This window comes from Pangasianodon hypophthalmus, chromosome 11, assembly GCF_027358585.1.
Source record: "Pangasianodon hypophthalmus isolate fPanHyp1 chromosome 11, fPanHyp1.pri, whole genome shotgun sequence".
In the NCBI taxonomy this organism is placed as follows: Eukaryota; Metazoa; Chordata; class Actinopteri; order Siluriformes; family Pangasiidae; genus Pangasianodon; species Pangasianodon hypophthalmus.
The window spans coordinates 24,620,309-24,692,397 of record NC_069720.1 but is presented as its reverse complement, the minus strand read 5'-3'; positions in this window follow the sequence as shown (position 1 = coordinate 24,692,397).

The window sequence follows — 72,089 nt, the reverse complement described above, 5'->3', positions numbered from 1 at the left end:
TTTTTTTTTTTTTTTTTTTTTTTTTTTTTTTTTTTTAAGTACTATATGGTACTCTGCTCTTTCTTCTTCTGTGGGAGCTATAAAAGATATCAGGGTGGGGATGGGGTTGCTCAAGTCTCCTTACCCTCAGCCAAATTACTAGTTCCCAATCACTTGTAGAGATAGCTATCACCCACCCATCCACTCACTCACTCAGTCGGTCAGTGTTTAAGCAATGGGCTATAGTTTGTATTTCAATCTGTTATTCTCCCTCCTTTCTCACTAAGCACAGCTGAAATTTTTACAAATTACATCTGTTCCTTTTTTTTAAGTACTATATGGGACTGTGCTCTTTTTTCTTCTGTGGGAGCTATAAAAGATGTCAGGGTGGGGATGCGATTGTGCCTAACCCTATTCCTAACCCTAACCAACCTAACCTATCAGGTTGGGGGTGGGGTTGGGGGTGGGGTTGCTCACATCACCTTACCCTGAGCCAGATTACTAGTTCCCAATCACTTGTAGAGATAGCCATCCTCCACCCATCCACACACTCACTCAGTCGGTCCGTGTTTAAGCTATGGGCTATAGTTTGTATTTAAATCTGTTATTCTCCCTCCTTTCTCACTAAGCACAGCTGAAACATTTACAAAGTACATCTGTTCCTTTTTTTTAAGTACTATATGGGACTGTGCTCTTTTTTCTTCTGTGGGAGCTATAAAAGATGTCAGGGTGGGGATGCGATTGTGCCTAACCCTATTCCTAACCCTAACCAACCTTACCTATCAGGTTGGGGGTGGGGTTGGGGGTGGGGTTGCTCACATCACCTTACCCTGAGCCAGATTACTAGTTCCCAATGACTTATAGAGATAGCCATCCTCCACCCATCCACACACTCACTCAGTCGGTCCGTGTTTAAGCTATGGGCTCTAGTTTGTCTTTAAATCTGTTATTCTCCCTCCTTTCTCACTAAGCACAGCTGAAACATTTACAAAGTACATCTGTTCCTTTTTTTTTTTTTTTTTTTTTTTTTTTTTTTTTAAGTACTATATGGTACTCTGCTCTTTCTTCTTCTGTGGGAGCTATAAAAGATATCAGGGTGGGGATGGGGTTGCTCAAGTCTCCTTACCCTCAGCCAAATTACTAGTTCCCAATCACTTGTAGAGATAGCTATCACCCACCCATCCACTCACTCACTCAGTCGGTCAGTGTTTAAGCAATGGGCTATAGTTTGTATTTAAATCTGTTATTCTCCCTCCTTTCTCACTAAGCACAGCTGAAACATTTACAACGTACATCTGTTCCTTTTTTTTAAGTACTATATGGGACTGTGCTCTTTTTTCTTCTGTGGGAGCTATAAAAGATGTCAGGGTGGGGATGCGATTGTGCCTAACCCTATTCCTAACCCTAACCAACCTAACCTATCAGGTTGGGGGTGGGGTTGGGGGTGGGGTTGCTCACATCACCTTACCCTGAGCCAGATTACTAGTTCCCAATCACTTGTAGAGATAGCCATCCTCCACCCATCCACACACTCACTCAGTCGGTCCGTGTTTAAGCTATGGGCTATAGTTTGTATTTAAATCTGTTATTCTCCCTCCTTTCTCACTAAGCACAGCTGAAACATTTACAAAGTACATCTGTTCCTTTTTTTTAAGTACTATATGGGACTGTGCTCTTTTTTCTTCTGTGGGAGCTATAAAAGATGTCAGGGTGGGGATGCGATTGTGCCTAACCCTATTCCTAACCCTAACCAACCTTACCTATCAGGTTGGGGGTGGGGTTGGGGGTGGGGTTGCTCACATCACCTTACCCTGAGCCAGATTACTAGTTCCCAATGACTTATAGAGATAGCCATCCTCCACCCATCCACACACTCACTCAGTCGGTCCGTGTTTAAGCTATGGGCTCTAGTTTGTCTTTAAATCTGTTATTCTCCCTCCTTTCTCACTAAGCACAGCTGAAACATTTACAAAGTACATCTGTTCCTTTTTTTTTTTTTTTTTTTTTTTTTTTTTTTTTAAGTACTATATGGTACTCTGCTCTTTCTTCTTCTGTGGGAGCTATAAAAGATATCAGGGTGGGGATGGGGTTGCTCAAGTCTCCTTACCCTCAGCCAAATTACTAGTTCCCAATCACTTGTAGAGATAGCTATCACCCACCCATCCACTCACTCACTCAGTCGGTCAGTGTTTAAGCAATGGGCTATAGTTTGTATTTAAATCTGTTATTCTCCCTCCTTTCTCACTAAGCACAGCTGAAACATTTACAACGTACATCTGTTCCTTTTTTTTAAGTACTATATGGGACTGTGCTCTTTTTTCTTCTGTGGGAGCTATAAAAGATGTCAGGGTGGGGATGCGATTGTGCCTAACCCTATTCCTAACCCTAACCAACCTTACCTATCAGGTTGGGGGTGGGGTTGGGGGTGGGGTTGCTCACATCACCTTACCCTGAGCCAGATTACTAGTTCCCAATGACTTATAGAGATAGCCATCCTCCACCCATCCACACACTCACTCAGTCGGTCCGTGTTTAAGCTATGGGCTCTAGTTTGTCTTTAAATCTGTTATTCTCCCTCCTTTCTCACTAAGCACAGCTGAAACATTTACAAAGTACATCTGTTCCTTTTTTTTTTTTTTTTTTTTTTTTTTTTTTTTTTAAGTACTATATGGTACTCTGCTCTTTCTTCTTCTGTGGGAGCTATAAAAGATATCAGGGTGGGGATGGGGTTGCTCAAGTCTCCTTACCCTCAGCCAAATTACTAGTTCCCAATCACTTGTAGAGATAGCTATCACCCACCCATCCACTCACTCACTCAGTCGGTCAGTGTTTAAGCAATGGGCTATAGTTTGTATTTAAATCTGTTATTCTCCCTCCTTTCTCACTAAGCACAGCTGAAACATTTACAACGTACATCTGTTCCTTTTTTTTAAGTACTATATGGGACTGTGCTCTTTTTTCTTCTGTGGGAGCTATAAAAGATGTCAGGGTGGGGATGCGATTGTGCCTAACCCTATTCCTAACCCTAACCAACCTAACCTATCAGGTTGGGGGTGGGGTTGGGGGTGGGGTTGCTCACATCACCTTACCCTGAGCCAGATTACTAGTTCCCAATCACTTGTAGAGATAGCCATCCTCCACCCATCCACACACTCACTCAGTCGGTCCGTGTTTAAGCTATGGGCTATAGTTTGTATTTAAATCTGTTATTCTCCCTCCTTTCTCACTAAGCACAGCTGAAACATTTACAAAGTACATCTGTTCCTTTTTTTTAAGTACTATATGGGACTGTGCTCTTTTTTCTTCTGTGGGAGCTATAAAAGATGTCAGGGTGGGGATGCGATTGTGCCTAACCCTATTCCTAACCCTAACCAACCTTACCTATCAGGTTGGGGGTGGGGGTGGGGTTGGGGGTGGGGTTGCTCACATCACCTTACCCTGAGCCAGATTACTAGTTCCCAATGACTTATAGAGATAGCCATCCTCCACCCATCCACACACTCACTCAGTCGGTCCGTGTTTAAGCTATGGGCTCTAGTTTGTCTTTAAATCTGTTATTCTCCCTCCTTTCTCACTAAGCACAGCTGAAACATTTACAAAGTACATCTGTTCCTTTTTTTTTTTTTTTTTTTTTTTTTTTTTTTTTTAAGTACTATATGGTACTCTGCTCTTTCTTCTTCTGTGGGAGCTATAAAAGATATCAGGGTGGGGATGGGGTTGCTCAAGTCTCCTTACCCTCAGCCAAATTACTAGTTCCCAATCACTTGTAGAGATAGCTATCACCCACCCATCCACTCACTCACTCAGTCGGTCAGTGTTTAAGCAATGGGCTATAGTTTGTATTTAAATCTGTTATTCTCCCTCCTTTCTCACTAAGCACAGCTGAAACATTTACAACGTACATCTGTTCCTTTTTTTTAAGTACTATATGGGACTGTGCTCTTTTTTCTTCTGTGGGAGCTATAAAAGATGTCAGGGTGGGGATGCGATTGTGCCTAACCCTATTCCTAACCCTAACCAACCTAACCTATCAGGTTGGGGGTGGGGTTGGGGGTGGGGTTGCTCACATCACCTTACCCTGAGCCAGATTACTAGTTCCCAATCACTTGTAGAGATAGCCATCCTCCACCCATCCACACACTCACTCAGTCGGTCCGTGTTTAAGCTATGGGCTATAGTTTGTATTTAAATCTGTTATTCTCCCTCCTTTCTCACTAAGCACAGCTGAAACATTTACAAAGTACATCTGTTCCTTTTTTTTAAGTACTATATGGGACTGTGCTCTTTTTTCTTCTGTGGGAGCTATAAAAGATGTCAGGGTGGGGATGCGATTGTGCCTAACCCTATTCCTAACCCTAACCAACCTTACCTATCAGGTTGGGGGTGGGGTTGGGGGTGGGGTTGCTCACATCACCTTACCCTGAGCCAGATTACTAGTTCCCAATGACTTATAGAGATAGCCATCCTCCACCCATCCACACACTCACTCAGTCGGTCCGTGTTTAAGCTATGGGCTCTAGTTTGTCTTTAAATCTGTTATTCTCCCTCCTTTCTCACTAAGCACAGCTGAAACATTTACAAAGTACATCTGTTCCTTTTTTTTTTTTTTTTTTTTTTTTTTTTTTTTAAGTACTATATGGTACTCTGCTCTTTCTTCTTCTGTGGGAGCTATAAAAGATATCAGGGTGGGGATGGGGTTGCTCAAGTCTCCTTACCCTCAGCCAAATTACTAGTTCCCAATCACTTGTAGAGATAGCTATCACCCACCCATCCACTCACTCACTCAGTCGGTCAGTGTTTAAGCAATGGGCTATAGTTTGTATTTCAATCTGTTATTCTCCCTCCTTTCTCACTAAGCACAGCTGAAATTTTTACAAATTACATCTGTTCCTTTTTTTTAAGTACTATATGGGACTGTGCTCTTTTTTCTTCTGTGGGAGCTATAAAAGATGTCAGGGTGGGGATGCGATTGTGCCTAACCCTATTCCTAACCCTAACCAACCTAACCTATCAGGTTGGGGGTGGGGTTGGGGGTGGGGTTGCTCACATCACCTTACCCTGAGCCAGATTACTAGTTCCCAATCACTTGTAGAGATAGCCATCCTCCACCCATCCACACACTCACTCAGTCGGTCCGTGTTTAAGCTATGGGCTATAGTTTGTATTTAAATCTGTTATTCTCCCTCCTTTCTCACTAAGCACAGCTGAAACATTTACAAAGTACATCTGTTCCTTTTTTTTAAGTACTATATGGGACTGTGCTCTTTTTTCTTCTGTGGGAGCTATAAAAGATGTCAGGGTGGGGATGCGATTGTGCCTAACCCTATTCCTAACCCTAACCAACCTTACCTATCAGGTTGGGGGTGGGGTTGGGGGTGGGGTTGCTCACATCACCTTACCCTGAGCCAGATTACTAGTTCCCAATGACTTATAGAGATAGCCATCCTCCACCCATCCACACACTCACTCAGTCGGTCCGTGTTTAAGCTATGGGCTCTAGTTTGTCTTTAAATCTGTTATTCTCCCTCCTTTCTCACTAAGCACAGCTGAAACATTTACAAAGTACATCTGTTCCTTTTTTTTTTTTTTTTTTTTTTTTTTTTTTTTTTTAAGTACTATATGGTACTCTGCTCTTTCTTCTTCTGTGGGAGCTATAAAAGATATCAGGGTGGGGATGGGGTTGCTCAAGTCTCCTTACCCTCAGCCAAATTACTAGTTCCCAATCACTTGTAGAGATAGCTATCACCCACCCATCCACTCACTCACTCAGTCGGTCAGTGTTTAAGCAATGGGCTATAGTTTGTATTTAAATCTGTTATTCTCCCTCCTTTCTCACTAAGCACAGCTGAAACATTTACAACGTACATCTGTTCCTTTTTTTTAAGTACTATATGGGACTGTGCTCTTTTTTCTTCTGTGGGAGCTATAAAAGATGTCAGGGTGGGGATGCGATTGTGCCTAACCCTATTCCTAACCCTAACCAACCTAACCTATCAGGTTGGGGGTGGGGTTGGGGGTGGGGTTGCTCACATCACCTTACCCTGAGCCAGATTACTAGTTCCCAATCACTTGTAGAGATAGCCATCCTCCACCCATCCACACACTCACTCAGTCGGTCCGTGTTTAAGCTATGGGCTATAGTTTGTATTTAAATCTGTTATTCTCCCTCCTTTCTCACTAAGCACAGCTGAAACATTTACAAAGTACATCTGTTCCTTTTTTTTAAGTACTATATGGGACTGTGCTCTTTTTTCTTCTGTGGGAGCTATAAAAGATGTCAGGGTGGGGATGCGATTGTGCCTAACCCTATTCCTAACCCTAACCAACCTTACCTATCAGGTTGGGGGTGGGGTTGGGGGTGGGGTTGCTCACATCACCTTACCCTGAGCCAGATTACTAGTTCCCAATGACTTATAGAGATAGCCATCCTCCACCCATCCACACACTCACTCAGTCGGTCCGTGTTTAAGCTATGGGCTCTAGTTTGTCTTTAAATCTGTTATTCTCCCTCCTTTCTCACTAAGCACAGCTGAAACATTTACAAAGTACATCTGTTCCTTTTTTTTTTTTTTTTTTTTTTTTTTTTTTTTTTAAGTACTATATGGTACTCTGCTCTTTCTTCTTCTGTGGGAGCTATAAAAGATATCAGGGTGGGGATGGGGTTGCTCAAGTCTCCTTACCCTCAGCCAAATTACTAGTTCCCAATCACTTGTAGAGATAGCTATCACCCACCCATCCACTCACTCACTCAGTCGGTCAGTGTTTAAGCAATGGGCTATAGTTTGTATTTAAATCTGTTATTCTCCCTCCTTTCTCACTAAGCACAGCTGAAACATTTACAACGTACATCTGTTCCTTTTTTTTAAGTACTATATGGGACTGTGCTCTTTTTTCTTCTGTGGGAGCTATAAAAGATGTCAGGGTGGGGATGCGATTGTGCCTAACCCTATTCCTAACCCTAACCAACCTTACCTATCAGGTTGGGGGTGGGGTTGGGGGTGGGGTTGCTCACATCACCTTACCCTGAGCCAGATTACTAGTTCCCAATGACTTATAGAGATAGCCATCCTCCACCCATCCACACACTCACTCAGTCGGTCCGTGTTTAAGCTATGGGCTCTAGTTTGTCTTTAAATCTGTTATTCTCCCTCCTTTCTCACTAAGCACAGCTGAAACATTTACAAAGTACATCTGTTCCTTTTTTTTTTTTTTTTTTTTTTTTTTTTTTTTTAAGTACTATATGGTACTCTGCTCTTTCTTCTTCTGTGGGAGCTATAAAAGATATCAGGGTGGGGATGGGGTTGCTCAAGTCTCCTTACCCTCAGCCAAATTACTAGTTCCCAATCACTTGTAGAGATAGCTATCACCCACCCATCCACTCACTCACTCAGTCGGTCAGTGTTTAAGCAATGGGCTATAGTTTGTATTTAAATCTGTTATTCTCCCTCCTTTCTCACTAAGCACAGCTGAAACATTTACAACGTACATCTGTTCCTTTTTTTTAAGTACTATATGGGACTGTGCTCTTTTTTCTTCTGTGGGAGCTATAAAAGATGTCAGGGTGGGGATGCGATTGTGCCTAACCCTATTCCTAACCCTAACCAACCTAACCTATCAGGTTGGGGGTGGGGTTGGGGGTGGGGTTGCTCACATCACCTTACCCTGAGCCAGATTACTAGTTCCCAATCACTTGTAGAGATAGCCATCCTCCACCCATCCACACACTCACTCAGTCGGTCCGTGTTTAAGCTATGGGCTATAGTTTGTATTTAAATCTGTTATTCTCCCTCCTTTCTCACTAAGCACAGCTGAAACATTTACAAAGTACATCTGTTCCTTTTTTTTAAGTACTATATGGGACTGTGCTCTTTTTTCTTCTGTGGGAGCTATAAAAGATGTCAGGGTGGGGATGCGATTGTGCCTAACCCTATTCCTAACCCTAACCAACCTTACCTATCAGGTTGGGGGTGGGGTTGGGGGTGGGGTTGCTCACATCACCTTACCCTGAGCCAGATTACTAGTTCCCAATGACTTATAGAGATAGCCATCCTCCACCCATCCACACACTCACTCAGTCGGTCCGTGTTTAAGCTATGGGCTCTAGTTTGTCTTTAAATCTGTTATTCTCCCTCCTTTCTCACTAAGCACAGCTGAAACATTTACAAAGTACATCTGTTCCTTTTTTTTTTTTTTTTTTTTTTTTTTTTTTTTTAAGTACTATATGGTACTCTGCTCTTTCTTCTTCTGTGGGAGCTATAAAAGATATCAGGGTGGGGATGGGGTTGCTCAAGTCTCCTTACCCTCAGCCAAATTACTAGTTCCCAATCACTTGTAGAGATAGCTATCACCCACCCATCCACTCACTCACTCAGTCGGTCAGTGTTTAAGCAATGGGCTATAGTTTGTATTTAAATCTGTTATTCTCCCTCCTTTCTCACTAAGCACAGCTGAAACATTTACAACGTACATCTGTTCCTTTTTTTTAAGTACTATATGGGACTGTGCTCTTTTTTCTTCTGTGGGAGCTATAAAAGATGTCAGGGTGGGGATGCGATTGTGCCTAACCCTATTCCTAACCCTAACCAACCTAACCTATCAGGTTGGGGGTGGGGTTGGGGGTGGGGTTGCTCACATCACCTTACCCTGAGCCAGATTACTAGTTCCCAATCACTTGTAGAGATAGCTATCACCCACCCATCCACTCACTCACTCAGTCGGTCCGTGTTTAAGCTATGGGCTATAGTTTGTATTTAAATCTGTTATTCTCCCTCCTTTCTCACTAAGCACAGCTGAAACATTTACAAAGTACATCTGTTCCTTTTTTTTAAGTACTATATGGGACTGTGCTCTTTTTTCTTCTGTGGGAGCTATAAAAGATGTCAGGGTGGGGATGCGATTGTGCCTAACCCTATTCCTAACCCTAACCAACCTAACCTATCAGGTTGGGGGTGGGGTTGGGGGTGGGGTTGCTCACATCACCTTACCCTGAGCCAGATTACTAGTTCCCAATCACTTGTAGAGATAGCCATCCTCCACCCATCCACACACTCACTCAGTCGGTCCGTGTTTAAGCTATGGGCTATAGTTTGTATTTAAATCTGTTATTCTCCCTCCTTTCTCACTAAGCACAGCTGAAATTTTTACAGATTACATCTGTTCCTTTTTTTTAAGTACTATATGGTACTCTGCTCTTTCTTCTTCTGTGGGAGCTATAAAAGATATCAGGGTGGGGATGGGGTTGCTCAAGTCTCCTTACCCTCAGCCAAATTACTAGTTCCCAATCACTTGTAGAGATAGCTATCACCCACCCATCCACTCACTCACTCAGTCGGTCAGTGTTTAAGCAATGGGCTATAGTTTGTATTTCAATCTGTTATTCTCCCTCCTTTCTCACTAAGCACAGCTGAAATTTTTACAGATTACATCTGTTCCTTTTTTTTAAGTACTATATGGGACTGTGCTCTTTTTTCTTCTGTGGGAGCTATAAAAGATGTCAGGGTGGGGATGCGATTGTGCCTAACCCTATTCCTAACCCTAACCAACCTAACCTATCAGGTTGGGGGTGGGGTTGGGGGTGGGGTTGCTCACATCACCTTACCCTGAGCCAGATTACTAGTTCCCAATCACTTGTAGAGATAGCCATCCTCCACCCATCCACACACTCACTCAGTCGGTCCGTGTTTAAGCTATGGGCTATAGTTTGTATTTAAATCTGTTATTCTCCCTCCTTTCTCACTAAGCACAGCTGAAACATTTACAAAGTACATCTGTTCCTTTTTTTTAAGTACTATATGGGACTGTGCTCTTTTTTCTTCTGTGGGAGCTATAAAAGATGTCAGGGTGGGGATGCGATTGTGCCTAACCCTATTCCTAACCCTAACCAACCTTACCTATCAGGTTGGGGGTGGGGTTGGGGGTGGGGTTGCTCACATCACCTTACCCTGAGCCAGATTACTAGTTCCCAATGACTTATAGAGATAGCCATCCTCCACCCATCCACACACTCACTCAGTCGGTCCGTGTTTAAGCTATGGGCTCTAGTTTGTCTTTAAATCTGTTATTCTCCCTCCTTTCTCACTAAGCACAGCTGAAACATTTACAAAGTACATCTGTTCCTTTTTTTTTTTTTTTTTTTTTTTTTTTTTTTTAAGTACTATATGGTACTCTGCTCTTTCTTCTTCTGTGGGAGCTATAAAAGATATCAGGGTGGGGATGGGGTTGCTCAAGTCTCCTTACCCTCAGCCAAATTACTAGTTCCCAATCACTTGTAGAGATAGCTATCACCCACCCATCCACTCACTCACTCAGTCGGTCAGTGTTTAAGCAATGGGCTATAGTTTGTATTTCAATCTGTTATTCTCCCTCCTTTCTCACTAAGCACAGCTGAAATTTTTACAAATTACATCTGTTCCTTTTTTTTAAGTACTATATGGGACTGTGCTCTTTTTTCTTCTGTGGGAGCTATAAAAGATGTCAGGGTGGGGATGCGATTGTGCCTAACCCTATTCCTAACCCTAACCAACCTAACCTATCAGGTTGGGGGTGGGGTTGGGGGTGGGGTTGCTCACATCACCTTACCCTGAGCCAGATTACTAGTTCCCAATCACTTGTAGAGATAGCCATCCTCCACCCATCCACACACTCACTCAGTCGGTCCGTGTTTAAGCTATGGGCTATAGTTTGTATTTAAATCTGTTATTCTCCCTCCTTTCTCACTAAGCACAGCTGAAACATTTACAAAGTACATCTGTTCCTTTTTTTTAAGTACTATATGGGACTGTGCTCTTTTTTCTTCTGTGGGAGCTATAAAAGATGTCAGGGTGGGGATGCGATTGTGCCTAACCCTATTCCTAACCCTAACCAACCTTACCTATCAGGTTGGGGGTGGGGTTGGGGGTGGGGTTGCTCACATCACCTTACCCTGAGCCAGATTACTAGTTCCCAATGACTTATAGAGATAGCCATCCTCCACCCATCCACACACTCACTCAGTCGGTCCGTGTTTAAGCTATGGGCTCTAGTTTGTCTTTAAATCTGTTATTCTCCCTCCTTTCTCACTAAGCACAGCTGAAACATTTACAAAGTACATCTGTTCCTTTTTTTTTTTTTTTTTTTTTTTTTTTTTTTTTTTAAGTACTATATGGTACTCTGCTCTTTCTTCTTCTGTGGGAGCTATAAAAGATATCAGGGTGGGGATGGGGTTGCTCAAGTCTCCTTACCCTCAGCCAAATTACTAGTTCCCAATCACTTGTAGAGATAGCTATCACCCACCCATCCACTCACTCACTCAGTCGGTCAGTGTTTAAGCAATGGGCTATAGTTTGTATTTAAATCTGTTATTCTCCCTCCTTTCTCACTAAGCACAGCTGAAACATTTACAACGTACATCTGTTCCTTTTTTTTAAGTACTATATGGGACTGTGCTCTTTTTTCTTCTGTGGGAGCTATAAAAGATGTCAGGGTGGGGATGCGATTGTGCCTAACCCTATTCCTAACCCTAACCAACCTAACCTATCAGGTTGGGGGTGGGGTTGGGGGTGGGGTTGCTCACATCACCTTACCCTGAGCCAGATTACTAGTTCCCAATCACTTGTAGAGATAGCCATCCTCCACCCATCCACACACTCACTCAGTCGGTCCGTGTTTAAGCTATGGGCTATAGTTTGTATTTAAATCTGTTATTCTCCCTCCTTTCTCACTAAGCACAGCTGAAACATTTACAAAGTACATCTGTTCCTTTTTTTTAAGTACTATATGGGACTGTGCTCTTTTTTCTTCTGTGGGAGCTATAAAAGATGTCAGGGTGGGGATGCGATTGTGCCTAACCCTATTCCTAACCCTAACCAACCTTACCTATCAGGTTGGGGGTGGGGTTGGGGGTGGGGTTGCTCACATCACCTTACCCTGAGCCAGATTACTAGTTCCCAATGACTTATAGAGATAGCCATCCTCCACCCATCCACACACTCACTCAGTCGGTCCGTGTTTAAGCTATGGGCTCTAGTTTGTCTTTAAATCTGTTATTCTCCCTCCTTTCTCACTAAGCACAGCTGAAACATTTACAAAGTACATCTGTTCCTTTTTTTTTTTTTTTTTTTTTTTTTTTTTTTTTTAAGTACTATATGGTACTCTGCTCTTTCTTCTTCTGTGGGAGCTATAAAAGATATCAGGGTGGGGATGGGGTTGCTCAAGTCTCCTTACCCTCAGCCAAATTACTAGTTCCCAATCACTTGTAGAGATAGCTATCACCCACCCATCCACTCACTCACTCAGTCGGTCAGTGTTTAAGCAATGGGCTATAGTTTGTATTTAAATCTGTTATTCTCCCTCCTTTCTCACTAAGCACAGCTGAAACATTTACAACGTACATCTGTTCCTTTTTTTTAAGTACTATATGGGACTGTGCTCTTTTTTCTTCTGTGGGAGCTATAAAAGATGTCAGGGTGGGGATGCGATTGTGCCTAACCCTATTCCTAACCCTAACCAACCTTACCTATCAGGTTGGGGGTGGGGTTGGGGGTGGGGTTGCTCACATCACCTTACCCTGAGCCAGATTACTAGTTCCCAATGACTTATAGAGATAGCCATCCTCCACCCATCCACACACTCACTCAGTCGGTCCGTGTTTAAGCTATGGGCTCTAGTTTGTCTTTAAATCTGTTATTCTCCCTCCTTTCTCACTAAGCACAGCTGAAACATTTACAAAGTACATCTGTTCCTTTTTTTTTTTTTTTTTTTTTTTTTTTTTTTTTTAAGTACTATATGGTACTCTGCTCTTTCTTCTTCTGTGGGAGCTATAAAAGATATCAGGGTGGGGATGGGGTTGCTCAAGTCTCCTTACCCTCAGCCAAATTACTAGTTCCCAATCACTTGTAGAGATAGCTATCACCCACCCATCCACTCACTCACTCAGTCGGTCAGTGTTTAAGCAATGGGCTATAGTTTGTATTTAAATCTGTTATTCTCCCTCCTTTCTCACTAAGCACAGCTGAAACATTTACAACGTACATCTGTTCCTTTTTTTTAAGTACTATATGGGACTGTGCTCTTTTTTCTTCTGTGGGAGCTATAAAAGATGTCAGGGTGGGGATGCGATTGTGCCTAACCCTATTCCTAACCCTAACCAACCTTACCTATCAGGTTGGGGGTGGGGTTGGGGGTGGGGTTGCTCACATCACCTTACCCTGAGCCAGATTACTAGTTCCCAATGACTTATAGAGATAGCCATCCTCCACCCATCCACACACTCACTCAGTCGGTCCGTGTTTAAGCTATGGGCTCTAGTTTGTCTTTAAATCTGTTATTCTCCCTCCTTTCTCACTAAGCACAGCTGAAACATTTACAAAGTACATCTGTTCCTTTTTTTTTTTTTTTTTTTTTTTTTTTTTTTTTAAGTACTATATGGTACTCTGCTCTTTCTTCTTCTGTGGGAGCTATAAAAGATATCAGGGTGGGGATGGGGTTGCTCAAGTCTCCTTACCCTCAGCCAAATTACTAGTTCCCAATCACTTGTAGAGATAGCTATCACCCACCCATCCACTCACTCACTCAGTCGGTCAGTGTTTAAGCAATGGGCTATAGTTTGTATTTAAATCTGTTATTCTCCCTCCTTTCTCACTAAGCACAGCTGAAACATTTACAACGTACATCTGTTCCTTTTTTTTAAGTACTATATGGGACTGTGCTCTTTTTTCTTCTGTGGGAGCTATAAAAGATGTCAGGGTGGGGATGCGATTGTGCCTAACCCTATTCCTAACCCTAACCAACCTAACCTATCAGGTTGGGGGTGGGGTTGGGGGTGGGGTTGCTCACATCACCTTACCCTGAGCCAGATTACTAGTACCCAATCACTTATAGAGATAGCCATCCCCCACCCATCCACACACTCACTCAGTCGGTCAGTGTTTAAGCAATGGGCTATAGTTTGTATTTCAATCTGTTATTCTCCCTCCTTTCTCACTAAGCACAGCTGAAACATTTACAAAGTACATCTGTTCCTTTTTTTTAAGTACTATATGGGACTGTGCTCTTTTTTCTTCTGTGGGAGCTATAAAAGATGTCAGGGTGGGGATGCGATTGTGCCTAACCCTATTCCTAACCCTAACCAACCTAACCTATCAGGTTGGGGGTGGGGTTGGGGGTGGGGTTGGGGGTGGGGTTGCTCACATCACCTTACCCTGAGCCAGATTACTAGTTCCCAATCACTTGTAGAGATAGCCATCCCCCACCCATCCACACACTCACTCAGTCGGTCCGTGTTTAAGCTATGGGCTATAGTTTGTATTTAAATCTGTTATTCTCCCTCCTTTCTCACTAAGCACAGCTGAAACATTTACAAAGTACATCTGTTCCTTTTTTTTAAGTACTATATGGGACTGTGCTCTTTTTTCTTCTGTGGGAGCTATAAAAGATGTCAGGGTGGGGATGCGATTGTGCCTAACCCTATTCCTAACCCTAACCAACCTAACCTATCAGGTTGGGGGTGGGGTTGGGGGTGGGGTTGCTCACATCACCTTACCCTGAGCCAGATTACTAGTACCCAATCACTTATAGAGATAGCCATCCCCCACCCATCCACACACTCACTCAGTCGGTCAGTGTTTAAGCAATGGGCTATAGTTTGTATTTCAATCTGTTATTCTCCCTCCTTTCTCACTAAGCACAGCTGAAATTTTTACAAATTACATCTGTTCCTTTTTTTTAAGTACTATATGGGACTGTGCTCTTTTTTCTTCTGTGGGAGCTATAAAAGATGTCAGGGTGGGGATGCGATTGTGCCTAACCCTATTCCTAACCCTAACCAACCTAACCTATCAGGTTGGGGGTGGGGTTGGGGGTGGGGTTGCTCACATCACCTTACCCTGAGCCAGATTACTAGTTCCCAATCACTTGTAGAGATAGCCATCCTCCACCCATCCACACACTCACTCAGTCGGTCCGTGTTTAAGCTATGGGCTATAGTTTGTATTTAAATCTGTTATTCTCCCTCCTTTCTCACTAAGCACAGCTGAAACATTTACAAAGTACATCTGTTCCTTTTTTTTAAGTACTATATGGGACTGTGCTCTTTTTTCTTCTGTGGGAGCTATAAAAGATGTCAGGGTGGGGATGCGATTGTGCCTAACCCTATTCCTAACCCTAACCAACCTTACCTATCAGGTTGGGGGTGGGGTTGGGGGTGGGGTTGCTCACATCACCTTACCCTGAGCCAGATTACTAGTTCCCAATGACTTATAGAGATAGCCATCCTCCACCCATCCACACACTCACTCAGTCGGTCCGTGTTTAAGCTATGGGCTCTAGTTTGTCTTTAAATCTGTTATTCTCCCTCCTTTCTCACTAAGCACAGCTGAAACATTTACAAAGTACATCTGTTCCTTTTTTTTTTTTTTTTTTTTTTTTTTTTTTTTTTAAGTACTATATGGTACTCTGCTCTTTCTTCTTCTGTGGGAGCTATAAAAGATATCAGGGTGGGGATGGGGTTGCTCAAGTCTCCTTACCCTCAGCCAAATTACTAGTTCCCAATCACTTGTAGAGATAGCTATCACCCACCCATCCACTCACTCACTCAGTCGGTCAGTGTTTAAGCAATGGGCTATAGTTTGTATTTAAATCTGTTATTCTCCCTCCTTTCTCACTAAGCACAGCTGAAACATTTACAACGTACATCTGTTCCTTTTTTTTAAGTACTATATGGGACTGTGCTCTTTTTTCTTCTGTGGGAGCTATAAAAGATGTCAGGGTGGGGATGCGATTGTGCCTAACCCTATTCCTAACCCTAACCAACCTTACCTATCAGGTTGGGGGTGGGGTTGGGGGTGGGGTTGCTCACATCACCTTACCCTGAGCCAGATTACTAGTTCCCAATGACTTATAGAGATAGCCATCCTCCACCCATCCACACACTCACTCAGTCGGTCCGTGTTTAAGCTATGGGCTCTAGTTTGTCTTTAAATCTGTTATTCTCCCTCCTTTCTCACTAAGCACAGCTGAAACATTTACAAAGTACATCTGTTCCTTTTTTTTTTTTTTTTTTTTTTTTTTTTTTTTTAAGTACTATATGGTACTCTGCTCTTTCTTCTTCTGTGGGAGCTATAAAAGATATCAGGGTGGGGATGGGGTTGCTCAAGTCTCCTTACCCTCAGCCAAATTACTAGTTCCCAATCACTTGTAGAGATAGCTATCACCCACCCATCCACTCACTCACTCAGTCGGTCAGTGTTTAAGCAATGGGCTATAGTTTGTATTTAAATCTGTTATTCTCCCTCCTTTCTCACTAAGCACAGCTGAAACATTTACAACGTACATCTGTTCCTTTTTTTTAAGTACTATATGGGACTGTGCTCTTTTTTCTTCTGTGGGAGCTATAAAAGATGTCAGGGTGGGGATGCGATTGTGCCTAACCCTATTCCTAACCCTAACCAACCTAACCTATCAGGTTGGGGGTGGGGTTGGGGGTGGGGTTGCTCACATCACCTTACCCTGAGCCAGATTACTAGTACCCAATCACTTATAGAGATAGCCATCCCCCACCCATCCACACACTCACTCAGTCGGTCAGTGTTTAAGCAATGGGCTATAGTTTGTATTTCAATCTGTTATTCTCCCTCCTTTCTCACTAAGCACAGCTGAAACATTTACAAAGTACATCTGTTCCTTTTTTTTAAGTACTATATGGGACTGTGCTCTTTTTTCTTCTGTGGGAGCTATAAAAGATGTCAGGGTGGGGATGCGATTGTGCCTAACCCTATTCCTAACCCTAACCAACCTAACCTATCAGGTTGGGGGTGGGGTTGGGGGTGGGGTTGGGGGTGGGGTTGCTCACATCACCTTACCCTGAGCCAGATTACTAGTTCCCAATCACTTGTAGAGATAGCCATCCCCCACCCATCCACACACTCACTCAGTCGGTCCGTGTTTAAGCTATGGGCTATAGTTTGTATTTAAATCTGTTATTCTCCCTCCTTTCTCACTAAGCACAGCTGAAACATTTACAAAGTACATCTGTTCCTTTTTTTTAAGTACTATATGGGACTGTGCTCTTTTTTCTTCTGTGGGAGCTATAAAAGATGTCAGGGTGGGGATGCGATTGTGCCTAACCCTATTCCTAACCCTAACCAACCTAACCTATCAGGTTGGGGGTGGGGTTGGGGGTGGGGTTGCTCACATCACCTTACCCTGAGCCAGATTACTAGTACCCAATCACTTATAGAGATAGCCATCCCCTACCCATCCACACACTCACTCAGTCGGTCAGTGTTTAAGCAATGGGCTATAGTTTGTATTTCAATCTGTTATTCTCCCTCCTTTCTCACTAAGCACAGCTGAAATTTTTACAAATTACATCTGTTCCTTTTTTTTAAGTACTATATGGGACTGTGCTCTTTTTTCTTCTGTGGGAGCTATAAAAGATGTCAGGGTGGGGATGCGATTGTGCCTAACCCTATTCCTAACCCTAACCAACCTAACCTATCAGGTTGGGGGTGGGGTTGGGGGTGGGGTTGCTCACATCACCTTACCCTGAGCCAGATTACTAGTTCCCAATCACTTGTAGAGATAGCCATCCTCCACCCATCCACACACTCACTCAGTCGGTCCGTGTTTAAGCTATGGGCTATAGTTTGTATTTAAATCTGTTATTCTCCCTCCTTTCTCACTAAGCACAGCTGAAACATTTACAAAGTACATCTGTTCCTTTTTTTTAAGTACTATATGGGACTGTGCTCTTTTTTCTTCTGTGGGAGCTATAAAAGATGTCAGGGTGGGGATGCGATTGTGCCTAACCCTATTCCTAACCCTAACCAACCTTACCTATCAGGTTGGGGGTGGGGTTGGGGGTGGGGTTGCTCACATCACCTTACCCTGAGCCAGATTACTAGTTCCCAATGACTTATAGAGATAGCCATCCTCCACCCATCCACACACTCACTCAGTCGGTCCGTGTTTAAGCTATGGGCTCTAGTTTGTCTTTAAATCTGTTATTCTCCCTCCTTTCTCACTAAGCACAGCTGAAACATTTACAAAGTACATCTGTTCCTTTTTTTTTTTTTTTTTTTTTTTTTTTTTTTTTTTAAGTACTATATGGTACTCTGCTCTTTCTTCTTCTGTGGGAGCTATAAAAGATATCAGGGTGGGGATGGGGTTGCTCAAGTCTCCTTACCCTCAGCCAAATTACTAGTTCCCAATCACTTGTAGAGATAGCTATCACCCACCCATCCACTCACTCACTCAGTCGGTCAGTGTTTAAGCAATGGGCTATAGTTTGTATTTAAATCTGTTATTCTCCCTCCTTTCTCACTAAGCACAGCTGAAACATTTACAACGTACATCTGTTCCTTTTTTTTAAGTACTATATGGGACTGTGCTCTTTTTTCTTCTGTGGGAGCTATAAAAGATGTCAGGGTGGGGATGCGATTGTGCCTAACCCTATTCCTAACCCTAACCAACCTAACCTATCAGGTTGGGGGTGGGGTTGGGGGTGGGGTTGCTCACATCACCTTACCCTGAGCCAGATTACTAGTACCCAATCACTTATAGAGATAGCCATCCCCCACCCATCCACACACTCACTCAGTCGGTCAGTGTTTAAGCAATGGGCTATAGTTTGTATTTCAATCTGTTATTCTCCCTCCTTTCTCACTAAGCACAGCTGAAACATTTACAAAGTACATCTGTTCCTTTTTTTTAAGTACTATATGGGACTGTGCTCTTTTTTCTTCTGTGGGAGCTATAAAAGATGTCAGGGTGGGGATGCGATTGTGCCTAACCCTATTCCTAACCCTAACCAACCTAACCTATCAGGTTGGGGGTGGGGTTGGGGGTGGGGTTGGGGGTGGGGTTGCTCACATCACCTTACCCTGAGCCAGATTACTAGTTCCCAATCACTTGTAGAGATAGCCATCCCCCACCCATCCACACACTCACTCAGTCGGTCCGTGTTTAAGCTATGGGCTATAGTTTGTATTTAAATCTGTTATTCTCCCTCCTTTCTCACTAAGCACAGCTGAAACATTTACAAAGTACATCTGTTCCTTTTTTTTAAGTACTATATGGGACTGTGCTCTTTTTTCTTCTGTGGGAGCTATAAAAGATGTCAGGGTGGGGATGCGATTGTGCCTAACCCTATTCCTAACCCTAACCAACCTAACCTATCAGGTTGGGGGTGGGGTTGGGGGTGGGGTTGCTCACATCACCTTACCCTGAGCCAGATTACTAGTACCCAATCACTTATAGAGATAGCCATCCCCCACCCATCCACACACTCACTCAGTCGGTCAGTGTTTAAGCAATGGGCTATAGTTTGTATTTCAATCTGTTATTCTCCCTCCTTTCTCACTAAGCACAGCTGAAATTTTTACAAATTACATCTGTTCCTTTTTTTTAAGTACTATATGGGACTGTGCTCTTTTTTCTTCTGTGGGAGCTATAAAAGATGTCAGGGTGGGGATGCGATTGTGCCTAACCCTATTCCTAACCCTAACCAACCTAACCTATCAGGTTGGGGGTGGGGTTGGGGGTGGGGTTGCTCACATCACCTTACCCTGAGCCAGATTACTAGTTCCCAATCACTTGTAGAGATAGCCATCCTCCACCCATCCACACACTCACTCAGTCGGTCCGTGTTTAAGCTATGGGCTATAGTTTGTATTTAAATCTGTTATTCTCCCTCCTTTCTCACTAAGCACAGCTGAAACATTTACAAAGTACATCTGTTCCTTTTTTTTAAGTACTATATGGGACTGTGCTCTTTTTTCTTCTGTGGGAGCTATAAAAGATGTCAGGGTGGGGATGCGATTGTGCCTAACCCTATTCCTAACCCTAACCAACCTTACCTATCAGGTTGGGGGTGGGGTTGGGGGTGGGGTTGCTCACATCACCTTACCCTGAGCCAGATTACTAGTTCCCAATGACTTATAGAGATAGCCATCCTCCACCCATCCACACACTCACTCAGTCGGTCCGTGTTTAAGCTATGGGCTCTAGTTTGTCTTTAAATCTGTTATTCTCCCTCCTTTCTCACTAAGCACAGCTGAAACATTTACAAAGTACATCTGTTCCTTTTTTTTTTTTTTTTTTTTTTTTTTTTTTTTTTTTAAGTACTATATGGTACTCTGCTCTTTCTTCTTCTGTGGGAGCTATAAAAGATATCAGGGTGGGGATGGGGTTGCTCAAGTCTCCTTACCCTCAGCCAAATTACTAGTTCCCAATCACTTGTAGAGATAGCTATCACCCACCCATCCACTCACTCACTCAGTCGGTCAGTGTTTAAGCAATGGGCTATAGTTTGTATTTAAATCTGTTATTCTCCCTCCTTTCTCACTAAGCACAGCTGAAACATTTACAACGTACATCTGTTCCTTTTTTTTAAGTACTATATGGGACTGTGCTCTTTTTTCTTCTGTGGGAGCTATAAAAGATGTCAGGGTGGGGATGCGATTGTGCCTAACCCTATTCCTAACCCTAACCAACCTAACCTATCAGGTTGGGGGTGGGGTTGGGGGTGGGGTTGCTCACATCACCTTACCCTGAGCCAGATTACTAGTACCCAATCACTTATAGAGATAGCCATCCCCCACCCATCCACACACTCACTCAGTCGGTCAGTGTTTAAGCAATGGGCTATAGTTTGTATTTCAATCTGTTATTCTCCCTCCTTTCTCACTAAGCACAGCTGAAATTTTTACAAATTACATCTGTTCTTTTTTTTTAAGTACTATATGGGACTGTGCTCTTTTTTCTTCTGTGGGAGCTATAAAAGATGTCAGGGTGGGGATGCGATTGTGCCTAACCCTATTCCTAACCCTAACCAACCTAACCTATCAGGGTGGGGATGCGATTGTGCCTAACCCTATTCCTAACCCTAACCAACCTAACCTATCAGGTTGGGGGTGGGGTTGGGGGTGGGGTTGCTCACATCACCTTACCCTGAGCCAGATTACTAGTTCCCAATGACTTATAGAGATAGCCATCCTCCACCCATCCACACACTCACTCAGTCGGTCCGTGTTTAAGCTATGGGCTCTAGTTTGTCTTTAAATCTGTTATTCTCCCTCCTTTCTCACTAAGCACAGCTGAAACATTTACAAAGTACATCTGTTCCTTTTTTTTAAGTACTATATGGGACTGTGCTCTTTTTTCTTCTGTGGGAGCTATAAAAGATGTCAGGGTGGGGATGCGATTGTGCCTAACCCTATTCCTAACCCTAACCAACCTAACCTATCAGGTTGGGGGTGGGGTTGGGGGTGGGGTTGCTCACATCACCTTACCCTGAGCCAGATTACTAGTACCCAATCACTTATAGAGATAGCCATCCCCCACCCATCCACACACTCACTCAGTCGGTCAGTGTTTAAGCAATGGGCTATAGTTTGTATTTCAATCTGTTATTCTCCCTCCTTTCTCACTAAGCACAGCTGAAATTTTTACAAATTACATCTGTTCCTTTTTTTTAAGTACTATATGGGACTGTGCTCTTTTTTCTTCTGTGGGAGCTATAAAAGATGTCAGGGTGGGGATGCGATTGTGCCTAACCCTATTCCTAACCCTAACCAACCTAACCTATCAGGTTGGGGGTGGGGTTGGGGGTGGGGTTGGGGGTGGGGTTGCTCACATCACCTTACCCTGAGCCAGATTACTAGTTCCCAATCACTTGTAGAGATAGCCATCCTCCACCCATCCACACACTCACTCAGTCGGTCCGTGTTTAAGCTATGGGCTCTAGTTTGTCTTTAAATCTGTTATTCTCCCTCCTTTCTCACTAAGCACAGCTGAAACATTTACAAAGTACATCTGTTCCTTTTTTTTAAGTACTATATGGGACTGTGCTCTTTTTTCTTCTGTGGGAGCTATAAAAGATGTCAGGGTGGGGATGCGATTGTGCCTAACCCTATTCCTAACCCTAACCAACCTTACCTATCAGGTTGGGGGTGGGGTTGGGGGTGGGGTTGCTCACATCACCTTACCCTGAGCCAGATTACTAGTTCCCAATGACTTATAGAGATAGCCATCCTCCACCCATCCACACACTCACTCAGTCGGTCCGTGTTTAAGCTATGGGCTCTAGTTTGTCTTTAAATCTGTTATTCTCCCTCCTTTCTCACTAAGCACAGCTGAAACATTTACAAAGTACATCTGTTCCTTTTTTTTAAGTACTATATGGGACTGTGCTCTTTTTTCTTCTGTGGGAGCTATAAAAGATGTCAGGGTGGGGATGCGATTGTGCCTAACCCTATTCCTAACCCTAACCAACCTTACCTATCAGGTTGGGGGTGGGGTTGGGGGTGGGGTTGCTCACATCACCTTACCCTGAGCCAGATTACTAGTTCCCAATGACTTATAGAGATAGCCATCCTCCACCCATCCACACACTCACTCAGTCGGTCCGTGTTTAAGCTATGGGCTCTAGTTTGTCTTTAAATCTGTTATTCTCCCTCCTTTCTCACTAAGCACAGCTGAAACATTTACAAAGTACATCTGTTCCTTTTTTTTTTTTTTTTTTTTTTTTTTTTTTTTTTTTAAGTACTATATGGTACTCTGCTCTTTCTTCTTCTGTGGGAGCTATAAAAGATATCAGGGTGGGGATGGGGTTGCTCAAGTCTCCTTACCCTCAGCCAAATTACTAGTTCCCAATCACTTGTAGAGATAGCTATCACCCACCCATCCACTCACTCACTCAGTCGGTCAGTGTTTAAGCAATGGGCTATAGTTTGTATTTAAATCTGTTATTCTCCCTCCTTTCTCACTAAGCACAGCTGAAACATTTACAACGTACATCTGTTCCTTTTTTTTAAGTACTATATGGGACTGTGCTCTTTTTTCTTCTGTGGGAGCTATAAAAGATGTCAGGGTGGGGATGCGATTGTGCCTAACCCTATTCCTAACCCTAACCAACCTAACCTATCAGGTTGGGGGTGGGGTTGGGGGTGGGGTTGCTCACATCACCTTACCCTGAGCCAGATTACTAGTACCCAATCACTTATAGAGATAGCCATCCCCCACCCATCCACACACTCACTCAGTCGGTCAGTGTTTAAGCAATGGGCTATAGTTTGTATTTCAATCTGTTATTCTCCCTCCTTTCTCACTAAGCACAGCTGAAATTTTTACAAATTACATCTGTTCCTTTTTTTTAAGTACTATATGGGACTGTGCTCTTTTTTCTTCTGTGGGAGCTATAAAAGATGTCAGGGTGGGGATGCGATTGTGCCTAACCCTATTCCTAACCCTAACCAACCTAACCTATCAGGTTGGGGGTGGGGTTGGGGGTGGGGTTGCTCACATCACCTTACCCTGAGCCAGATTACTAGTTCCCAATCACTTGTAGAGATAGCCATCCCCCACCCATCCACACACTCACTCAGTCGGTCCGTGTTTAAGCTATGGGCTATAGTTTGTATTTAAATCTGTTATTCTCCCTCCTTTCTCACTAAGCACAGCTGAAACATTTACAAAGTACATCTGTTCCTTTTTTTTAAGTACTATATGGGACTGTGCTCTTTTTTCTTCTGTGGGAGCTATAAAAGATGTCAGGGTGGGGATGCGATTGTGCCTAACCCTATTCCTAACCCTAACCAACCTAACCTATCAGGTTGGGGGTGGGGTTGGGGTGGGGTTGCTCACATCACCTTACCCTGAGCCAGATTACTAGTACCCAATCACTTATAGAGATAGCCATCCCCCACCCATCCACACACTCACTCAGTCGGTCAGTGTTTAAGCAATGGGCTATAGTTTGTATTTCAATCTGTTATTCTCCCTCCTTTCTCACTAAGCACAGCTGAAATTTTTACAAATTACATCTGTTCCTTTTTTTTAAGTACTATATGGGACTGTGCTCTTTTTTCTTCTGTGGGAGCTATAAAAGATGTCAGGGTGGGGATGCGATTGTGCCTAACCCTATTCCTAACCCTAACCAACCTAACCTATCAGGTTGGGGGTGGGGTTGGGGGTGGGGTTGCTCACATCACCTTACCCTGAGCCAGATTACTAGTTCCCAATGACTTATAGAGATAGCCATCCTCCACCCATCCACACACTCACTCAGTCGGTCCGTGTTTAAGCTATGGGCTCTAGTTTGTCTTTAAATCTGTTATTCTCCCTCCTTTCTCACTAAGCACAGCTGAAACATTTACAAAGTACATCTGTTCCTTTTTTTTTTTTTTTTTTTTTTTTTTTTTTTAAGTACTATATGGTACTCTGCTCTTTCTTCTTCTGTGGGAGCTATAAAAGATATCAGGGTGGGGATGGGGTTGCTCAAGTCTCCTTACCCTCAGCCAAATTACTAGTTCCCAATCACTTGTAGAGATAGCTATCACCCACCCATCCACTCACTCACTCAGTCGGTCAGTGTTTAAGCAATGGGCTATAGTTTGTATTTAAATCTGTTATTCTCCCTCCTTTCTCACTAAGCACAGCTGAAACATTTACAACGTACATCTGTTCCTTTTTTTTAAGTACTATATGGGACTGTGCTCTTTTTTCTTCTGTGGGAGCTATAAAAGATGTCAGGGTGGGGATGCGATTGTGCCTAACCCTATTCCTAACCCTAACCAACCTAACCTATCAGGTTGGGGGTGGGGTTGGGGGTGGGGTTGCTCACATCACCTTACCCTGAGCCAGATTACTAGTACCCAATCACTTATAGAGATAGCCATCCCCCACCCATCCACACACTCACTCAGTCGGTCAGTGTTTAAGCAATGGGCTATAGTTTGTATTTCAATCTGTTATTCTCCCTCCTTTCTCACTAAGCACAGCTGAAATTTTTACAAATTACATCTGTTCCTTTTTTTTAAGTACTATATGGGACTGTGCTCTTTTTTCTTCTGTGGGAGCTATAAAAGATGTCAGGGTGGGGATGCGATTGTGCCTAACCCTATTCCTAACCCTAACCAACCTAACCTATCAGGTTGGGGGTGGGGTTGGGGGTGGGGTTGCTCACATCACCTTACCCTGAGCCAGATTACTAGTTCCCAATCACTTGTAGAGATAGCCATCCTCCACCCATCCACACACTCACTCAGTCGGTCCGTGTTTAAGCTATGGGCTATAGTTTGTATTTAAATCTGTTATTCTCCCTCCTTTCTCACTAAGCACAGCTGAAACATTTACAAAGTACATCTGTTCCTTTTTTTTAAGTACTATATGGGACTGTGCTCTTTTTTCTTCTGTGGGAGCTATAAAAGATGTCAGGGTGGGGATGCGATTGTGCCTAACCCTATTCCTAACCCTAACCAACCTAACCTATCAGGTTGGGGGTGGGGTTGGGGGTGGGGTTGCTCACATCACCTTACCCTGAGCCAGATTACTAGTTCCCAATGACTTATAGAGATAGCCATCCTCCACCCATCCACACACTCACTCAGTCGGTCCGTGTTTAAGCTATGGGCTCTAGTTTGTCTTTAAATCTGTTATTCTCCCTCCTTTCTCACTAAGCACAGCTGAAACATTTACAAAGTACATCTGTTCCTTTTTTTTTTTTTTTTTTTTTTTTTTTTTTTAAGTACTATATGGTACTCTGCTCTTTCTTCTTCTGTGGGAGCTATAAAAGATATCAGGGTGGGGATGGGGTTGCTCAAGTCTCCTTACCCTCAGCCAAATTACTAGTTCCCAATCACTTGTAGAGATAGCTATCACCCACCCATCCACTCACTCACTCAGTCGGTCAGTGTTTAAGCAATGGGCTATAGTTTGTATTTAAATCTGTTATTCTCCCTCCTTTCTCACTAAGCACAGCTGAAACATTTACAACGTACATCTGTTCCTTTTTTTTAAGTACTATATGGGACTGTGCTCTTTTTTCTTCTGTGGGAGCTATAAAAGATGTCAGGGTGGGGATGCGATTGTGCCTAACCCTATTCCTAACCCTAACCAACCTAACCTATCAGGTTGGGGGTGGGGTTGGGGGTGGGGTTGCTCACATCACCTTACCCTGAGCCAGATTACTAGTTCCCAATCACTTGTAGAGATAGCCATCCTCCACCCATCCACACACTCACTCAGTCGGTCCGTGTTTAAGCTATGGGCTCTAGTTTGTCTTTAAATCTGTTATTCTCCCTCCTTTCTCACTAAGCACAGCTGAAACATTTACAAAGTACATCTGTTCCTTTTTTTTAAGTACTATATGGGACTGTGCTCTTTTTTCTTCTGTGGGAGCTATAAAAGATGTCAGGGTGGGGATGCGATTGTGCCTAACCCTATTCCTAACCCTAACCAACCTTACCTATCAGGTTGGGGGTGGGGTTGGGGGTGGGGTTGCTCACATCACCTTACCCTGAGCCAGATTACTAGTTCCCAATGACTTATAGAGATAGCCATCCTCCACCCATCCACACACTCACTCAGTCGGTCCGTGTTTAAGCTATGGGCTCTAGTTTGTCTTTAAATCTGTTATTCTCCCTCCTTTCTCACTAAGCACAGCTGAAACATTTACAAAGTACATCTGTTCCTTTTTTTTAAGTACTATATGGGACTGTGCTCTTTTTTCTTCTGTGGGAGCTATAAAAGATGTCAGGGTGGGGATGCGATTGTGCCTAACCCTATTCCTAAACCTAACCAACCTAACCTATCAGGTTGGGGGTGGGGTTGGGGGTGGGGTTGCTCACATCACCTTACCCTGAGCCAGATTACTAGTACCCAATCACTTATAGAGATAGCCATCCCCCACCCATCCACACACTCACTCAGTCGGTCAGTGTTTAAGCAATGGGCTATAGTTTGTATTTCAATCTGTTATTCTCCCTCCTTTCTCACTAAGCACAGCTGAAATTTTTACAAATTACATCTGTTCCTTTTTTTTAAGTACTATATGGGACTGTGCTCTTTTTTCTTCTGTGGGAGCTATAAAAGATGTCAGGGTGGGGATGCGATTGTGCCTAACCCTATTCCTAACCCTAACCAACCTAACCTATCAGGTTGGGGGTGGGGTTGGGGGTGGGGTTGGGGGTGGGGTTGCTCACATCACCTTACCCTGAGCCAGATTACTAGTTCCCAATCACTTGTAGAGATAGCCATCCTCCACCCATCCACACACTCACTCAGTCGGTCCGTGTTTAAGCTATGGGCTCTAGTTTGTCTTTAAATCTGTTATTCTCCCTCCTTTCTCACTAAGCACAGCTGAAACATTTACAAAGTACATCTGTTCCTTTTTTTTAAGTACTATATGGGACTGTGCTCTTTTTTCTTCTGTGGGAGCTATAAAAGATGTCAGGGTGGGGATGCGATTGTGCCTAACCCTATTCCTAACCCTAACCAACCTTACCTATCAGGTTGGGGGTGGGGTTGGGGGTGGGGTTGCTCACATCACCTTACCCTGAGCCAGATTACTAGTTCCCAATGACTTATAGAGATAGCCATCCTCCACCCATCCACACACTCACTCAGTCGGTCCGTGTTTAAGCTATGGGCTCTAGTTTGTCTTTAAATCTGTTATTCTCCCTCCTTTCTCACTAAGCACAGCTGAAACATTTACAAAGTACATCTGTTCCTTTTTTTTAAGTACTATATGGGACTGTGCTCTTTTTTCTTCTGTGGGAGCTATAAAAGATGTCAGGGTGGGGATGCGATTGTGCCTAACCCTATTCCTAACCCTAACCAACCTAACCTATCAGGTTGGGGGTGGGGTTGGGGGTGGGGTTGCTCACATCACCTTACCCTGAGCCAGATTACTAGTTCCCAATGACTTATAGAGATAGCCATCCTCCACCCATCCACACACTCACTCAGTCGGTCCGTGTTTAAGCTATGGGCTCTAGTTTGTCTTTAAATCTGTTATTCTCCCTCCTTTCTCACTAAGCACAGCTGAAACATTTACAAAGTACATCTGTTCCTTTTTTTTTTTTTTTTTTTTTTTTTTTTTTTTAAGTACTATATGGTACTCTGCTCTTTCTTCTTCTGTGGGAGCTATAAAAGATATCAGGGTGGGGATGGGGTTGCTCAAGTCTCCTTACCCTCAGCCAAATTACTAGTTCCCAATCACTTGTAGAGATAGCTATCACCCACCCATCCACTCACTCACTCAGTCGGTCAGTGTTTAAGCAATGGGCTATAGTTTGTATTTAAATCTGTTATTCTCCCTCCTTTCTCACTAAGCACAGCTGAAACATTTACAACGTACATCTGTTCCTTTTTTTTAAGTACTATATGGGACTGTGCTCTTTTTTCTTCTGTGGGAGCTATAAAAGATGTCAGGGTGGGGATGCGATTGTGCCTAACCCTATTCCTAACCCTAACCAACCTAACCTATCAGGTTGGGGGTGGGGTTGGGGGTGGGGTTGCTCACATCACCTTACCCTGAGCCAGATTACTAGTACCCAATCACTTATAGAGATAGCCATCCCCCACCCATCCACACACTCACTCAGTCGGTCAGTGTTTAAGCAATGGGCTATAGTTTGTATTTCAATCTGTTATTCTCCCTCCTTTCTCACTAAGCACAGCTGAAATTTTTACAAATTACATCTGTTCCTTTTTTTTAAGTACTATATGGGACTGTGCTCTTTTTTCTTCTGTGGGAGCTATAAAAGATGTCAGGGTGGGGATGCGATTGTGCCTAACCCTATTCCTAACCCTAACCAACCTAACCTATCAGGTTGGGGGTGGGGTTGGGGGTGGGGTTGGGGGTGGGGTTGGGGGTGGGGTTGCTCACATCACCTTACCCTGAGCCAGATTACTAGTTCCCAATCACTTGTAGAGATAGCCATCCCCCACCCATCCACACACTCACTCAGTCGGTCCGTGTTTAAGCTATGGGCTATAGTTTGTATTTAAATCTGTTATTCTCCCTCCTTTCTCACTAAGCACAGCTGAAACATTTACAAAGTACATCTGTTCCTTTTTTTTAAGTACTATATGGGACTGTGCTCTTTTTTCTTCTGTGGGAGCTATAAAAGATGTCAGGGTGGGGATGCGATTGTGCCTAACCCTATTCCTAACCCTAACCAACCTTACCTATCAGGTTGGGGGTGGGGTTGGGGGTGGGGTTGCTCACATCACCTTACCCTGAGCCAGATTACTAGTTCCCAATGACTTATAGAGATAGCCATCCTCCACCCATCCACACACTCACTCAGTCGGTCCGTGTTTAAGCTATGGGCTCTAGTTTGTCTTTAAATCTGTTATTCTCCCTCCTTTCTCACTAAGCACAGCTGAAACATTTACAAAGTACATCTGTTCCTTTTTTTTAAGTACTATATGGGACTGTGCTCTTTTTTCTTCTGTGGGAGCTATAAAAGATGTCAGGGTGGGGATGCGATTGTGCCTAACCCTATTCCTAACCCTAACCAACCTTACCTATCAGGTTGGGGGTGGGGTTGGGGGTGGGGTTGCTCACATCACCTTACCCTGAGCCAGATTACTAGTTCCCAATGACTTATAGAGATAGCCATCCTCCACCCATCCACACACTCACTCAGTCGGTCCGTGTTTAAGCTATGGGCTCTAGTTTGTCTTTAAATCTGTTATTCTCCCTCCTTTCTCACTAAGCACAGCTGAAACATTTACAAAGTACATCTGTTCCTTTTTTTTAAGTACTATATGGGACTGTGCTCTTTTTTCTTCTGTGGGAGCTATAAAAGATGTCAGGGTGGGGATGCGATTGTGCCTAACCCTATTCCTAACCCTAACCAACCTAACCTATCAGGTTGGGGGTGGGGTTGGGGGTGGGGTTGCTCACATCACCTTACCCTGAGCCAGATTACTAGTACCCAATCACTTATAGAGATAGCCATCCCCCACCCATCCACACACTCACTCAGTCGGTCAGTGTTTAAGCAATGGGCTATAGTTTGTATTTCAATCTGTTATTCTCCCTCCTTTCTCACTAAGCACAGCTGAAATTTTTACAAATTACATCTGTTCCTTTTTTTTAAGTACTATATGGGACTGTGCTCTTTTTTCTTCTGTGGGAGCTATAAAAGATGTCAGGGTGGGGATGCGATTGTGCCTAACCCTATTCCTAACCCTAACCAACCTAACCTATCAGGTTGGGGGTGGGGTTGGGGGTGGGGTTGGGGGTGGGGTTGCTCACATCACCTTACCCTGAGCCAGATTACTAGTTCCCAATCACTTGTAGAGATAGCCATCCTCCACCCATCCACACACTCACTCAGTCGGTCCGTGTTTAAGCTATGGGCTCTAGTTTGTCTTTAAATCTGTTATTCTCCCTCCTTTCTCACTAAGCACAGCTGAAACATTTACAAAGTACATCTGTTCCTTTTTTTTAAGTACTATATGGGACTGTGCTCTTTTTTCTTCTGTGGGAGCTATAAAAGATGTCAGGGTGGGGATGCGATTGTGCCTAACCCTATTCCTAACCCTAACCAACCTTACCTATCAGGTTGGGGGTGGGGTTGGGGGTGGGGTTGCTCACATCACCTTACCCTGAGCCAGATTACTAGTTCCCAATGACTTATAGAGATAGCCATCCTCCACCCATCCACACACTCACTCAGTCGGTCCGTGTTTAAGCTATGGGCTCTAGTTTGTCTTTAAATCTGTTATTCTCCCTCCTTTCTCACTAAGCACAGCTGAAACATTTACAAAGTACATCTGTTCCTTTTTTTTAAGTACTATATGGGACTGTGCTCTTTTTTCTTCTGTGGGAGCTATAAAAGATGTCAGGGTGGGGATGCGATTGTGCCTAACCCTATTCCTAACCCTAACCAACCTAACCTATCAGGTTGGGGGTGGGGTTGGGGGTGGGGTTGCTCACATCACCTTACCCTGAGCCAGATTACTAGTTCCCAATGACTTATAGAGATAGCCATCCTCCACCCATCCACACACTCACTCAGTCGGTCCGTGTTTAAGCTATGGGCTCTAGTTTGTCTTTAAATCTGTTATTCTCCCTCCTTTCTCACTAAGCACAGCTGAAACATTTACAAAGTACATCTGTTCCTTTTTTTTTTTTTTTTTTTTTTTTTTTTTTTTAAGTACTATATGGTACTCTGCTCTTTCTTCTTCTGTGGGAGCTATAAAAGATATCAGGGTGGGGATGGGGTTGCTCAAGTCTCCTTACCCTCAGCCAAATTACTAGTTCCCAATCACTTGTAGAGATAGCTATCACCCACCCATCCACTCACTCACTCAGTCGGTCAGTGTTTAAGCAATGGGCTATAGTTTGTATTTAAATCTGTTATTCTCCCTCCTTTCTCACTAAGCACAGCTGAAACATTTACAACGTACATCTGTTCCTTTTTTTTAAGTACTATATGGGACTGTGCTCTTTTTTCTTCTGTGGGAGCTATAAAAGATGTCAGGGTGGGGATGCGATTGTGCCTAACCCTATTCCTAACCCTAACCAACCTAACCTATCAGGTTGGGGGTGGGGTTGGGGGTGGGGTTGCTCACATCACCTTACCCTGAGCCAGATTACTAGTACCCAATCACTTATAGAGATAGCCATCCCCCACCCATCCACACACTCACTCAGTCGGTCAGTGTTTAAGCAATGGGCTATAGTTTGTATTTCAATCTGTTATTCTCCCTCCTTTCTCACTAAGCACAGCTGAAATTTTTACAAATTACATCTGTTCCTTTTTTTTAAGTACTATATGGGACTGTGCTCTTTTTTCTTCTGTGGGAGCTATAAAAGATGTCAGGGTGGGGATGCGATTGTGCCTAACCCTATTCCTAACCCTAACCAACCTAACCTATCAGGTTGGGGGTGGGGTTGGGGGTGGGGTTGGGGGTGGGGTTGGGGGTGGGGTTGCTCACATCACCTTACCCTGAGCCAGATTACTAGTTCCCAATCACTTGTAGAGATAGCCATCCTCCACCCATCCACACACTCACTCAGTCGGTCCGTGTTTAAGCTATGGGCTATAGTTTGTATTTAAATCTGTTATTCTCCCTCCTTTCTCACTAAGCACAGCTGAAACATTTACAAAGTACATCTGTTCCTTTTTTTTAAGTACTATATGGGACTGTGCTCTTTTTTCTTCTGTGGGAGCTATAAAAGATGTCAGGGTGGGGATGCGATTGTGCCTAACCCTATTCCTAACCCTAACCAACCTTACCTATCAGGTTGGGGGTGGGGTTGGGGGTGGGGTTGCTCACATCACCTTACCCTGAGCCAGATTACTAGTTCCCAATGACTTATAGAGATAGCCATCCTCCACCCATCCACACACTCACTCAGTCGGTCCGTGTTTAAGCTATGGGCTCTAGTTTGTCTTTAAATCTGTTATTCTCCCTCCTTTCTCACTAAGCACAGCTGAAACATTTACAAAGTACATCTGTTCCTTTTTTTTTTTTTTTTTTTTTTTTTTTTAAGTACTATATGGTACTCTGCTCTTTCTTCTTCTGTGGGAGCTATAAAAGATATCAGGGTGGGGATGGGGTTGCTCAAGTCTCCTTACCCTCAGCCAAATTACTAGTTCCCAATCACTTGTAGAGATAGCTATCACCCACCCATCCACTCACTCACTCAGTCGGTCAGTGTTTAAGCAATGGGCTATAGTTTGTATTTAAATCTGTTATTCTCCCTCCTTTCTCACTAAGCACAGCTGAAACATTTACAACGTACATCTGTTCCTTTTTTTTAAGTACTATATGGGACTGTGCTCTTTTTTCTTCTGTGGGAGCTATAAAAGATGTCAGGGTGGGGATGCGATTGTGCCTAACCCTATTCCTAACCCTAACCAACCTAACCTATCAGGTTGGGGGTGGGGTTGGGGGTGGGGTTGCTCACATCACCTTACCCTGAGCCAGATTACTAGTACCCAATCACTTATAGAGATAGCCATCCCCCACCCATCCACACACTCACTCAGTCGGTCAGTGTTTAAGCAATGGGCTATAGTTTGTATTTCAATCTGTTATTCTCCCTCCTTTCTCACTAAGCACAGCTGAAATTTTTACAAATTACATCTGTTCCTTTTTTTTAAGTACTATATGGGACTGTGCTCTTTTTTCTTCTGTGGGAGCTATAAAAGATGTCAGGGTGGGGATGCGATTGTGCCTAACCCTATTCCTAACCCTAACCAACCTAACCTATCAGGTTGGGGGTGGGGTTGGGGGTGGGGTTGGGGGTGGGGTTGCTCACATCACCTTACCCTGAGCCAGATTACTAGTTCCCAATCACTTGTAGAGATAGCCATCCCCCACCCATCCACACACTCACTCAGTCGGTCCGTGTTTAAGCTATGGGCTATAGTTTGTATTTAAATCTGTTATTCTCCCTCCTTTCTCACTAAGCACAGCTGAAACATTTACAAAGTACATCTGTTCCGTTTTTTTAAGTACTATATGGGACTGTGCTCTTTTTTCTTCTGTGGGAGCTATAAAAGATGTCAGGGTGGGGATGCGATTGTGCCTAACCCTATTCCTAACCCTAACCAACCTAACCTATCAGGTTGGGGGTGGGGTTGGGGGTGGGGTTGCTCACATCACCTTACCCTGAGCCAGATTACTAGTACCCAATCACTTATAGAGATAGCCATCCTCCACCCATCCACACACTCACTCAGTCGGTCCGTGTTTAAGCTATGGGCTCTAGTTTGTCTTTAAATCTGTTATTCTCCCTCCTTTCTCACTAAGCACAGCTGAAACATTTACAAAGTACATCTGTTCCTTTTTTTTTTTTTTTTTTTTTTTTTTTTAAGTACTATATGGTACTCTGCTCTTTCTTCTTCTGTGGGAGCTATAAAAGATATCAGGGTGGGGATGGGGTTGCTCAAGTCTCCTTACCCTCAGCCAAATTACTAGTTCCCAATCACTTGTAGAGATAGCTATCACCCACCCATCCACTCACTCACTCAGTCGGTCAGTGTTTAAGCAATGGGCTATAGTTTGTATTTAAATCTGTTATTCTCCCTCCTTTCTCACTAAGCACAGCTGAAACATTTACAACGTACATCTGTTCCTTTTTTTTAAGTACTATATGGGACTGTGCTCTTTTTTCTTCTGTGGGAGCTATAAAAGATGTCAGGGTGGGGATGCGATTGTGCCTAACCCTATTCCTAACCCTAACCAACCTAACCTATCAGGTTGGGGGTGGGGTTGGGGGTGGGGTTGCTCACATCACCTTACCCTGAGCCAGATTACTAGTACCCAATCACTTATAGAGATAGCCATCCCCCACCCATCCACACACTCACTCAGTCGGTCAGTGTTTAAGCAATGGGCTATAGTTTGTATTTCAATCTGTTATTCTCCCTCCTTTCTCACTAAGCACAGCTGAAATTTTTACAAATTACATCTGTTCCTTTTTTTTAAGTACTATATGGGACTGTGCTCTTTTTTCTTCTGTGGGAGCTATAAAAGATGTCAGGGTGGGGATGCGATTGTGCCTAACCCTATTCCTAACCCTAACCAACCTAACCTATCAGGTTGGGGGTGGGGTTGGGGGTGGGGTTGGGGGTGGGGTTGCTCACATCACCTTACCCTGAGCCAGATTACTAGTTCCCAATCACTTGTAGAGATAGCCATCCCCCACCCATCCACACACTCACTCAGTCGGTCCGTGTTTAAGCTATGGGCTATAGTTTGTATTTAAATCTGTTATTCTCCCTCCTTTCTCACTAAGCACAGCTGAAACATTTACAAAGTACATCTGTTCCTTTTTTTTAAGTACTATATGGGACTGTGCTCTTTTTTCTTCTGTGGGAGCTATAAAAGATGTCAGGGTGGGGATGCGATTGTGCCTAACCCTATTCCTAACCCTAACCAACCTAACCTATCAGGTTGGGGGTGGGGTTGGGGGTGGGGTTGCTCACATCACCTTACCCTGAGCCAGATTACTAGTACCCAATCACTTATAGAGATAGCCATCCCCCACCCATCCACACACTCACTCAGTCGGTCAGTGTTTAAGCAATGGGCTATAGTTTGTATTTCAATCTGTTATTCTCCCTCCTTTCTCACTAAGCACAGCTGAAATTTTTACAAATTACATCTGTTCCTTTTTTTTAAGTACTATATGGGACTGTGCTCTTTTTTCTTCTGTGGGAGCTATAAAAGATGTCAGGGTGGGGATGCGATTGTGCCTAACCCTATTCCTAACCCTAACCAACCTAACCTATCAGGTTGGGGGTGGGGTTGGGGGTGGGGTTGCTCACATCACCTTACCCTGAGCCAGATTACTAGTTCCCAATCACTTGTAGAGATAGCCATCCTCCACCCATCCACACACTCACTCAGTCGGTCCGTGTTTAAGCTATGGGCTATAGTTTGTATTTAAATCTGTTATTCTCCCTCCTTTCTCACTAAGCACAGCTGAAACATTTACAAAGTACATCTGTTCCTTTTTTTTAAGTACTATATGGGACTGTGCTCTTTTTTCTTCTGTGGGAGCTATAAAAGATGTCAGGGTGGGGATGCGATTGTGCCTAACCCTATTCCTAACCCTAACCAACCTTACCTATCAGGTTGGGGGTGGGGTTGGGGGTGGGGTTGCTCACATCACCTTACCCTGAGCCAGATTACTAGTTCCCAATGACTTATAGAGATAGCCATCCTCCACCCATCCACACACTCACTCAGTCGGTCCGTGTTTAAGCTATGGGCTCTAGTTTGTCTTTAAATCTGTTATTCTCCCTCCTTTCTCACTAAGCACAGCTGAAACATTTACAAAGTACATCTGTTCCTTTTTTTTTTTTTTTTTTTTTTTTTTTTAAGTACTATATGGTACTCTGCTCTTTCTTCTTCTGTGGGAGCTATAAAAGATATCAGGGTGGGGATGGGGTTGCTCAAGTCTCCTTACCCTCAGCCAAATTACTAGTTCCCAATCACTTGTAGAGATAGCTATCACCCACCCATCCACTCACTCACTCAGTCGGTCAGTGTTTAAGCAATGGGCTATAGTTTGTATTTAAATCTGTTATTCTCCCTCCTTTCTCACTAAGCACAGCTGAAACATTTACAACGTACATCTGTTCCTTTTTTTTAAGTACTATATGGGACTGTGCTCTTTTTTCTTCTGTGGGAGCTATAAAAGATGTCAGGGTGGGGATGCGATTGTGCCTAACCCTATTCCTAACCCTAACCAACCTAACCTATCAGGTTGGGGGTGGGGTTGGGGGTGGGGTTGCTCACATCACCTTACCCTGAGCCAGATTACTAGTACCCAATCACTTATAGAGATAGCCATCCCCCACCCATCCACACACTCACTCAGTCGGTCAGTGTTTAAGCAATGGGCTATAGTTTGTATTTCAATCTGTTATTCTCCCTCCTTTCTCACTAAGCACAGCTGAAATTTTTACAAATTACATCTGTTCCTTTTTTTTAAGTACTATATGGGACTGTGCTCTTTTTTCTTCTGTGGGAGCTATAAAAGATGTCAGGGTGGGGATGCGATTGTGCCTAACCCTATTCCTAACCCTAACCAACCTAACCTATCAGGTTGGGGGTGGGGTTGGGGGTGGGGTTGGGGGTGGGGTTGCTCACATCACCTTACCCTGAGCCAGATTACTAGTTCCCAATCACTTGTAGAGATAGCCATCCCCCACCCATCCACACACTCACTCAGTCGGTCCGTGTTTAAGCTATGGGCTATAGTTTGTATTTAAATCTGTTATTCTCCCTCCTTTCTCACTAAGCACAGCTGAAACATTTACAAAGTACATCTGTTCCGTTTTTTTAAGTACTATATGGGACTGTGCTCTTTTTTCTTCTGTGGGAGCTATAAAAGATGTCAGGGTGGGGATGCGATTGTGCCTAACCCTATTCCTAACCCTAACCAACCTAACCTATCAGGTTGGGGGTGGGGTTGGGGGTGGGGTTGCTCACATCACCTTACCCTGAGCCAGATTACTAGTACCCAATCACTTATAGAGATAGCCATCCTCCACCCATCCACACACTCACTCAGTCGGTCCGTGTTTAAGCTATGGGCTCTAGTTTGTCTTTAAATCTGTTATTCTCCCTCCTTTCTCACTAAGCACAGCTGAAACATTTACAAAGTACATCTGTTCCTTTTTTTTTTTTTTTTTTTTTTTTTTTTAAGTACTATATGGTACTCTGCTCTTTCTTCTTCTGTGGGAGCTATAAAAGATATCAGGGTGGGGATGGGGTTGCTCAAGTCTCCTTACCCTCAGCCAAATTACTAGTTCCCAATCACTTGTAGAGATAGCTATCACCCACCCATCCACTCACTCACTCAGTCGGTCAGTGTTTAAGCAATGGGCTATAGTTTGTATTTAAATCTGTTATTCTCCCTCCTTTCTCACTAAGCACAGCTGAAACATTTACAACGTACATCTGTTCCTTTTTTTTAAGTACTATATGGGACTGTGCTCTTTTTTCTTCTGTGGGAGCTATAAAAGATGTCAGGGTGGGGATGCGATTGTGCCTAACCCTATTCCTAACCCTAACCAACCTAACCTATCAGGTTGGGGGTGGGGTTGGGGGTGGGGTTGCTCACATCACCTTACCCTGAGCCAGATTACTAGTACCCAATCACTTATAGAGATAGCCATCCCCCACCCATCCACACACTCACTCAGTCGGTCAGTGTTTAAGCAATGGGCTATAGTTTGTATTTCAATCTGTTATTCTCCCTCCTTTCTCACTAAGCACAGCTGAAATTTTTACAAATTACATCTGTTCCTTTTTTTTAAGTACTATATGGGACTGTGCTCTTTTTTCTTCTGTGGGAGCTATAAAAGATGTCAGGGTGGGGATGCGATTGTGCCTAACCCTATTCCTAACCCTAACCAACCTAACCTATCAGGTTGGGGGTGGGGTTGGGGGTGGGGTTGGGGGTGGGGTTGCTCACATCACCTTACCCTGAGCCAGATTACTAGTTCCCAATCACTTGTAGAGATAGCCATCCCCCACCCATCCACACACTCACTCAGTCGGTCCGTGTTTAAGCTATGGGCTATAGTTTGTATTTAAATCTGTTATTCTCCCTCCTTTCTCACTAAGCACAGCTGAAACATTTACAAAGTACATCTGTTCCTTTTTTTTAAGTACTATATGGGACTGTGCTCTTTTTTCTTCTGTGGGAGCTATAAAAGATGTCAGGGTGGGGATGCGATTGTGCCTAACCCTATTCCTAACCCTAACCAACCTAACCTATCAGGTTGGGGGTGGGGTTGGGGGTGGGGTTGCTCACATCACCTTACCCTGAGCCAGATTACTAGTACCCAATCACTTATAGAGATAGCCATCCCCCACCCATCCACACACTCACTCAGTCGGTCAGTGTTTAAGCAATGGGCTATAGTTTGTATTTCAATCTGTTATTCTCCCTCCTTTCTCACTAAGCACAGCTGAAATTTTTACAAATTACATCTGTTCCTTTTTTTTAAGTACTATATGGGACTGTGCTCTTTTTTCTTCTGTGGGAGCTATAAAAGATGTCAGGGTGGGGATGCGATTGTGCCTAACCCTATTCCTAACCCTAACCAACCTAACCTATCAGGTTGGGGGTGGGGTTGGGGGTGGGGTTGCTCACATCACCTTACCCTGAGCCAGATTACTAGTTCCCAATCACTTGTAGAGATAGCCATCCTCCACCCATCCACACACTCACTCAGTCGGTCCGTGTTTAAGCTATGGGCTCTAGTTTGTCTTTAAATCTGTTATTCTCCCTCCTTTCTCACTAAGCACAGCTGAAACATTTACAAAGTACATCTGTTCCTTTTTTTTTTTTTTTTTTTTTTTTTTTTTTTTTAAGTACTATATGGTACTCTGCTCTTTCTTCTTCTGTGGGAGCTATAAAAGATATCAGGGTGGGGATGGGGTTGCTCAAGTCTCCTTACCCTCAGCCAAATTACTAGTTCCCAATCACTTGTAGAGATAGCTATCACCCACCCATCCACTCACTCACTCAGTCGGTCAGTGTTTAAGCAATGGGCTATAGTTTGTATTTAAATCTGTTATTCTCCCTCCTTTCTCACTAAGCACAGCTGAAACATTTACAACGTACATCTGTTCCTTTTTTTTAAGTACTATATGGGACTGTGCTCTTTTTTCTTCTGTGGGAGCTATAAAAGATGTCAGGGTGGGGATGCGATTGTGCCTAACCCTATTCCTAACCCTAACCAACCTAACCTATCAGGTTGGGGGTGGGGTTGGGGGTGGGGTTGGGGGTGGGGTTGCTCACATCACCTTACCCTGAGCCAGATTACTAGTACCCAATCACTTATAGAGATAGCCATCCCCCACCCATCCACACACTCACTCAGTCGGTCAGTGTTTAAGCAATGGGCTATAGTTTGTATTTCAATCTGTTATTCTCCCTCCTTTCTCACTAAGCACAGCTGAAATTTTTACAAATTACATCTGTTCCTTTTTTTTAAGTACTATATGGGACTGTGCTCTTTTTTCTTCTGTGGGAGCTATAAAAGATGTCAGGGTGGGGATGCGATTGTGCCTAACCCTATTCCTAACCCTAACCAACCTAACCTATCAGGTTGGGGGTGGGGTTGGGGGTGGGGTTGGGGGTGGGGTTGCTCACATCACCTTACCCTGAGCCAGATTACTAGTTCCCAATCACTTGTAGAGATAGCCATCCCCCACCCATCCACACACTCACTCAGTCGGTCCGTGTTTAAGCTATGGGCTATAGTTTGTATTTAAATCTGTTATTCTCCCTCCTTTCTCACTAAGCACAGCTGAAACATTTACAAAGTACATCTGTTCCTTTTTTTTAAGTACTATATGGGACTGTGCTCTTTTTTCTTCTGTGGGAGCTATAAAAGATGTCAGGGTGGGGATGCGATTGTGCCTAACCCTATTCCTAACCCTAACCAACCTTACCTATCAGGTTGGGGGTGGGGTTGGGGGTGGGGTTGCTCACATCACCTTACCCTGAGCCAGATTACTAGTTCCCAATGACTTATAGAGATAGCCATCCTCCACCCATCCACACACTCACTCAGTCGGTCCGTGTTTAAGCTATGGGCTCTAGTTTGTCTTTAAATCTGTTATTCTCCCTCCTTTCTCACTAAGCACAGCTGAAACATTTACAAAGTACATCTGTTCCTTTTTTTTTTTTTTTTTTTTTTTTTTTTTTTTTTAAGTACTATATGGTACTCTGCTCTTTCTTCTTCTGTGGGAGCTATAAAAGATATCAGGGTGGGGATGGGGTTGCTCAAGTCTCCTTACCCTCAGCCAAATTACTAGTTCCCAATCACTTGTAGAGATAGCTATCACCCACCCATCCACTCACTCACTCAGTCGGTCAGTGTTTAAGCTATGGGCTATAGTTTGTATTTCAATCTGTTATTCTCCCTCCTTTCTCACTAAGCACAGCTGAAACATTTACAACGTACATCTGTTCCTTTTTTTTAAGTACTATATGGGACTGTGCTCTTTTTTCTTCTGTGGGAGCTATAAAAGATGTCAGGGTGGGGATGCGATTGTGCCTAACCCTATTCCTAACCCTAACCAACCTAACCTATCAGGTTGGGGGTGGGGTTGGGGGTGGGGTTGCTCACATCACCTTACCCTGAGCCAGATTACTAGTTCCCAATCACTTGTAGAGATAGCCATCCTCCACCCATCCACACACTCACTCAGTCGGTCCGTGTTTAAGCTATGGGCTATAGTTTGTATTTAAATCTGTTATTCTCCCTCCTTTCTCACTAAGCACAGCTGAAACATTTACAAAGTACATCTGTTCCTTTTTTTTAAGTACTATATGGGACTGTGCTCTTTTTTCTTCTGTGGGAGCTATAAAAGATGTCAGGGTGGGGATGCGATTGTGCCTAACCCTATTCCTAACCCTAACCAACCTTACCTATCAGGTTGGGGGTGGGGTTGGGGGTGGGGTTGCTCACATCACCTTACCCTGAGCCAGATTACTAGTTCCCAATGACTTATAGAGATAGCCATCCTCCACCCATCCACACACTCACTCAGTCGGTCCGTGTTTAAGCTATGGGCTCTAGTTTGTCTTTAAATCTGTTATTCTCCCTCCTTTCTCACTAAGCACAGCTGAAACATTTACAAAGTACATCTGTTCCTTTTTTTTTTTTTTTTTTTTTTTTTTTTTTTTAAGTACTATATGGTACTCTGCTCTTTCTTCTTCTGTGGGAGCTATAAAAGATATCAGGGTGGGGATGGGGTTGCTCAAGTCTCCTTACCCTCAGCCAAATTACTAGTTCCCAATCACTTGTAGAGATAGCTATCACCCACCCATCCACTCACTCACTCAGTCGGTCAGTGTTTAAGCAATGGGCTATAGTTTGTATTTAAATCTGTTATTCTCCCTCCTTTCTCACTAAGCACAGCTGAAACATTTACAACGTACATCTGTTCCTTTTTTTTAAGTACTATATGGGACTGTGCTCTTTTTTCTTCTGTGGGAGCTATAAAAGATGTCAGGGTGGGGATGCGATTGTGCCTAACCCTATTCCTAACCCTAACCAACCTAACCTATCAGGTTGGGGGTGGGGTTGGGGGTGGGGTTGCTCACATCACCTTACCCTGAGCCAGATTACTAGTACCCAATCACTTATAGAGATAGCCATCCCCCACCCATCCACACACTCACTCAGTCGGTCAGTGTTTAAGCAATGGGCTATAGTTTGTATTTCAATCTGTTATTCTCCCTCCTTTCTCACTAAGCACAGCTGAAATTTTTACAAATTACATCTGTTCCTTTTTTTTAAGTACTATATGGGACTGTGCTCTTTTTTCTTCTGTGGGAGCTATAAAAGATGTCAGGGTGGGGATGCGATTGTGCCTAACCCTATTCCTAACCCTAACCAACCTAACCTATCAGGTTGGGGGTGGGGTTGGGGGTGGGGTTGCTCACATCACCTTACCCTGAGCCAGATTACTAGTTCCCAATCACTTGTAGAGATAGCCATCCTCCACCCATCCACACACTCACTCAGTCGGTCCGTGTTTAAGCTATGGGCTATAGTTTGTATTTAAATCTGTTATTCTCCCTCCTTTCTCACTAAGCACAGCTGAAACATTTACAAAGTACATCTGTTCCTTTTTTTTAAGTACTATATGGGACTGTGCTCTTTTTTCTTCTGTGGGAGCTATAAAAGATGTCAGGGTGGGGATGCGATTGTGCCTAACCCTATTCCTAACCCTAACCAACCTAACCTATCAGGTTGGGGGTGGGGTTGGGGGTGGGGTTGGGGGTGGGGTTGCTCACATCACCTTACCCTGAGCCAGATTACTAGTACCCAATCACTTATAGAGATAGCCATCCCCCACCCATCCACACACTCACTCAGTCGGTCAGTGTTTAAGCAATGGGCTATAGTTTGTATTTCAATCTGTTATTCTCCCTCCTTTCTCACTAAGCACAGCTGAAATTTTTACAAATTACATCTGTTCCTTTTTTTTAAGTACTATATGGGACTGTGCTCTTTTTTCTTCTGTGGGAGCTATAAAAGATGTCAGGGTGGGGATGCGATTGTGCCTAACCCTATTCCTAACCCTAACCAACCTAACCTATCAGGTTGGGGGTGGGGTTGGGGGTGGGGTTGGGGGTGGGGTTGCTCACATCACCTTACCCTGAGCCAGATTACTAGTTCCCAATCACTTGTAGAGATAGCCATCCCCCACCCATCCACACACTCACTCAGTCGGTCCGTGTTTAAGCTATGGGCTATAGTTTGTATTTAAATCTGTTATTCTCCCTCCTTTCTCACTAAGCACAGCTGAAACATTTACAAAGTACATCTGTTCCTTTTTTTTAAGTACTATATGGGACTGTGCTCTTTTTTCTTCTGTGGGAGCTATAAAAGATGTCAGGGTGGGGATGCGATTGTGCCTAACCCTATTCCTAACCCTAACCAACCTTACCTATCAGGTTGGGGGTGGGGTTGGGGGTGGGGTTGCTCACATCACCTTACCCTGAGCCAGATTACTAGTTCCCAATGACTTATAGAGATAGCCATCCTCCACCCATCCACACACTCACTCAGTCGGTCCGTGTTTAAGCTATGGGCTCTAGTTTGTCTTTAAATCTGTTATTCTCCCTCCTTTCTCACTAAGCACAGCTGAAACATTTACAAAGTACATCTGTTCCTTTTTTTTTTTTTTTTTTTTTTTTTTTTTTTTTTAAGTACTATATGGTACTCTGCTCTTTCTTCTTCTGTGGGAGCTATAAAAGATATCAGGGTGGGGATGGGGTTGCTCAAGTCTCCTTACCCTCAGCCAAATTACTAGTTCCCAATCACTTGTAGAGATAGCTATCACCCACCCATCCACTCACTCACTCAGTTGGTCAGTGTTTAAGCTATGGGCTATAGTTTGTATTTCAATCTGTTATTCTCCCTCCTTTCTCACTAAGCACAGCTGAAACATTTACAACGTACATCTGTTCCTTTTTTTTAAGTACTATATGGGACTGTGCTCTTTTTTCTTCTGTGGGAGCTATAAAAGATGTCAGGGTGGGGATGCGATTGTGCCTAACCCTATTCCTAACCCTAACCAACCTAACCTATCAGGTTGGGGGTGGGGTTGGGGGTGGGGTTGCTCACATCACCTTACCCTGAGCCAGATTACTAGTTCCCAATCACTTGTAGAGATAGCCATCCTCCACCCATCCACACACTCACTCAGTCGGTCCGTGTTTAAGCTATGGGCTATAGTTTGTATTTAAATCTGTTATTCTCCCTCCTTTCTCACTAAGCACAGCTGAAACATTTACAAAGTACATCTGTTCCTTTTTTTTAAGTACTATATGGGACTGTGCTCTTTTTTCTTCTGTGGGAGCTATAAAAGATGTCAGGGTGGGGATGCGATTGTGCCTAACCCTATTCCTAACCCTAACCAACCTTACCTATCAGGTTGGGGGTGGGGTTGGGGGTGGGGTTGCTCACATCACCTTACCCTGAGCCAGATTACTAGTTCCCAATGACTTATAGAGATAGCCATCCTCCACCCATCCACACACTCACTCAGTCGGTCCGTGTTTAAGCTATGGGCTCTAGTTTGTCTTTAAATCTGTTATTCTCCCTCCTTTCTCACTAAGCACAGCTGAAACATTTACAAAGTACATCTGTTCCTTTTTTTTTTTTTTTTTTTTTTTTTTTTTTAAGTACTATATGGTACTCTGCTCTTTCTTCTTCTGTGGGAGCTATAAAAGATATCAGGGTGGGGATGGGGTTGCTCAAGTCTCCTTACCCTCAGCCAAATTACTAGTTCCCAATCACTTGTAGAGATAGCTATCACCCACCCATCCACTCACTCACTCAGTCGGTCAGTGTTTAAGCAATGGGCTATAGTTTGTATTTAAATCTGTTATTCTCCCTCCTTTCTCACTAAGCACAGCTGAAACATTTACAACGTACATCTGTTCCTTTTTTTTAAGTACTATATGGGACTGTGCTCTTTTTTCTTCTGTGGGAGCTATAAAAGATGTCAGGGTGGGGATGCGATTGTGCCTAACCCTATTCCTAACCCTAACCAACCTAACCTATCAGGTTGGGGGTGGGGTTGGGGGTGGGGTTGCTCACATCACCTTACCCTGAGCCAGATTACTAGTACCCAATCACTTATAGAGATAGCCATCCCCCACCCATCCACACACTCACTCAGTCGGTCAGTGTTTAAGCAATGGGCTATAGTTTGTATTTCAATCTGTTATTCTCCCTCCTTTCTCACTAAGCACAGCTGAAATTTTTACAAATTACATCTGTTCCTTTTTTTTAAGTACTATATGGGACTGTGCTCTTTTTTCTTCTGTGGGAGCTATAAAAGATGTCAGGGTGGGGATGCGATTGTGCCTAACCCTATTCCTAACCCTAACCAACCTAACCTATCAGGTTGGGGGTGGGGTTGGGGGTGGGGTTGCTCACATCACCTTACCCTGAGCCAGATTACTAGTTCCCAATCACTTGTAGAGATAGCCATCCTCCACCCATCCACACACTCACTCAGTCGGTCCGTGTTTAAGCTATGGGCTATAGTTTGTATTTAAATCTGTTATTCTCCCTCCTTTCTCACTAAGCACAGCTGAAACATTTACAAAGTACATCTGTTCCTTTTTTTTAAGTACTATATGGGACTGTGCTCTTTTTTCTTCTGTGGGAGCTATAAAAGATGTCAGGGTGGGGATGCGATTGTGCCTAACCCTATTCCTAACCCTAACCAACCTAACCTATCAGGTTGGGGGTGGGGTTGGGGGTGGGGTTGCTCACATCACCTTACCCTGAGCCAGATTACTAGTTCCCAATGACTTATAGAGATAGCCATCCTCCACCCATCCACACACTCACTCAGTCGGTCCGTGTTTAAGCTATGGGCTCTAGTTTGTCTTTAAATCTGTTATTCTCCCTCCTTTCTCACTAAGCACAGCTGAAACATTTACAAAGTACATCTGTTCCTTTTTTTTTTTTTTTTTTTTTTTTTTTTTTTAAGTACTATATGGTACTCTGCTCTTTCTTCTTCTGTGGGAGCTATAAAAGATATCAGGGTGGGGATGGGGTTGCTCAAGTCTCCTTACCCTCAGCCAAATTACTAGTTCCCAATCACTTGTAGAGATAGCTATCACCCACCCATCCACTCACTCACTCAGTCGGTCAGTGTTTAAGCAATGGGCTATAGTTTGTATTTAAATCTGTTATTCTCCCTCCTTTCTCACTAAGCACAGCTGAAACATTTACAACGTACATCTGTTCCTTTTTTTTAAGTACTATATGGGACTGTGCTCTTTTTTCTTCTGTGGGAGCTATAAAAGATGTCAGGGTGGGGATGCGATTGTGCCTAACCCTATTCCTAACCCTAACCAACCTAACCTATCAGGTTGGGGGTGGGGTTGGGGGTGGGGTTGCTCACATCACCTTACCCTGAGCCAGATTACTAGTACCCAATCACTTATAGAGATAGCCATCCCCCACCCATCCACACACTCACTCAGTCGGTCAGTGTTTAAGCAATGGGCTATAGTTTGTATTTCAATCTGTTATTCTCCCTCCTTTCTCACTAAGCACAGCTGAAATTTTTACAAATTACATCTGTTCCTTTTTTTTAAGTACTATATGGGACTGTGCTCTTTTTTCTTCTGTGGGAGCTATAAAAGATGTCAGGGTGGGGATGCGATTGTGCCTAACCCTATTCCTAACCCTAACCAACCTAACCTATCAGGTTGGGGGTGGGGTTGGGGGTGGGGTTGCTCACATCACCTTACCCTGAGCCAGATTACTAGTTCCCAATCACTTGTAGAGATAGCCATCCTCCACCCATCCACACACTCACTCAGTCGGTCCGTGTTTAAGCTATGGGCTATAGTTTGTATTTAAATCTGTTATTCTCCCTCCTTTCTCACTAAGCACAGCTGAAACATTTACAAAGTACATCTGTTCCTTTTTTTTAAGTACTATATGGGACTGTGCTCTTTTTTCTTCTGTGGGAGCTATAAAAGATGTCAGGGTGGGGATGCGATTGTGCCTAACCCTATTCCTAACCCTAACCAACCTAACCTATCAGGTTGGGGGTGGGGTTGGGGGTGGGGTTGCTCACATCACCTTACCCTGAGCCAGATTACTAGTACCCAATCACTTATAGAGATAGCCATCCCCCACCCATCCACACACTCACTCAGTCGGTCAGTGTTTAAGCAATGGGCTATAGTTTGTATTTCAATCTGTTATTCTCCCTCCTTTCTCACTAAGCACAGCTGAAATTTTTACAAATTACATCTGTTCCTTTTTTTTAAGTACTATATGGGACTGTGCTCTTTTTTCTTCTGTGGGAGCTATAAAAGATGTCAGGGTGGGGATGCGATTGTGCCTAACCCTATTCCTAACCCTAACCAACCTAACCTATCAGGTTGGGGGTGGGGTTGGGGGTGGGGTTGGGGGTGGGGTTGCTCACATCACCTTACCCTGAGCCAGATTACTAGTTCCCAATCACTTGTAGAGATAGCCATCCCCCACCCATCCACACACTCACTCAGTCGGTCCGTGTTTAAGCTATGGGCTATAGTTTGTATTTAAATCTGTTATTCTCCCTCCTTTCTCACTAAGCACAGCTGAAACATTTACAAAGTACATCTGTTCCTTTTTTTTAAGTACTATATGGGACTGTGCTCTTTTTTCTTCTGTGGGAGCTATAAAAGATGTCAGGGTGGGGATGCGATTGTGCCTAACCCTATTCCTAACCCTAACCAACCTAACCTATCAGGTTGGGGGTGGGGTTGGGGGTGGGGTTGCTCACATCACCTTACCCTGAGCCAGATTACTAGTACCCAATCACTTATAGAGATAGCCATCCCCCACCCATCCACACACTCACTCAGTCGGTCAGTGTTTAAGCAATGGGCTATAGTTTGTATTTCAATCTGTTATTCTCCCTCCTTTCTCACTAAGCACAGCTGAAATTTTTACAAATTACATCTGTTCCTTTTTTTTAAGTACTATATGGGACTGTGCTCTTTTTTCTTCTGTGGGAGCTATAAAAGATGTCAGGGTGGGGATGCGATTGTGCCTAACCCTATTCCTAACCCTAACCAACCTAACCTATCAGGTTGGGGGTGGGGTTGGGGGTGGGGTTGCTCACATCACCTTACCCTGAGCCAGATTACTAGTTCCCAATCACTTGTAGAGATAGCCATCCTCCACCCATCCACACACTCACTCAGTCGGTCCGTGTTTAAGCTATGGGCTCTAGTTTGTCTTTAAATCTGTTATTCTCCCTCCTTTCTCACTAAGCACAGCTGAAACATTTACAAAGTACATCTGTTCCTTTTTTTTTTTTTTTTTTTTTTTTTTTTTTTTTAAGTACTATATGGTACTCTGCTCTTTCTTCTTCTGTGGGAGCTATAAAAGATATCAGGGTGGGGATGGGGTTGCTCAAGTCTCCTTACCCTCAGCCAAATTACTAGTTCCCAATCACTTGTAGAGATAGCTATCACCCACCCATCCACTCACTCACTCAGTCGGTCAGTGTTTAAGCAATGGGCTATAGTTTGTATTTAAATCTGTTATTCTCCCTCCTTTCTCACTAAGCACAGCTGAAACATTTACAACGTACATCTGTTCCTTTTTTTTAAGTACTATATGGGACTGTGCTCTTTTTTCTTCTGTGGGAGCTATAAAAGATGTCAGGGTGGGGATGCGATTGTGCCTAACCCTATTCCTAACCCTAACCAACCTAACCTATCAGGTTGGGGGTGGGGTTGGGGGTGGGGTTGGGGGTGGGGTTGCTCACATCACCTTACCCTGAGCCAGATTACTAGTACCCAATCACTTATAGAGATAGCCATCCCCCACCCATCCACACACTCACTCAGTCGGTCAGTGTTTAAGCAATGGGCTATAGTTTGTATTTCAATCTGTTATTCTCCCTCCTTTCTCACTAAGCACAGCTGAAATTTTTACAAATTACATCTGTTCCTTTTTTTTAAGTACTATATGGGACTGTGCTCTTTTTTCTTCTGTGGGAGCTATAAAAGATGTCAGGGTGGGGATGCGATTGTGCCTAACCCTATTCCTAACCCTAACCAACCTAACCTATCAGGTTGGGGGTGGGGTTGGGGGTGGGGTTGGGGGTGGGGTTGCTCACATCACCTTACCCTGAGCCAGATTACTAGTTCCCAATCACTTGTAGAGATAGCCATCCCCCACCCATCCACACACTCACTCAGTCGGTCCGTGTTTAAGCTATGGGCTATAGTTTGTATTTAAATCTGTTATTCTCCCTCCTTTCTCACTAAGCACAGCTGAAACATTTACAAAGTACATCTGTTCCTTTTTTTTAAGTACTATATGGGACTGTGCTCTTTTTTCTTCTGTGGGAGCTATAAAAGATGTCAGGGTGGGGATGCGATTGTGCCTAACCCTATTCCTAACCCTAACCAACCTTACCTATCAGGTTGGGGGTGGGGTTGGGGGTGGGGTTGCTCACATCACCTTACCCTGAGCCAGATTACTAGTTCCCAATGACTTATAGAGATAGCCATCCTCCACCCATCCACACACTCACTCAGTCGGTCCGTGTTTAAGCTATGGGCTCTAGTTTGTCTTTAAATCTGTTATTCTCCCTCCTTTCTCACTAAGCACAGCTGAAACATTTACAAAGTACATCTGTTCCTTTTTTTTTTTTTTTTTTTTTTTTTTTTTTTTTTAAGTACTATATGGTACTCTGCTCTTTCTTCTTCTGTGGGAGCTATAAAAGATATCAGGGTGGGGATGGGGTTGCTCAAGTCTCCTTACCCTCAGCCAAATTACTAGTTCCCAATCACTTGTAGAGATAGCTATCCTCCACCCATCCACACACTCACTCAGTCGGTCCGTGTTTAAGCTATGGGCTCTAGTTTGTCTTTAAATCTGTTATTCTCCCTCCTTTCTCACTAAGCACAGCTGAAACATTTACAAAGTACATCTGTTCCTTTTTTTTTTTTTTTTTTTTTTTTTTTTTTAAGTACTATATGGTACTCTGCTCTTTCTTCTTCTGTGGGAGCTATAAAAGATATCAGGGTGGGGATGGGGTTGCTCAAGTCTCCTTACCCTCAGCCAAATTACTAGTTCCCAATCACTTGTAGAGATAGCTATCACCCACCCATCCACTCACTCACTCAGTCGGTCAGTGTTTAAGCAATGGGCTATAGTTTGTATTTAAATCTGTTATTCTCCCTCCTTTCTCACTAAGCACAGCTGAAACATTTACAACGTACATCTGTTCCTTTTTTTTAAGTACTATATGGGACTGTGCTCTTTTTTCTTCTGTGGGAGCTATAAAAGATGTCAGGGTGGGGATGCGATTGTGCCTAACCCTATTCCTAACCCTAACCAACCTAACCTATCAGGTTGGGGGTGGGGTTGGGGGTGGGGTTGCTCACATCACCTTACCCTGAGCCAGATTACTAGTACCCAATCACTTATAGAGATAGCCATCCCCCACCCATCCACACACTCACTCAGTCGGTCAGTGTTTAAGCAATGGGCTATAGTTTGTATTTCAATCTGTTATTCTCCCTCCTTTCTCACTAAGCACAGCTGAAATTTTTACAAATTACATCTGTTCCTTTTTTTTAAGTACTATATGGGACTGTGCTCTTTTTTCTTCTGTGGGAGCTATAAAAGATGTCAGGGTGGGGATGCGATTGTGCCTAACCCTATTCCTAACCCTAACCAACCTAACCTATCAGGTTGGGGGTGGGGTTGGGGGTGGGGTTGCTCACATCACCTTACCCTGAGCCAGATTACTAGTTCCCAATCACTTGTAGAGATAGCCATCCTCCACCCATCCACACACTCACTCAGTCGGTCCGTGTTTAAGCTATGGGCTATAGTTTGTATTTAAATCTGTTATTCTCCCTCCTTTCTCACTAAGCACAGCTGAAACATTTACAAAGTACATCTGTTCCTTTTTTTTAAGTACTATATGGGACTGTGCTCTTTTTTCTTCTGTGGGAGCTATAAAAGATGTCAGGGTGGGGATGCGATTGTGCCTAACCCTATTCCTAACCCTAACCAACCTAACCTATCAGGTTGGGGGTGGGGTTGGGGGTGGGGTTGCTCACATCACCTTACCCTGAGCCAGATTACTAGTTCCCAATGACTTATAGAGATAGCCATCCTCCACCCATCCACACACTCACTCAGTCGGTCCGTGTTTAAGCTATGGGCTCTAGTTTGTCTTTAAATCTGTTATTCTCCCTCCTTTCTCACTAAGCACAGCTGAAACATTTACAAAGTACATCTGTTCCTTTTTTTTTTTTTTTTTTTTTTTTTTTTTTTAAGTACTATATGGTACTCTGCTCTTTCTTCTTCTGTGGGAGCTATAAAAGATATCAGGGTGGGGATGGGGTTGCTCAAGTCTCCTTACCCTCAGCCAAATTACTAGTTCCCAATCACTTGTAGAGATAGCTATCACCCACCCATCCACTCACTCACTCAGTCGGTCAGTGTTTAAGCAATGGGCTATAGTTTGTATTTAAATCTGTTATTCTCCCTCCTTTCTCACTAAGCACAGCTGAAACATTTACAACGTACATCTGTTCCTTTTTTTTAAGTACTATATGGGACTGTGCTCTTTTTTCTTCTGTGGGAGCTATAAAAGATGTCAGGGTGGGGATGCGATTGTGCCTAACCCTATTCCTAACCCTAACCAACCTAACCTATCAGGTTGGGGGTGGGGTTGGGGGTGGGGTTGCTCACATCACCTTACCCTGAGCCAGATTACTAGTACCCAATCACTTATAGAGATAGCCATCCCCCACCCATCCACACACTCACTCAGTCGGTCAGTGTTTAAGCAATGGGCTATAGTTTGTATTTCAATCTGTTATTCTCCCTCCTTTCTCACTAAGCACAGCTGAAATTTTTACAAATTACATCTGTTCCTTTTTTTTAAGTACTATATGGGACTGTGCTCTTTTTTCTTCTGTGGGAGCTATAAAAGATGTCAGGGTGGGGATGCGATTGTGCCTAACCCTATTCCTAACCCTAACCAACCTAACCTATCAGGTTGGGGGTGGGGTTGGGGGTGGGGTTGCTCACATCACCTTACCCTGAGCCAGATTACTAGTTCCCAATCACTTGTAGAGATAGCCATCCTCCACCCATCCACACACTCACTCAGTCGGTCCGTGTTTAAGCTATGGGCTATAGTTTGTATTTAAATCTGTTATTCTCCCTCCTTTCTCACTAAGCACAGCTGAAACATTTACAAAGTACATCTGTTCCTTTTTTTTAAGTACTATATGGGACTGTGCTCTTTTTTCTTCTGTGGGAGCTATAAAAGATGTCAGGGTGGGGATGCGATTGTGCCTAACCCTATTCCTAACCCTAACCAACCTAACCTATCAGGTTGGGGGTGGGGTTGGGGGTGGGGTTGCTCACATCACCTTACCCTGAGCCAGATTACTAGTACCCAATCACTTATAGAGATAGCCATCCCCCACCCATCCACACACTCACTCAGTCGGTCAGTGTTTAAGCAATGGGCTATAGTTTGTATTTCAATCTGTTATTCTCCCTCCTTTCTCACTAAGCACAGCTGAAATTTTTACAAATTACATCTGTTCCTTTTTTTTAAGTACTATATGGGACTGTGCTCTTTTTTCTTCTGTGGGAGCTATAAAAGATGTCAGGGTGGGGATGCGATTGTGCCTAACCCTATTCCTAACCCTAACCAACCTAACCTATCAGGTTGGGGGTGGGGTTGGGGGTGGGGTTGGGGGTGGGGTTGCTCACATCACCTTACCCTGAGCCAGATTACTAGTTCCCAATCACTTGTAGAGATAGCCATCCCCCACCCATCCACACACTCACTCAGTCGGTCCGTGTTTAAGCTATGGGCTATAGTTTGTATTTAAATCTGTTATTCTCCCTCCTTTCTCACTAAGCACAGCTGAAACATTTACAAAGTACATCTGTTCCTTTTTTTTAAGTACTATATGGGACTGTGCTCTTTTTTCTTCTGTGGGAGCTATAAAAGATGTCAGGGTGGGGATGCGATTGTGCCTAACCCTATTCCTAACCCTAACCAACCTAACCTATCAGGTTGGGGGTGGGGTTGGGGGTGGGGTTGCTCACATCACCTTACCCTGAGCCAGATTACTAGTACCCAATCACTTATAGAGATAGCCATCCCCCACCCATCCACACACTCACTCAGTCGGTCAGTGTTTAAGCAATGGGCTATAGTTTGTATTTCAATCTGTTATTCTCCCTCCTTTCTCACTAAGCACAGCTGAAATTTTTACAAATTACATCTGTTCCTTTTTTTTAAGTACTATATGGGACTGTGCTCTTTTTTCTTCTGTGGGAGCTATAAAAGATGTCAGGGTGGGGATGCGATTGTGCCTAACCCTATTCCTAACCCTAACCAACCTAACCTATCAGGTTGGGGGTGGGGTTGGGGGTGGGGTTGCTCACATCACCTTACCCTGAGCCAGATTACTAGTTCCCAATCACTTGTAGAGATAGCCATCCTCCACCCATCCACACACTCACTCAGTCGGTCCGTGTTTAAGCTATGGGCTCTAGTTTGTCTTTAAATCTGTTATTCTCCCTCCTTTCTCACTAAGCACAGCTGAAACATTTACAAAGTACATCTGTTCCTTTTTTTTTTTTTTTTTTTTTTTTTTTTTTTTTAAGTACTATATGGTACTCTGCTCTTTCTTCTTCTGTGGGAGCTATAAAAGATATCAGGGTGGGGATGGGGTTGCTCAAGTCTCCTTACCCTCAGCCAAATTACTAGTTCCCAATCACTTGTAGAGATAGCTATCACCCACCCATCCACTCACTCACTCAGTCGGTCAGTGTTTAAGCAATGGGCTATAGTTTGTATTTAAATCTGTTATTCTCCCTCCTTTCTCACTAAGCACAGCTGAAACATTTACAACGTACATCTGTTCCTTTTTTTTAAGTACTATATGGGACTGTGCTCTTTTTTCTTCTGTGGGAGCTATAAAAGATGTCAGGGTGGGGATGCGATTGTGCCTAACCCTATTCCTAACCCTAACCAACCTAACCTATCAGGTTGGGGGTGGGGTTGGGGGTGGGGTTGGGGGTGGGGTTGCTCACATCACCTTACCCTGAGCCAGATTACTAGTACCCAATCACTTATAGAGATAGCCATCCCCCACCCATCCACACACTCACTCAGTCGGTCAGTGTTTAAGCAATGGGCTATAGTTTGTATTTCAATCTGTTATTCTCCCTCCTTTCTCACTAAGCACAGCTGAAATTTTTACAAATTACATCTGTTCCTTTTTTTTAAGTACTATATGGGACTGTGCTCTTTTTTCTTCTGTGGGAGCTATAAAAGATGTCAGGGTGGGGATGCGATTGTGCCTAACCCTATTCCTAACCCTAACCAACCTAACCTATCAGGTTGGGGGTGGGGTTGGGGGTGGGGTTGGGGGTGGGGTTGCTCACATCACCTTACCCTGAGCCAGATTACTAGTTCCCAATCACTTGTAGAGATAGCCATCCCCCACCCATCCACACACTCACTCAGTCGGTCCGTGTTTAAGCTATGGGCTATAGTTTGTATTTAAATCTGTTATTCTCCCTCCTTTCTCACTAAGCACAGCTGAAACATTTACAAAGTACATCTGTTCCTTTTTTTTAAGTACTATATGGGACTGTGCTCTTTTTTCTTCTGTGGGAGCTATAAAAGATGTCAGGGTGGGGATGCGATTGTGCCTAACCCTATTCCTAACCCTAACCAACCTTACCTATCAGGTTGGGGGTGGGGTTGGGGGTGGGGTTGCTCACATCACCTTACCCTGAGCCAGATTACTAGTTCCCAATGACTTATAGAGATAGCCATCCTCCACCCATCCACACACTCACTCAGTCGGTCCGTGTTTAAGCTATGGGCTCTAGTTTGTCTTTAAATCTGTTATTCTCCCTCCTTTCTCACTAAGCACAGCTGAAACATTTACAAAGTACATCTGTTCCTTTTTTTTTTTTTTTTTTTTTTTTTTTTTTTTTTAAGTACTATATGGTACTCTGCTCTTTCTTCTTCTGTGGGAGCTATAAAAGATATCAGGGTGGGGATGGGGTTGCTCAAGTCTCCTTACCCTCAGCCAAATTACTAGTTCCCAATCACTTGTAGAGATAGCTATCCTCCACCCATCCACACACTCACTCAGTCGGTCCGTGTTTAAGCTATGGGCTCTAGTTTGTCTTTAAATCTGTTATTCTCCCTCCTTTCTCACTAAGCACAGCTGAAACATTTACAAAGTACATCTGTTCCTTTTTTTTTTTTTTTTTTTTTTTTTTTTTTAAGTACTATATGGTACTCTGCTCTTTCTTCTTCTGTGGGAGCTATAAAAGATATCAGGGTGGGGATGGGGTTGCTCAAGTCTCCTTACCCTCAGCCAAATTACTAGTTCCCAATCACTTGTAGAGATAGCTATCACCCACCCATCCACTCACTCACTCAGTCGGTCAGTGTTTAAGCAATGGGCTATAGTTTGTATTTAAATCTGTTATTCTCCCTCCTTTCTCACTAAGCACAGCTGAAACATTTACAACGTACATCTGTTCCTTTTTTTTAAGTACTATATGGGACTGTGCTCTTTTTTCTTCTGTGGGAGCTATAAAAGATGTCAGGGTGGGGATGCGATTGTGCCTAACCCTATTCCTAACCCTAACCAACCTAACCTATCAGGTTGGGGGTGGGGTTGGGGGTGGGGTTGCTCACATCACCTTACCCTGAGCCAGATTACTAGTACCCAATCACTTATAGAGATAGCCATCCCCCACCCATCCACACACTCACTCAGTCGGTCAGTGTTTAAGCAATGGGCTATAGTTTGTATTTCAATCTGTTATTCTCCCTCCTTTCTCACTAAGCACAGCTGAAATTTTTACAAATTACATCTGTTCCTTTTTTTTAAGTACTATATGGGACTGTGCTCTTTTTTCTTCTGTGGGAGCTATAAAAGATGTCAGGGTGGGGATGCGATTGTGCCTAACCCTATTCCTAACCCTAACCAACCTAACCTATCAGGTTGGGGGTGGGGTTGGGGGTGGGGTTGCTCACATCACCTTACCCTGAGCCAGATTACTAGTTCCCAATCACTTGTAGAGATAGCCATCCTCCACCCATCCACACACTCACTCAGTCGGTCCGTGTTTAAGCTATGGGCTATAGTTTGTATTTAAATCTGTTATTCTCCCTCCTTTCTCACTAAGCACAGCTGAAACATTTACAAAGTACATCTGTTCCTTTTTTTTAAGTACTATATGGGACTGTGCTCTTTTTTCTTCTGTGGGAGCTATAAAAGATGTCAGGGTGGGGATGCGATTGTGCCTAACCCTATTCCTAACCCTAACCAACCTAACCTATCAGGTTGGGGGTGGGGTTGGGGGTGGGGTTGCTCACATCACCTTACCCTGAGCCAGATTACTAGTTCCCAATGACTTATAGAGATAGCCATCCTCCACCCATCCACACACTCACTCAGTCGGTCCGTGTTTAAGCTATGGGCTCTAGTTTGTCTTTAAATCTGTTATTCTCCCTCCTTTCTCACTAAGCACAGCTGAAACATTTACAAAGTACATCTGTTCCTTTTTTTTTTTTTTTTTTTTTTTTTTTTTTTAAGTACTATATGGTACTCTGCTCTTTCTTCTTCTGTGGGAGCTATAAAAGATATCAGGGTGGGGATGGGGTTGCTCAAGTCTCCTTACCCTCAGCCAAATTACTAGTTCCCAATCACTTGTAGAGATAGCTATCACCCACCCATCCACTCACTCACTCAGTCGGTCAGTGTTTAAGCAATGGGCTATAGTTTGTATTTAAATCTGTTATTCTCCCTCCTTTCTCACTAAGCACAGCTGAAACATTTACAACGTACATCTGTTCCTTTTTTTTAAGTACTATATGGGACTGTGCTCTTTTTTCTTCTGTGGGAGCTATAAAAGATGTCAGGGTGGGGATGCGATTGTGCCTAACCCTATTCCTAACCCTAACCAACCTAACCTATCAGGTTGGGGGTGGGGTTGGGGGTGGGGTTGCTCACATCACCTTACCCTGAGCCAGATTACTAGTACCCAATCACTTATAGAGATAGCCATCCCCCACCCATCCACACACTCACTCAGTCGGTCAGTGTTTAAGCAATGGGCTATAGTTTGTATTTCAATCTGTTATTCTCCCTCCTTTCTCACTAAGCACAGCTGAAATTTTTACAAATTACATCTGTTCCTTTTTTTTAAGTACTATATGGGACTGTGCTCTTTTTTCTTCTGTGGGAGCTATAAAAGATGTCAGGGTGGGGATGCGATTGTGCCTAACCCTATTCCTAACCCTAACCAACCTAACCTATCAGGTTGGGGGTGGGGTTGGGGGTGGGGTTGCTCACATCACCTTACCCTGAGCCAGATTACTAGTTCCCAATCACTTGTAGAGATAGCCATCCTCCACCCATCCACACACTCACTCAGTCGGTCCGTGTTTAAGCTATGGGCTATAGTTTGTATTTAAATCTGTTATTCTCCCTCCTTTCTCACTAAGCACAGCTGAAACATTTACAAAGTACATCTGTTCCTTTTTTTTAAGTACTATATGGGACTGTGCTCTTTTTTCTTCTGTGGGAGCTATAAAAGATGTCAGGGTGGGGATGCGATTGTGCCTAACCCTATTCCTAACCCTAACCAACCTAACCTATCAGGTTGGGGGTGGGGTTGGGGGTGGGGTTGCTCACATCACCTTACCCTGAGCCAGATTACTAGTACCCAATCACTTATAGAGATAGCCATCCCCCACCCATCCACACACTCACTCAGTCGGTCAGTGTTTAAGCAATGGGCTATAGTTTGTATTTCAATCTGTTATTCTCCCTCCTTTCTCACTAAGCACAGCTGAAATTTTTACAAATTACATCTGTTCCTTTTTTTTAAGTACTATATGGGACTGTGCTCTTTTTTCTTCTGTGGGAGCTATAAAAGATGTCAGGGTGGGGATGCGATTGTGCCTAACCCTATTCCTAACCCTAACCAACCTAACCTATCAGGTTGGGGGTGGGGTTGGGGGTGGGGTTGGGGGTGGGGTTGCTCACATCACCTTACCCTGAGCCAGATTACTAGTTCCCAATCACTTGTAGAGATAGCCATCCCCCACCCATCCACACACTCACTCAGTCGGTCCGTGTTTAAGCTATGGGCTATAGTTTGTATTTAAATCTGTTATTCTCCCTCCTTTCTCACTAAGCACAGCTGAAACATTTACAAAGTACATCTGTTCCTTTTTTTTAAGTACTATATGGGACTGTGCTCTTTTTTCTTCTGTGGGAGCTATAAAAGATGTCAGGGTGGGGATGCGATTGTGCCTAACCCTATTCCTAACCCTAACCAACCTAACCTATCAGGTTGGGGGTGGGGTTGGGGGTGGGGTTGCTCACATCACCTTACCCTGAGCCAGATTACTAGTACCCAATCACTTATAGAGATAGCCATCCCCCACCCATCCACACACTCACTCAGTCGGTCAGTGTTTAAGCAATGGGCTATAGTTTGTATTTCAATCTGTTATTCTCCCTCCTTTCTCACTAAGCACAGCTGAAATTTTTACAAATTACATCTGTTCCTTTTTTTTAAGTACTATATGGGACTGTGCTCTTTTTTCTTCTGTGGGAGCTATAAAAGATGTCAGGGTGGGGATGCGATTGTGCCTAACCCTATTCCTAACCCTAACCAACCTAACCTATCAGGTTGGGGGTGGGGTTGGGGGTGGGGTTGCTCACATCACCTTACCCTGAGCCAGATTACTAGTTCCCAATCACTTGTAGAGATAGCCATCCTCCACCCATCCACACACTCACTCAGTCGGTCCGTGTTTAAGCTATGGGCTCTAGTTTGTCTTTAAATCTGTTATTCTCCCTCCTTTCTCACTAAGCACAGCTGAAACATTTACAAAGTACATCTGTTCCTTTTTTTTTTTTTTTTTTTTTTTTTTTTTTTTTAAGTACTATATGGTACTCTGCTCTTTCTTCTTCTGTGGGAGCTATAAAAGATATCAGGGTGGGGATGGGGTTGCTCAAGTCTCCTTACCCTCAGCCAAATTACTAGTTCCCAATCACTTGTAGAGATAGCTATCACCCACCCATCCACTCACTCACTCAGTCGGTCAGTGTTTAAGCAATGGGCTATAGTTTGTATTTAAATCTGTTATTCTCCCTCCTTTCTCACTAAGCACAGCTGAAACATTTACAACGTACATCTGTTCCTTTTTTTTAAGTACTATATGGGACTGTGCTCTTTTTTCTTCTGTGGGAGCTATAAAAGATGTCAGGGTGGGGATGCGATTGTGCCTAACCCTATTCCTAACCCTAACCAACCTAACCTATCAGGTTGGGGGTGGGGTTGGGGGTGGGGTTGGGGGTGGGGTTGCTCACATCACCTTACCCTGAGCCAGATTACTAGTACCCAATCACTTATAGAGATAGCCATCCCCCACCCATCCACACACTCACTCAGTCGGTCAGTGTTTAAGCAATGGGCTATAGTTTGTATTTCAATCTGTTATTCTCCCTCCTTTCTCACTAAGCACAGCTGAAATTTTTACAAATTACATCTGTTCCTTTTTTTTAAGTACTATATGGGACTGTGCTCTTTTTTCTTCTGTGGGAGCTATAAAAGATGTCAGGGTGGGGATGCGATTGTGCCTAACCCTATTCCTAACCCTAACCAACCTAACCTATCAGGTTGGGGGTGGGGTTGGGGGTGGGGTTGGGGGTGGGGTTGCTCACATCACCTTACCCTGAGCCAGATTACTAGTTCCCAATCACTTGTAGAGATAGCCATCCCCCACCCATCCACACACTCACTCAGTCGGTCCGTGTTTAAGCTATGGGCTATAGTTTGTATTTAAATCTGTTATTCTCCCTCCTTTCTCACTAAGCACAGCTGAAACATTTACAAAGTACATCTGTTCCTTTTTTTTAAGTACTATATGGGACTGTGCTCTTTTTTCTTCTGTGGGAGCTATAAAAGATGTCAGGGTGGGGATGCGATTGTGCCTAACCCTATTCCTAACCCTAACCAACCTTACCTATCAGGTTGGGGGTGGGGTTGGGGGTGGGGTTGCTCACATCACCTTACCCTGAGCCAGATTACTAGTTCCCAATGACTTATAGAGATAGCCATCCTCCACCCATCCACACACTCACTCAGTCGGTCCGTGTTTAAGCTATGGGCTCTAGTTTGTCTTTAAATCTGTTATTCTCCCTCCTTTCTCACTAAGCACAGCTGAAACATTTACAAAGTACATCTGTTCCTTTTTTTTTTTTTTTTTTTTTTTTTTTTTTTTTTAAGTACTATATGGTACTCTGCTCTTTCTTCTTCTGTGGGAGCTATAAAAGATATCAGGGTGGGGATGGGGTTGCTCAAGTCTCCTTACCCTCAGCCAAATTACTAGTTCCCAATCACTTGTAGAGATAGCTATCACCCACCCATCCACTCACTCACTCAGTTGGTCAGTGTTTAAGCTATGGGCTATAGTTTGTATTTCAATCTGTTATTCTCCCTCCTTTCTCACTAAGCACAGCTGAAACATTTACAACGTACATCTGTTCCTTTTTTTTAAGTACTATATGGGACTGTGCTCTTTTTTCTTCTGTGGGAGCTATAAAAGATGTCAGGGTGGGGATGCGATTGTGCCTAACCCTATTCCTAACCCTAACCAACCTAACCTATCAGGTTGGGGGTGGGGTTGGGGGTGGGGTTGCTCACATCACCTTACCCTGAGCCAGATTACTAGTTCCCAATCACTTGTAGAGATAGCCATCCTCCACCCATCCACACACTCACTCAGTCGGTCCGTGTTTAAGCTATGGGCTATAGTTTGTATTTAAATCTGTTATTCTCCCTCCTTTCTCACTAAGCACAGCTGAAACATTTACAAAGTACATCTGTTCCTTTTTTTTAAGTACTATATGGGACTGTGCTCTTTTTTCTTCTGTGGGAGCTATAAAAGATGTCAGGGTGGGGATGCGATTGTGCCTAACCCTATTCCTAACCCTAACCAACCTTACCTATCAGGTTGGGGGTGGGGTTGGGGGTGGGGTTGCTCACATCACCTTACCCTGAGCCAGATTACTAGTTCCCAATGACTTATAGAGATAGCCATCCTCCACCCATCCACACACTCACTCAGTCGGTCCGTGTTTAAGCTATGGGCTCTAGTTTGTCTTTAAATCTGTTATTCTCCCTCCTTTCTCACTAAGCACAGCTGAAACATTTACAAAGTACATCTGTTCCTTTTTTTTTTTTTTTTTTTTTTTTTTTTTTTTTAAGTACTATATGGTACTCTGCTCTTTCTTCTTCTGTGGGAGCTATAAAAGATATCAGGGTGGGGATGGGGTTGCTCAAGTCTCCTTACCCTCAGCCAAATTACTAGTTCCCAATCACTTGTAGAGATAGCTATCACCCACCCATCCACTCACTCACTCAGTCGGTCAGTGTTTAAGCAATGGGCTATAGTTTGTATTTAAATCTGTTATTCTCCCTCCTTTCTCACTAAGCACAGCTGAAACATTTACAACGTACATCTGTTCCTTTTTTTTAAGTACTATATGGGACTGTGCTCTTTTTTCTTCTGTGGGAGCTATAAAAGATGTCAGGGTGGGGATGCGATTGTGCCTAACCCTATTCCTAACCCTAACCAACCTAACCTATCAGGTTGGGGGTGGGGTTGGGGGTGGGGTTGCTCACATCACCTTACCCTGAGCCAGATTACTAGTACCCAATCACTTATAGAGATAGCCATCCCCCACCCATCCACACACTCACTCAGTCGGTCAGTGTTTAAGCAATGGGCTATAGTTTGTATTTCAATCTGTTATTCTCCCTCCTTTCTCACTAAGCACAGCTGAAATTTTTACAAATTACATCTGTTCCTTTTTTTTAAGTACTATATGGGACTGTGCTCTTTTTTCTTCTGTGGGAGCTATAAAAGATGTCAGGGTGGGGATGCGATTGTGCCTAACCCTATTCCTAACCCTAACCAACCTAACCTATCAGGTTGGGGGTGGGGTTGGGGGTGGGGTTGCTCACATCACCTTACCCTGAGCCAGATTACTAGTTCCCAATCACTTGTAGAGATAGCCATCCTCCACCCATCCACACACTCACTCAGTCGGTCCGTGTTTAAGCTATGGGCTATAGTTTGTATTTAAATCTGTTATTCTCCCTCCTTTCTCACTAAGCACAGCTGAAACATTTACAAAGTACATCTGTTCCTTTTTTTTAAGTACTATATGGGACTGTGCTCTTTTTTCTTCTGTGGGAGCTATAAAAGATGTCAGGGTGGGGATGCGATTGTGCCTAACCCTATTCCTAACCCTAACCAACCTAACCTATCAGGTTGGGGGTGGGGTTGGGGGTGGGGTTGCTCACATCACCTTACCCTGAGCCAGATTACTAGTTCCCAATGACTTATAGAGATAGCCATCCTCCACCCATCCACACACTCACTCAGTCGGTCCGTGTTTAAGCTATGGGCTCTAGTTTGTCTTTAAATCTGTTATTCTCCCTCCTTTCTCACTAAGCACAGCTGAAACATTTACAAAGTACATCTGTTCCTTTTTTTTTTTTTTTTTTTTTTTTTTTTTTTAAGTACTATATGGTACTCTGCTCTTTCTTCTTCTGTGGGAGCTATAAAAGATATCAGGGTGGGGATGGGGTTGCTCAAGTCTCCTTACCCTCAGCCAAATTACTAGTTCCCAATCACTTGTAGAGATAGCTATCACCCACCCATCCACTCACTCACTCAGTCGGTCAGTGTTTAAGCAATGGGCTATAGTTTGTATTTAAATCTGTTATTCTCCCTCCTTTCTCACTAAGCACAGCTGAAACATTTACAACGTACATCTGTTCCTTTTTTTTAAGTACTATATGGGACTGTGCTCTTTTTTCTTCTGTGGGAGCTATAAAAGATGTCAGGGTGGGGATGCGATTGTGCCTAACCCTATTCCTAACCCTAACCAACCTAACCTATCAGGTTGGGGGTGGGGTTGGGGGTGGGGTTGCTCACATCACCTTACCCTGAGCCAGATTACTAGTACCCAATCACTTATAGAGATAGCCATCCCCCACCCATCCACACACTCACTCAGTCGGTCAGTGTTTAAGCAATGGGCTATAGTTTGTATTTCAATCTGTTATTCTCCCTCCTTTCTCACTAAGCACAGCTGAAATTTTTACAAATTACATCTGTTCCTTTTTTTTAAGTACTATATGGGACTGTGCTCTTTTTTCTTCTGTGGGAGCTATAAAAGATGTCAGGGTGGGGATGCGATTGTGCCTAACCCTATTCCTAACCCTAACCAACCTAACCTATCAGGTTGGGGGTGGGGTTGGGGGTGGGGTTGCTCACATCACCTTACCCTGAGCCAGATTACTAGTTCCCAATCACTTGTAGAGATAGCCATCCTCCACCCATCCACACACTCACTCAGTCGGTCCGTGTTTAAGCTATGGGCTATAGTTTGTATTTAAATCTGTTATTCTCCCTCCTTTCTCACTAAGCACAGCTGAAACATTTACAAAGTACATCTGTTCCTTTTTTTTAAGTACTATATGGGACTGTGCTCTTTTTTCTTCTGTGGGAGCTATAAAAGATGTCAGGGTGGGGATGCGATTGTGCCTAACCCTATTCCTAACCCTAACCAACCTAACCTATCAGGTTGGGGGTGGGGTTGGGGGTGGGGTTGCTCACATCACCTTACCCTGAGCCAGATTACTAGTACCCAATCACTTATAGAGATAGCCATCCCCCACCCATCCACACACTCACTCAGTCGGTCAGTGTTTAAGCAATGGGCTATAGTTTGTATTTCAATCTGTTATTCTCCCTCCTTTCTCACTAAGCACAGCTGAAATTTTTACAAATTACATCTGTTCCTTTTTTTTAAGTACTATATGGGACTGTGCTCTTTTTTCTTCTGTGGGAGCTATAAAAGATGTCAGGGTGGGGATGCGATTGTGCCTAACCCTATTCCTAACCCTAACCAACCTAACCTATCAGGTTGGGGGTGGGGTTGGGGGTGGGGTTGCTCACATCACCTTACCCTGAGCCAGATTACTAGTTCCCAATCACTTGTAGAGATAGCCATCCTCCACCCATCCACACACTCACTCAGTCGGTCCGTGTTTAAGCTATGGGCTATAGTTTGTATTTAAATCTGTTATTCTCCCTCCTTTCTCACTAAGCACAGCTGAAACATTTACAAAGTACATCTGTTCCTTTTTTTTAAGTACTATATGGGACTGTGCTCTTTTTTCTTCTGTGGGAGCTATAAAAGATGTCAGGGTGGGGATGCGATTGTGCCTAACCCTATTCCTAACCCTAACCAACCTAACCTATCAGGTTGGGGGTGGGGTTGGGGGTGGGGTTGGGGGTGGGGTTGCTCACATCACCTTACCCTGAGCCAGATTACTAGTACCCAATCACTTATAGAGATAGCCATCCCCCACCCATCCACACACTCACTCAGTCGGTCAGTGTTTAAGCAATGGGCTATAGTTTGTATTTCAATCTGTTATTCTCCCTCCTTTCTCACTAAGCACAGCTGAAATTTTTACAAATTACATCTGTTCCTTTTTTTTAAGTACTATATGGGACTGTGCTCTTTTTTCTTCTGTGGGAGCTATAAAAGATGTCAGGGTGGGGATGCGATTGTGCCTAACCCTATTCCTAACCCTAACCAACCTAATCTATCAGGTTGGGGGTGGGGTTGGGGGTGGGGTTGGGGGTGGGGTTGCTCACATCACCTTACCCTGAGCCAGATTACTAGTTCCCAATCACTTGTAGAGATAGCCATCCCCCACCCATCCACACACTCACTCAGTCGGTCCGTGTTTAAGCTATGGGCTATAGTTTGTATTTAAATCTGTTATTCTCCCTCCTTTCTCACTAAGCACAGCTGAAACATTTACAAAGTACATCTGTTCCTTTTTTTTAAGTACTATATGGGACTGTGCTCTTTTTTCTTCTGTGGGAGCTATAAAAGATGTCAGGGTGGGGATGCGATTGTGCCTAACCCTATTCCTAACCCTAACCAACCTTACCTATCAGGTTGGGGGTGGGGTTGGGGGTGGGGTTGCTCACATCACCTTACCCTGAGCCAGATTACTAGTTCCCAATGACTTATAGAGATAGCCATCCTCCACCCATCCACACACTCACTCAGTCGGTCCGTGTTTAAGCTATGGGCTCTAGTTTGTCTTTAAATCTGTTATTCTCCCTCCTTTCTCACTAAGCACAGCTGAAACATTTACAAAGTACATCTGTTCCTTTTTTTTTTTTTTTTTTTTTTTTTTTTTTTAAGTACTATATGGTACTCTGCTCTTTCTTCTTCTGTGGGAGCTATAAAAGATATCAGGGTGGGGATGGGGTTGCTCAAGTCTCCTTACCCTCAGCCAAATTACTAGTTCCCAATCACTTGTAGAGATAGCTATCACCCACCCATCCACTCACTCACTCAGTCGGTCAGTGTTTAAGCAATGGGCTATAGTTTGTATTTAAATCTGTTATTCTCCCTCCTTTCTCACTAAGCACAGCTGAAACATTTACAACGTACATCTGTTCCTTTTTTTTAAGTACTATATGGGACTGTGCTCTTTTTTCTTCTGTGGGAGCTATAAAAGATGTCAGGGTGGGGATGCGATTGTGCCTAACCCTATTCCTAACCCTAACCAACCTAACCTATCAGGTTGGGGGTGGGGTTGGGGGTGGGGTTGGGGGTGGGGTTGCTCACATCACCTTACCCTGAGCCAGATTACTAGTACCCAATCACTTATAGAGATAGCCATCCCCCACCCATCCACACACTCACTCAGTCGGTCAGTGTTTAAGCAATGGGCTATAGTTTGTATTTCAATCTGTTATTCTCCCTCCTTTCTCACTAAGCACAGCTGAAATTTTTACAAATTACATCTGTTCCTTTTTTTTAAGTACTATATGGGACTGTGCTCTTTTTTCTTCTGTGGGAGCTATAAAAGATGTCAGGGTGGGGATGCGATTGTGCCTAACCCTATTCCTAACCCTAACCAACCTAACCTATCAGGTTGGGGGTGGGGTTGGGGGTGGGGTTGGGGGTGGGGTTGCTCACATCACCTTACCCTGAGCCAGATTACTAGTTCCCAATCACTTGTAGAGATAGCCATCCCCCACCCATCCACACACTCACTCAGTCGGTCCGTGTTTAAGCTATGGGCTATAGTTTGTATTTAAATCTGTTATTCTCCCTCCTTTCTCACTAAGCACAGCTGAAACATTTACAAAGTACATCTGTTCCTTTTTTTTAAGTACTATATGGGACTGTGCTCTTTTTTCTTCTGTGGGAGCTATAAAAGATGTCAGGGTGGGGATGCGATTGTGCCTAACCCTATTCCTAACCCTAACCAACCTTACCTATCAGGTTGGGGGTGGGGTTGGGGGTGGGGTTGCTCACATCACCTTACCCTGAGCCAGATTACTAGTTCCCAATGACTTATAGAGATAGCCATCCTCCACCCATCCACACACTCACTCAGTCGGTCCGTGTTTAAGCTATGGGCTCTAGTTTGTCTTTAAATCTGTTATTCTCCCTCCTTTCTCACTAAGCACAGCTGAAACATTTACAAAGTACATCTGTTCCTTTTTTTTTTTTTTTTTTTTTTTTTTTTTTTTTTAAGTACTATATGGTACTCTGCTCTTTCTTCTTCTGTGGGAGCTATAAAAGATATCAGGGTGGGGATGGGGTTGCTCAAGTCTCCTTACCCTCAGCCAAATTACTAGTTCCCAATCACTTGTAGAGATAGCTATCACCCACCCATCCACTCACTCACTCAGTTGGTCAGTGTTTAAGCTATGGGCTATAGTTTGTATTTCAATCTGTTATTCTCCCTCCTTTCTCACTAAGCACAGCTGAAACATTTACAACGTACATCTGTTCCTTTTTTTTAAGTACTATATGGGACTGTGCTCTTTTTTCTTCTGTGGGAGCTATAAAAGATGTCAGGGTGGGGATGCGATTGTGCCTAACCCTATTCCTAACCCTAACCAACCTAACCTATCAGGTTGGGGGTGGGGTTGGGGGTGGGGTTGCTCACATCACCTTACCCTGAGCCAGATTACTAGTTCCCAATCACTTGTAGAGATAGCCATCCTCCACCCATCCACACACTCACTCAGTCGGTCCGTGTTTAAGCTATGGGCTATAGTTTGTATTTAAATCTGTTATTCTCCCTCCTTTCTCACTAAGCACAGCTGAAACATTTACAAAGTACATCTGTTCCTTTTTTTTAAGTACTATATGGGACTGTGCTCTTTTTTCTTCTGTGGGAGCTATAAAAGATGTCAGGGTGGGGATGCGATTGTGCCTAACCCTATTCCTAACCCTAACCAACCTAACCTATCAGGTTGGGGGTGGGGTTGGGGGTGGGGTTGCTCACATCACCTTACCCTGAGCCAGATTACTAGTACCCAATCACTTATAGAGATAGCCATCCCCCACCCATCCACACACTCACTCAGTCGGTCAGTGTTTAAGCAATGGGCTATAGTTTGTATTTCAATCTGTTATTCTCCCTCCTTTCTCACTAAGCACAGCTGAAATTTTTACAAATTACATCTGTTCCTTTTTTTTAAGTACTATATGGGACTGTGCTCTTTTTTCTTCTGTGGGAGCTATAAAAGATGTCAGGGTGGGGATGCGATTGTGCCTAACCCTATTCCTAACCCTAACCAACCTAACCTATCAGGTTGGGGGTGGGGTTGGGGGTGGGGTTGCTCACATCACCTTACCCTGAGCCAGATTACTAGTTCCCAATCACTTGTAGAGATAGCTATCACCCACCCATCCACTCACTCACTCAGTCGGTCCGTGTTTAAGCTATGGGCTATAGTTTGTATTTAAATCTGTTATTCTCCCTCCTTTCTCACTAAGCACAGCTGAAACATTTACAAAGTACATCTGTTCCTTTTTTTTAAGTACTATATGGGACTGTGCTCTTTTTTCTTCTGTGGGAGCTATAAAAGATGTCAGGGTGGGGATGCGATTGTGCCTAACCCTATTCCTAACCCTAACCAACCTAACCTATCAGGTTGGGGGTGGGGTTGGGGGTGGGGTTGCTCACATCACCTTACCCTGAGCCAGATTACTAGTTCCCAATCACTTGTAGAGATAGCCATCCTCCACCCATCCTCACACTCACTCAGTCGGTCCGTGTTTAAGCTATGGGCTCTAGTTTGTCTTTAAATCTGTTATTCTCCCTCCTTTCTCACTAAGCACAGCTGAAACATTTACAAAGTACATCTGTTCCTTTTTTTTAAGTACTATATGGGACTGTGCTCTTTTTTCTTCTGTGGGAGCTATAAAAGATGTCAGGGTGGGGATGCGATTGTGCCTAACCCTATTCCTAACCCTAACCAACCTAACCTATCAGGTTGGGGGTGGGGTTGGGGGTGGGGTTGCTCACATCACCTTACCCTGAGCCAGATTACTAGTTCCCAATCACTTGTAGAGATAGCCATCCTCCACCCATCCACACACTCACTCAGTCGGTCCGTGTTTAAGCTATGGGCTCTAGTTTGTCTTTAAATCTGTTATTCTCCCTCCTTTCTCACTAAGCACAGCTGAAACATTTACAAAGTACATCTGTTCCTTTTTTTTTTTTTTTTTTTTTTTTTTTTTTTTAAGTACTATATGGTACTCTGCTCTTTCTTCTTCTGTGGGAGCTATAAAAGATATCAGGGTGGGGATGGGGTTGCTCAAGTCTCCTTACCCTCAGCCAAATTACTAGTTCCCAATCACTTGTAGAGATAGCTATCACCCACCCATCCACTCACTCACTCAGTCGGTCAGTGTTTAAGCAATGGGCTATAGTTTGTATTTAAATCTGTTATTCTCCCTCCTTTCTCACTAAGCACAGCTGAAACATTTACAACGTACATCTGTTCCTTTTTTTTAAGTACTATATGGGACTGTGCTCTTTTTTCTTCTGTGGGAGCTATAAAAGATGTCAGGGTGGGGATGCGATTGTGCCTAACCCTATTCCTAACCCTAACCAACCTAACCTATCAGGTTGGGGGTGGGGTTGGGGGTGGGGTTGGGGGTGGGGTTGCTCACATCACCTTACCCTGAGCCAGATTACTAGTACCCAATCACTTATAGAGATAGCCATCCCCCACCCATCCACACACTCACTCAGTCGGTCAGTGTTTAAGCAATGGGCTATAGTTTGTATTTCAATCTGTTATTCTCCCTCCTTTCTCACTAAGCACAGCTGAAATTTTTACAAATTACATCTGTTCCTTTTTTTTAAGTACTATATGGGACTGTGCTCTTTTTTCTTCTGTGGGAGCTATAAAAGATGTCAGGGTGGGGATGCGATTGTGCCTAACCCTATTCCTAACCCTAACCAACCTAACCTATCAGGTTGGGGGTGGGGTTGGGGGTGGGGTTGGGGGTGGGGTTGCTCACATCACCTTACCCTGAGCCAGATTACTAGTTCCCAATCACTTGTAGAGATAGCCATCCCCCACCCATCCACACACTCACTCAGTCGGTCCGTGTTTAAGCTATGGGCTATAGTTTGTATTTAAATCTGTTATTCTCCCTCCTTTCTCACTAAGCACAGCTGAAACATTTACAAAGTACATCTGTTCCTTTTTTTTAAGTACTATATGGGACTGTGCTCTTTTTTCTTCTGTGGGAGCTATAAAAGATGTCAGGGTGGGGATGCGATTGTGCCTAACCCTATTCCTAACCCTAACCAACCTTACCTATCAGGTTGGGGGTGGGGTTGGGGGTGGGGTTGCTCACATCACCTTACCCTGAGCCAGATTACTAGTTCCCAATGACTTATAGAGATAGCCATCCTCCACCCATCCACACACTCACTCAGTCGGTCCGTGTTTAAGCTATGGGCTCTAGTTTGTCTTTAAATCTGTTATTCTCCCTCCTTTCTCACTAAGCACAGCTGAAACATTTACAAAGTACATCTGTTCCTTTTTTTTTTTTTTTTTTTTTTTTTTTTTTTTTTAAGTACTATATGGTACTCTGCTCTTTCTTCTTCTGTGGGAGCTATAAAAGATATCAGGGTGGGGATGGGGTTGCTCAAGTCTCCTTACCCTCAGCCAAATTACTAGTTCCCAATCACTTGTAGAGATAGCTATCACCCACCCATCCACTCACTCACTCAGTTGGTCAGTGTTTAAGCTATGGGCTATAGTTTGTATTTCAATCTGTTATTCTCCCTCCTTTCTCACTAAGCACAGCTGAAACATTTACAACGTACATCTGTTCCTTTTTTTTAAGTACTATATGGGACTGTGCTCTTTTTTCTTCTGTGGGAGCTATAAAAGATGTCAGGGTGGGGATGCGATTGTGCCTAACCCTATTCCTAACCCTAACCAACCTAACCTATCAGGTTGGGGGTGGGGTTGGGGGTGGGGTTGCTCACATCACCTTACCCTGAGCCAGATTACTAGTTCCCAATCACTTGTAGAGATAGCCATCCTCCACCCATCCACACACTCACTCAGTCGGTCCGTGTTTAAGCTATGGGCTATAGTTTGTATTTAAATCTGTTATTCTCCCTCCTTTCTCACTAAGCACAGCTGAAACATTTACAAAGTACATCTGTTCCTTTTTTTTAAGTACTATATGGGACTGTGCTCTTTTTTCTTCTGTGGGAGCTATAAAAGATGTCAGGGTGGGGATGCGATTGTGCCTAACCCTATTCCTAACCCTAACCAACCTAACCTATCAGGTTGGGGGTGGGGTTGGGGGTGGGGTTGCTCACATCACCTTACCCTGAGCCAGATTACTAGTACCCAATCACTTATAGAGATAGCCATCCCCCACCCATCCACACACTCACTCAGTCGGTCAGTGTTTAAGCAATGGGCTATAGTTTGTATTTCAATCTGTTATTCTCCCTCCTTTCTCACTAAGCACAGCTGAAATTTTTACAAATTACATCTGTTCCTTTTTTTTAAGTACTATATGGGACTGTGCTCTTTTTTCTTCTGTGGGAGCTATAAAAGATGTCAGGGTGGGGATGCGATTGTGCCTAACCCTATTCCTAACCCTAACCAACCTAACCTATCAGGTTGGGGGTGGGGTTGGGGGTGGGGTTGCTCACATCACCTTACCCTGAGCCAGATTACTAGTTCCCAATCACTTGTAGAGATAGCTATCACCCACCCATCCACTCACTCACTCAGTCGGTCCGTGTTTAAGCTATGGGCTATAGTTTGTATTTAAATCTGTTATTCTCCCTCCTTTCTCACTAAGCACAGCTGAAACATTTACAAAGTACATCTGTTCCTTTTTTTTAAGTACTATATGGGACTGTGCTCTTTTTTCTTCTGTGGGAGCTATAAAAGATGTCAGGGTGGGGATGCGATTGTGCCTAACCCTATTCCTAACCCTAACCAACCTAACCTATCAGGTTGGGGGTGGGGTTGGGGGTGGGGTTGCTCACATCACCTTACCCTGAGCCAGATTACTAGTTCCCAATCACTTGTAGAGATAGCCATCCTCCACCCATCCTCACACTCACTCAGTCGGTCCGTGTTTAAGCTATGGGCTCTAGTTTGTCTTTAAATCTGTTATTCTCCCTCCTTTCTCACTAAGCACAGCTGAAACATTTACAAAGTACATCTGTTCCTTTTTTTTAAGTACTATATGGGACTGTGCTCTTTTTTCTTCTGTGGGAGCTATAAAAGATGTCAGGGTGGGGATGCGATTGTGCCTAACCCTATTCCTAACCCTAACCAACCTAACCTATCAGGTTGGGGGTGGGGTTGGGGGTGGGGTTGCTCACATCACCTTACCCTGAGCCAGATTACTAGTTCCCAATCACTTGTAGAGATAGCCATCCTCCACCCATCCACACACTCACTCAGTCGGTCCGTGTTTAAGCTATGGGCTCTAGTTTGTCTTTAAATCTGTTATTCTCCCTCCTTTCTCACTAAGCACAGCTGAAACATTTACAAAGTACATCTGTTCCTTTTTTTTTTTTTTTTTTTTTTTTTTTTTTTTAAGTACTATATGGTACTCTGCTCTTTCTTCTTCTGTGGGAGCTATAAAAGATATCAGGGTGGGGATGGGGTTGCTCAAGTCTCCTTACCCTCAGCCAAATTACTAGTTCCCAATCACTTGTAGAGATAGCTATCACCCACCCATCCACTCACTCACTCAGTCGGTCAGTGTTTAAGCAATGGGCTATAGTTTGTATTTAAATCTGTTATTCTCCCTCCTTTCTCACTAAGCACAGCTGAAACATTTACAACGTACATCTGTTCCTTTTTTTTAAGTACTATATGGGACTGTGCTCTTTTTTCTTCTGTGGGAGCTATAAAAGATGTCAGGGTGGGGATGCGATTGTGCCTAACCCTATTCCTAACCCTAACCAACCTAACCTATCAGGTTGGGGGTGGGGTTGGGGGTGGGGTTGGGGGTGGGGTTGCTCACATCACCTTACCCTGAGCCAGATTACTAGTACCCAATCACTTATAGAGATAGCCATCCCCCACCCATCCACACACTCACTCAGTCGGTCAGTGTTTAAGCAATGGGCTATAGTTTGTATTTCAATCTGTTATTCTCCCTCCTTTCTCACTAAGCACAGCTGAAATTTTTACAAATTACATCTGTTCCTTTTTTTTAAGTACTATATGGGACTGTGCTCTTTTTTCTTCTGTGGGAGCTATAAAAGATGTCAGGGTGGGGATGCGATTGTGCCTAACCCTATTCCTAACCCTAACCAACCTAACCTATCAGGTTGGGGGTG